Raw genomic sequence first — 72,089 nt, 5'->3', positions numbered from 1 at the left:
GAAAAATGATCCAACAGTGAGCAAAACAAGCCCCGAGTTTTGAGGGTTAACACAGAATGTCATGACATGGACACACTTTTTTTGGCACGTCGCTGTACAAAAAAACCAAACCAACTGGGTGTGACTTTGTCTTTTGTCACATTCTAACCAGATGAAGCGGGAGTAGCTGTAACAGTCCTGATGTTTTCCAGAGAGCGGCCTGTTGTTTGTAATTATCTCCGGACTGAACCATGTGTGAAGAAGGAAACCTGCCAGTCTGCCACATCGGCCGTGCTGCAGTGCACTTCCTCTGCCGACAGGAAACGACATGCATCGTTTTCAGCCGCGCATGACTGGACGCGCTGTGTGTGTTTGTGTGTTCAGGAGAATAAACAAGAGAGGAGTCGCTCACGGTTCTTCATGTGCGCTTCACTTACATGTGCTATTCACATCAATTAGTCCAACAAATCCGTGGCTGTCGTGAGTCTCCTGCCAACTTTCCACTGAGCCAAACAAAGTCATGTATTTCCTTCTAAAGCATCTATATCATGAGGCGCGCCTTTCTGCTCCAGGCTACGTGCACATGACGCAAATAGCGAGCGCCCTGCCAGGAACCTGCCAGATACATGTCATCGGGATAATTGGTTGAGCCGCTGCATGTGAAGCCATCTAGCTAGCAGCCATTTTAGGCAGACAGAAATAGGCAGCGAGGCAAAGGGACAGATGCAGGCTGGGTTTTTTTAACACCCACAGTGTTATTCTGAGTCACCTTGGCTTACTGTATTTCTGTGCTCATAAATATTCATGAGCCGGGGCTTGCCTGCTAGTCGCTGTGAGCTGTCATTAGTCAATTTGTCAAGTCATGCAAGAGTCACATCCACATCAAAATACAGGTTAAAACTGTCAATGCAGAGTCAATCATGAACCCGAGAGTCGAGTCAAGCAGCGTCTTTGTTTCCCCTCGCCGTTGGTTTCGCAATAAATCACAAAACGCCTCCAAAAAATGCCTTTAAACTAAATCTAGATAGAGATTTTACACAAAATGCTCTACGGTTCCCATTCCACTCAACCATTCACACACTTATTCCCACCTCTACAGCAGGAAACTATCATTAAAGGTGCTATTTATGGGGGTTGTGTGTTGTATGAGTACACGCTGGCTTGTGGAGACGAGAAGGTAAAATCAAACAACCAGCTCCAGCTCAGGAGAAAGAAGATAATAATAGCCTGCTGATTATCTGGGTTAATTACAGAGCTTGAGACAAACACAATAAGATTCTTACCCATGACTGAACAACTAATAAACCAACAAATCAGTGTGGCGTTGTGGTCCAACCAAGTCAGTCAGAACTTGTTCAAAGAGATTACGATTGGTAACATCCACTTTTTGTGTACATACATGAAAATGGTATACAGTCGTGACTCGATAATCCGACCCTGAACAATCCTAAACGTTGCTATCCGGCAGGTTTTTAGGAAAAACTAACAGAACCCATAGAAAACAGTCTTAACATACCGACAGCCTTGGATTCCGACTCCGACATGACCTTTTATGTCACAAATAAGGATAACAGCGTATTATCTGACTTAACAATCTGACAGATTGGCTACGTTCACACTGCAGGACTTAATGCTCATTTCGGATTGTTTTTGTGAAATCTGATTTTTTTGCGAGTTCGTTCACATTTCCAATTAAATGCGACTTGTATGTGATCTGCTGTGTGAACTTCATACGACCCAAAAGTGTCCCGCATGCGCAGAAGAGGACACGACGATGTCACACGCAGCGAGCGTGCTCAGTGTTTATGGAAGTAAACATGGATGGTGGAAACAGAACTGTAACCGCTAACTAAACCAGCATCAGCAGCCAAGTACTGCCTGTGTGTTCCGGCCACTTCCACCCTGTCAGAGAGCACCCCCAGGGTGGAAGTGCCCCCAACCACGCCAAATATTCAGATATTCATCATTAATTGGGTCTGAATATCCAGAGACCAGAAAGTGCTATTGGGACCAGCCCTACTAGTTATTATAACAACTATGAATAATGGGTATTAACAACAGATGAGCCTTCCAGCATCAAGCCCTCCTTGTATCTCGACCTCCGTCTTGACAATCCGACAGCTTTGCTATCCGACATAAAAGAAGGTTTTACTTTTAGTGTTGGATAATCGAGTCACGACTGTATTTATAAATAACCGAAACAGTGATTTCAACTGCATGTGATCTAGCAGAACTCAGCCTCTACAGTCTTTTCCTGTCTCTCATTAGAACTGTTAAGTAGTTTATATCATTGCTTCATTAGATGGCTTTCCATTGCAGAAATAGCTACAGTAATCATCTCCTTCAGCCTTTTTGTTTCCATTGCAGGATCTCCAGTGTATCCACAACTCCTATTTAGGAAACAGTACAACAGAAGGTTAGTTTTGTTTGTCCATATGGTGAATTTCACGTTGTTGCTGGCGATGTTTGACAAGAGAAGACTGTTCCTCGATGAAAACGCTGACAAAAAATAAAAAATAGTGCTTTTCGTACTCTCCAGAGATTAACTCATTAGCATTTGGACCTGCACTTTTCAGAGTCGCTTGAAAGTACCTTTGAGTAGGTACTATTTTCTCCACCGAAAATGCCCTTAAAATGTGCTTCTAGAGATGCAGGTTTTCAGAAAAAACACTAAAGTTTGGACTGAAAATGAGCCACAAGCAGCTGCAGTATTGTTTTCTGTTATGTCGGCAATATATAATAACCTTTGCATCCACATTATTCATATTTATCTCCATGTACGTGTCATTTTAAATGTCTAAAGCTGTGAGGGTTTATTTTTGCTGCAGTTTAAATAGTTTAGGACAATATACAGAACTTTAGTTATTGTTCAGCGACAAAAAAAATCACATTTTGTGGTTTTCTGATTGGCTGCTTTTGTTTGTAACTTCGGACTACTTTGACAAAACAAGAAATTCAAAGCCGTTCCTTTTTCTTCTGGGATGCTGTGATTGACATTTTCCAACATGTTGTAGATGAAATGGTTAACAGATGAATCCAATAAATATTAAAAGTTTAATCAACGGTGCACAAACATCACCGTGGCTTTGTATTCCTGACCACATCTGCGCGAGCGTGAGCAGAAAGACGGAGGGTTTTGTGTTGTGGCTCCGTCGCTGCTATCAGTCTGCTACGACGTGACTTCAGCAGCACTCAGCCGGCCTCTCAGAGCACACAGTGTTCAGCAGAGCACTCACTGAAGAGATCGCTAACTGGCTAGAAGGCACCGACAAGTACAGCTTGTACCAAACACACAACCGTCGCAGAGACGACGGCCGACACAACCCCAAAGCCGTCGGGTCGCCGACCACATCTGTCAGATATCGAGGGAAAGGATCGATCAGATCAAACCGGACACTTCTGAGAAAACAGCCCACCTGGATTAAAAGCAAAGAAAGTCGGGGAGAGAGTTAATGATGTCTGCGAGTCTTAGAGAAAGAAGCACACAACCATTTGCCAGACAAATCGGGGAGTGTAAGTGAATTACCACTACAGACTCCCAGGATGCAGCTGAGTGAAGACACAGACCAAACCCTGCTGCTGTTGCTGCTGCTTGTTTTACCACAACTGGGTGGACTAAAATGTAAATAAAAAATAGATTGCACACCTTTCAAAGCAACAACAGTTTACAGAAAGACTTCTATTTATTAGAGTTACTAAAAATATAGATGGATAAATAAAACTATGTCTAATTAGTTGTAGCTGTGTTCTTCTTGTGAGGTTTACTTCTTATATGTTGTTTGTTTGTGCAGCCCAGTGAGTCCACAGAGTATTTAGAAATGTCCCTTGTGCCTCGAGGCTTTTTGCGTCTGTTGAAGTCGGCACAATGCTCCGAGGAAATGAAGGGTTTTATTTGTGGTTGATTCTAATTTTTAGCTGTTTTCAAAGCCCTCCTTTCCTTTTTAATGGAACAGTACAAAAAAAAATTTTAATTTTTTTTTAAAATTTTGACCCAAAAGTTTTTTTAAGGGGGGGGAGGCAGGAGGTCTTTTTCTTTTTTTTTTTTTCCTTCTTTTTTCATCTTCATTTGGTTTTTATTGAGTAAAACGTAGTCTGTGATGCTTTATTTGTTCTTAATGGAGCCACTGCATGTGCTGTTGTCAAAATCTTGTTTTGTTATCACTCATCATTTCCATTTTCTCCGTGGACCTCAAACTGGAGCAGACAAGAAAACATCACATTCATCCTCTGTCAACAGCCAGGAGGATCAAATGTTATTCTGGAGGATCATCACCAGCAATGACAAGTGTGTCTGCAGCTACCATCAACAGAAGAAACAGCATTTTTTACAGTGGAAGACCTGTTTTGTCAACATCCACGTCATTGTGCTCCGGGATTTATTCCCTCTGGACTGGACTAGCAAGGCAGAGCTCTATTCTAACATGATGAATGCTGCAATACGCTATGTGCAGGTTTTTCAGCCGCAACAACACAATCATCGCTCGCAACCCGCTTCTCTGTGATTTGTTTCACTTTGCCAAACTGAAACTCCAGTTGAGGGTCGTCATTTTGGCACAGTTTTGGAAATTCATGCAGGTAGTGCTTCACAGTTTTACATAACTGGAATTCTAAGGAGTGTTCCAAGTGATGCAGGAGCACTAGGAGCTGAGTTTTGTTGCACAAGGAGGCTACTTCAACAGGGCTGAATCTAAACAAAGGCTGGTTTGAGTGAAATTCTAACAGCACCGTGCTAACATGCTAATATAATGTTTACCAAGTTCATGATCTTAGTTTGCCATAAAATGCAGGTTATGGAATTATAATTAGTTTTGAAAAAATTAACATTTTGACCATTTTTTGTTTTCGGCAATCCCCTTTGTCATTACAGTTAATCCTGCAGCTGAACCGGGTTTTCTGCTAATCCATCAAAAGTTTTTATAGAAAAAAACGCTACCTGTTGGTGGCCCTAAAAGAAAAGTCACCCTAGATCTTAAGATGGACGGACAACAGATAATGGACAATGGCTACCTAATAAAAATGTATGACAATGCATCCAATAGTTGTTGAGATATCTCATATTAAAAAGAATTTCCCTGTTGGTGACCCAAGAGGGAAATTTAGGAAAATCACCATAGTCACGAGGATTCCCCCTCGAGGGGAAAATGACTGCCTACTAATAGCTGTATGACAATCCATCCAATAGTTGCCAAGAAATTTCCTCACCAAAGTTGTGGACGGGCAAACTCTGCAGTACCTGGAGCCGTGCTGTCATGACTAAGAATTAAAAAAAACAGATTCGATGAAGGGATTCAAAAGAAATTCAGCTTTGATGGGTCAATTCAGCGCTGAAAACAGGATGTAAAACACTATTTAAGCGTGACCCTAACCTCAGGCCTCAGGTGTGGTAATGTACAGACACACACGGAGAGACACGAACCAGCCCTCATCAAGCGCAGGAGCAACTTCAACAACTCCACAACCGGCACACCTACGAGATCAGACGGCAGCATTTTGGCACATGTTCAAAGGCAACGTTTATTCATGATGCCTGTTGCGGGGCATAAGCTAAAGTGACCCACCCTCTGTAGTCCCTGCAAGTGTACTTTGAAGCCCCCCATTGTGTTCGCCCGTTGCCTGAGAGCCACATGAAAGGGGGCGACAACTTTGAAGTCGACGCGAGCCGCCGACTCTCGCCCCGACCACTTACGGCCGGCCGGGGCTCGTGAATCAAACATACGGATAAATAAATAAAAACAACTGGTCTGGCTTTGTTTCCCTGGAGATGACAGTGGGATTATTGTTCTCGGTGACTTCAGCCCGGAGCCTCAGACAGCCGTTGCCATAGTGTTTGCACGGGCAGTAAAAGGCCATGTGAGGCTTTGGTCAATAACAGCAATGACTGGATATCAAAGGCCAGGAGGCAGGAGAGGTTAACTAGGGGAGCACTGAGGAAGCATTCGGATGTTGGAAGCTTACATATATGTTCTGTAGTGTACATATGAAGGGACCAGGAATGTATCTAAACCCAAGTGTGAATGCATCAGTTTTTTTCCTGAGCTACTGTTTCCTTCAGTTATCCGGCAGCCTTTAACTTCTGGATATCCTACTTGAATGACTGAATGTTCCAGTTTGTGAAAGCTATATTTAAGCATCTGAATGGCCTCGCTGCTGATGGACTCCCTCAATTGAACAACAAGTATAATAGCGAAAGGAGCCACAACCAGAAAAGCAATAACTGCAGCATGCCAACGCACAATGCCCGCCTCTGATCGCTCATCTTTGTCAGGAAAATACACGGAGCGAGTGGTGCGCCATCAGAATTTACATTTCAACAGCAAAACAATGACTTAGACACTGAATAGCGGTAGTTTACATGCATGCATCACAATCCAGTCGAGTACGATCCACCGACTCAGATGTTCGTGCATATACTTCATATTTATATGTGTTGGGTCTTTTCTGTTGTTTTAATCCTGAAGCTGCTTCATCCATTTGTTTGTTCCATTAAGTTTAAAGCCTAACAAGGGACGCAAATTAGTTTCAGCTGGATATCTTGTTATTAAATCTGCAGCATTTCCTTCTTATGCAACAGTGCTCGTCCATGATAAATTAAAGTAATGAATAACGTCTGTCAGAAAGATGATCTGTCTGAATAGATTTTGGATGCTGCTGATATTCTATTAAGAGTGTCTCGTCAGCTTCACGGATAACTTCATCAATGTCAGTGTTTTTCATTAAATTACACTCACGTAATATATTGGATGCATGTTTCATGCTCTTGCTATAGGCTTTGTCATTTCTCACCTGATCTGGGTGGAGCCCTGTGATTGGCTGCAAGTGCAGAAAATCTCATTTATTCTCTTCCTCTTTCTTAAATTATAGTATGCTAAAAGCTTAGTGTGAATTTCTGCCCTGTGACACCATAAAATATTGCCTATCCCAGATTTAACTACAAAATCTTCTAAATGAAAAAGTTAAAACCCATTTTTTTCCCACTTGCAAACCACCAAACCAACCAAAGAGTCTCTGATGTTATCACCTGAGTATTCTCAAAACTGGAAACAGCACAGCCATGGCCAGAAGTAGCAGTAGACGTTTGTGCCGTATGACAGTTAAAAGGCCATAAAAAGAAATAAAAAGTGACTTCTTTAGTATGTACCACATGTTTCAAAGTGAACACAGATACTCCTAATAGTGGAGAGAAAAATGGGGCTCCACATGCAAAAGATATTTCACTATTTGCATGTTTACAACCTGCAAACTACAAGTTAGTTGTAAATGGTCTGCTTATATAGCGCTTTCAGTTTCTTAGCGCTTTACAATGTTTTCACACACACATTCACACACCAATGGCGACAGAGCTGCCATGCAAGGTGCTGCCTGCCACTGGGAGCAACTTCGGGTTCAGTGTCTTGCCCACTTTGACTGTGGAGGGGCGGGGGATCAAACCGCCAACCTTGCGATTAGAGGACAACCTGCTCTACCACCTGAGCCACAGCCGCCCAAAACAACCTATACATATAATCAATGCATTTTTCACACTACTCTGCAAACAAACTCTATGATATTTCACTTTCTGTTGATGAGAATCCCTACTGATGCCACCTGAGTGTTCTCAAAATTCATAAAAAGTTACAAAACCTCACAAAAAGTAATCCCACAATCACATGTAAACTCGTACTAATGTTGCTGCTGCATCAGAGTTGGTCATCTCATGGATTTCTGGTGAAGTTAATGTGAAAATAACTCACTTCCTGCAGCAGCCTGCAGGACTGAACTCTCTGTATGAGCACAGTAAAGTATCATACAGCCCGTTCTTGGCTTTCAGAATAATGGCGGCACTTCAAACCGTAAGAAACCATTTTCCTCACACTCTAAAGCTCACGTTACTTGAAGTGATTTTCTCCTCCAGTGGAAGGAAAAACCTGCTGATTATAGATTGTGCAATAAAAGGTCTCCTATTGAGTTTGACCTTCAAAATCAGTGCATTATCATAACTTTTTTTTTGTTTTTTGGCGGGTTGGCATATTTACGGTTTTGGATTCTGTGAACATGACGCTTCATAAATAAAATGTTTTTTCTCCTTATGTCATGGATGCTGTTGCGCTCAGCGTGCGATTGCTCGTGTCTGGCTCCTCATCAGGGTTCAGTAATCCCGAGCTCGCCGGCTCATTGTTCCATTGATTAAGCCTTTGCCAACCCGTGCAGATTTATTCTCTTATTAGGGGTTCCTAATGCCTGATCAGGACAGATTAAAGGTCTGCCACTGCCTGCAGCTACACTATCATTTAGAGGCTTTCATTAGCCCTGGATGGCTGTATCAACATAATTAGCCCGAGGACGGAGCGCTGGAATCGTACAACTGGCTGAGAACTAACACCGCTTCTTAGCCAAGTGGAAATACGGATGTATACATTACACATACGCATAATAGGATGATTAATAGAGCAAAACTGAAAGTGTTTTAATTTCAAACAAAGCAGGGTTATTTATTTCTGCTCTCTCGCAGCACGGCCACAATTACATCCTCTCAAATTAGATTTCTGACCAGGAGGATCGATAGGAAACCATGACCAGTCCCTTTTGATTGATTAGCTCGCATTTTTACATTTTTTTTAATCAATCATTCATGCAGTGATCGATAGAGCCTGACTGAGGCAGCATTATGTTTGTCTGTGGGGTTTTCTCCATTCTTAAATACTTCATAATCATCATTTCATGGACCGCGCTGGACTGTGATTATGATTCTTGCCTGCAGGCTGCTTCGTCCCTCTCTGAGGACAACGCAGGGCAAAGCAGAAATGTGTTTTTTTGTTTTTTGTTGTTCTTTTTTACACCCAGGTGTGCATTAAAATCCGTTTAATCCTCTTAAATTCATCAGGGGAGGGAGACCGTCTGAGGATGCGGTTAAACGTCTTTTATCGTGTCATCATTTCCTCCCAGGGCTGCTCCTAATGTGACCCTCTGAGCCGAACTCCGTCCAGAGGTGATGCGATCGATTTGGGATTGACGTAGGCTCGGAGCGAACACCTTTGGCCCTGTGATCTGGAGGAGGGCGTGTCGAGCATGAAACAAACAGCGCTTCACAAATGCACAAATGCACACATGCACACACACAAACCCCCGATTACATCAAGGCACATTATCTGCTGTGGTTGCCAGGCAACCAAACAGAGACACACACATACACAACATAATGGTTAATTTGTATCCAGCTGTGTCAGCAATGGGAAGCCAAAACTGAAGAGCTATCCTTCTAGCTTCGGCTCCTGGAGGCCAGAAAACCCCCACAAGAAACGCAGATTTTAGATAAATGACACATTATGAACAATATTCATATTCTTTTAAACGTATTCTCTGCATGCATCATTTCCTCCCCTGACAAAGGCATGCGTTTGTACAAATCAGTGCTTATTTAAGTTTTGTAAAACACTAAATAACACTTCTGAAGAAGACAAGATGCAAAGCAAAATAATAAACACCGCTGCTGTGTTCACACGGCAGCGAAATAAACATTTGGTGTTTTGCTCCGAGCGACTTTCCTCAGTCTGATCTCAGTCTTACATTTAAAGTGAGCTTTAAAGCTGGCTTTCATCTTCCAACATGAAGTTCTTGCACCGCACATGTATTTGCGTGGGAGCATTAAATCCAATCACAGATCCAAAACACAATTTTCCAACTTATATGCCGAGTGAAAGAAAAAGAAAAGGCTGATTATGGCTTGACATGTATGGGGCTTAAAAGCTCTGGACCTCGAGCAGCTTCTGGGCGATTTTGCTCCCGTCACATTTCTACTCACTATGGCTTCATTTCTTACTGCAGTATAACGTCCTGCACCTCTATGGAAACAGCACAGCCATGGCTAGGAGTAGAGAGAACTCAGTTTTGTGCAGTATGACACAGCTATAAAAAAAGGGGGGGGGCAAAAAAAAAGTTGCATTTCGTAGATCATTTATTTTATAAAAATTGGGGGGAAAAAGTCCAAGTGCACACGGACATGGTTACGAATGCTGGAAAAAAATGAGGCTCCACAACCTACAGATATTGAACTATTTGCATTTTTACAACCTGCAAACTGCAAGCTAGTTGTAGTTGAGCATCTCATATGATTTTCCCTCTACTCTGCAAATCGCCTCTAGAAAAACGTTTCACCATGCCGGGTATATCTTCCAATAACTTACTGACAACTTGCTCCTCTATAAACCATTTTTTTAAAACAATTTTGCATTCATTTTATTGCTTATTTTGCTCTCACTCCATCTAACTGCTCTCCATCTTTGTCTTCTCTCTGCTCTGAGTAAACACAGCCTGCAGTTCAGCCCAATAGTCTCAGGTTTTTTGTCATGCGTTATCTACAGCTGAGTGAATCATGGCTTCTCAGTTGCACTGAATTTAATTTATTTATTTATTTATTTTACAGGATCTGGTTTATTTTTTAGCAAATTTTCAAATGACACACGTAGAATAAGGTGACTTAGATGAAATATTACAGCTTTAAACTTAGATTTGTTTAATTGTCATCATTTAAGACGCTGTTGGAAAATTGGAAGGTCCTTCAGGACAAACATGCTTTTCAAACCTACTGTTGAGTGTTGGGTTGCAGAGGGTTAACATAATTTAAAATTCTTATGTGTATTTTAAATAGAGTCCAGAGAAAAGCCCTGTTATGTAGCCCCTTCCTTCCCCATCTTCATTTTAGGCTGATGTTTTTCATCTCCAACACTCACGGCCACTGCCTCTGCAATCTTTGTTCTGTCTGTCATTCAATATCCAGCTTGATTCATGCATTTATTGATGTTTTCAAAAAGCCATTAATCATAGCACAAGTCCAGTCTGAGCCTCACACAGCCCGAGGCAGGAGAATATATAGCACAGGCCTTTATCAGCACATCTCCAACATGCCAGTGACTTTGCTGTTATATTTGGAAAAAAAAAAAAAGCCGTTTTGCATTGTACTGTTACTTTAACTTACACAAATGTGAAACACGTCTCCACTGCTGGGAGTCAATGGTTACCGGATCAACATGGATCAGCAGCTTTCTCGGCTTTCGTAAAGTGCCCCGTTTCCTCAGAGTGCACTTACACTGCGAAGATCAAACCAATGCTGCCCAGAAACATTACAGAACTACTTATATGCAACCAGATTTTCTCCAGTCTAGACAACTCACCATTCACCTGCCTCAAAGACGCAACAAGAACTCTGCAGAAAAACTACTTACAAACACTTGACGCAGGTAGAATTACATCGGCTTTGAGATTCTTTTCGTCACTTTTAAATCTCAACGCATTCTGGCTCAACCTCACATCTCTGAACTTTTACCACAACAATCTGCACCTCCATCTCTAGGTTCTAAAAACCATCGGCTGAAAACAAACTGTGCTTTTACTGTTTTTGCCCCAACACTCAACCATCAGTTCCTCACTTCAAAAAGCTTTAAAAAAAAACAAAACACCTGTACGTACGAGCATTTGCATAACATTTAATTCTTTCTGTGATGCTTTGTTATTGCTCCTTTAAAGGCTGCACTGTCTTTACTTTTATTGTCTTCTTTTAATGTTTACGCTAATGTTTTGTACATTTTCATGTCTTGTAACTCTAAAATAAAGTTTTATTACTAACACAATGTTTGTTAACCAAGAAATTTGGACGTCATTATGTTACAAAAAACACAATTATTGAAGGAATCCCCAAATGTCTCATCAGGATGCAGCTTTAGATGAAAACAGTGAAGGTGTCGGCACGGCAGAAAAAATTATATGCAACCTACAAATATAATTATTGTGCAAAAACTAGCAGATTGGTATAAGCTGGGATGATTCTAACCACCTGTGATCCTCTAAAGGGTAAAAAGGGTGTAGCTAATGAGTACATGGATGTATTGTTCCATTAGAATAAAGCAAAAAGTCAAAACAGAATGATGTTGAACAGATGGCAACTTGAGCACATCAACATTTCTCAATTGTCTGAGCCATAATATGAGCCAATTTAGGTTAGGATAACAATGATGTAAGTTATCTTTGAGCAGCTCTGAAGGACACCTTGATTCGTGTCTCTTTGAGGACTATAAAAGTTTTCAAAAAGTTTACTCTGCCACCGAACTTTGAAGCAGGAGACATAAAATCTGCTGTTGAAAGGATACGGGAGGGAATAAAGTTTGCATGAAGGACAAATGAAGTATGTGAAAGCTCTCTTTTTGGAAGTAATAACTTGAATCCAACAGTCGTCGTATTAGCATCCATCTGAGTGCAGCTTTCTGCCATCAGCAGTCAGCAGCTGAAAAGCAGCACTGCGCCGCCTTCGTGTGCTGCCGACGTTGAAATCCCAGCAGCGCCCGCTCACATCTATTGACCTGACCGTTGCTCCGGCATTGACTTTTCATGACTCCTTTCTGATAATAGGAAACACAGGCCATTACATGCCTCCAAAGCCCCAGAGTCTGACAGCTCCCCTGCCGGGCGGCCGCTGAGAGCTGCTCGCCAAGAACAGAAAACACAACTTTCAGCTATAAAAGTATCCGTCACTGAACTCTGCGGTCTACTGAGCGAACAACTTGTACTACTGACATGTACTTATTTTAAAACAGACATAAAACACATATTGTACTTTCAATGTGGCATGTAGATGGTCTGGAATGAAGCTGGAATATGCATTATTGTTGAGACCAATGCTTTTTGAGTTTCTTCCTAAAATATGACAGCGTCTTGATCGAGGCTCTCTGTTAGAGGTGTAATGATTACTGGCCTGGTCGATTATCATGGATGATATTTGGCATTTTTCCGATTATTTTCACTGACCAGTTATTGATGAATTAAAATGCTCTACTTCAGGTACGATGCAGCCTCCTCTCTCTGTCTGTCGTCACTCTGTGGTTTCAGAAATATCTCAAGCATAAACTACAAAGACTACAAACCCACAAACCAGGAAGTTAGCTGCTCTCACAGTAGCTAATGCTACACTAACAGCTAAGTTAGAAGAATTACCCTGAAACAGTGTCTGGAAAACAATCATCAACAATGCTTTAATATTTGGATCTTAGTGGACAATAAAAGTGAGAGAACGGTGAAATATTGAAACAATGGAGAAGAACAGCAGGAGACAAACTGATCAACTCAGTGGATCCCTCATAAAAAGAAGAGCGAGTCCTAATTTAATCACTCACATTTTCTTTTTACATATTTAGTTAAAGTCACCTTTATTAATGAAGAAGCCTAGTTATGAATCACAGGTTCTCTGCTATCACATGCTGTCAGAACATTACATTTAATGTAAATTGGCTCCAATTATTGCCTTTCTTGATTATCAATAATTGGTATCAGTCAAAGTTAATCCACGTCTAACTGGGAAAGCCATTTCTCTATGGACTCATCTTCATACACGGGGACAAAGTCATCTTTAAACGAGAAATTAGCTCAATCAAACTGCCGCCACCAACTCCTGTATGTGGACACAGTGTCCCTAAAGCAACAGACAGAAACCAGAAGGCCCAGGCAACAAAAGTTCACCGTCAGACTGTTTTCACTTCTTTTACTGGCTCACTTGTTTATTACCAAACTTGCTATTGTCTTCTTTTTATGTTTAATCTAATGTTTTGTGGATTTTATTGTTTTGTAAAGCACCGAGCTTTGAAAGGAGCTGTAAAAATTAAGTTTTACTACCAACATGAGAACAACAGACAAAGTGAATCGTGATTCAACCAAGAAATTTTGTTCTCATGGTGGTTAAAAAAAACTATACTGAATTATTGGAGAAAACCCCAACTGTCCCATCTGGATGCACCTTCAGGGAAAAAAAGTGAGAATATTAATAATATGTGTTATGCCCAAACTAGCAGAATGGTGTAATAATGCAGCAACCCAGAGTCAGTCAGACAGATTAACTGTTGAGACAAATGTTTTTAAGGTTTCTTCACAAAACATTATTGGAGATTATCATCAAGCTCCTGTTACATTAGATGTATGATGACACAAAATCTGTATCGAGGCTCTCCGTACCGGGAAAGTTCATCCACATTTAAGGGGGAAAACCATTTCATTATCTTTGTGCACAGGGACAAACGATCTTTCAATGGGAAATTAGCTCAATCAAACTGTTGCCACCAATAATAGGACTAAAATCAAGGACAGACACTGAAAAAGCAACTAAAGCTCTCCGTCGTGCTGTTTTCCCGTCTTTCATGCAGTTCATCCACATTTAACTGGGAAAACAATTTTCTTATCATTGTGCACATGTACAAAACATCTTTAAAGTATCAATAAATACACATAACAACAATGAAAAAATCAATAAACATAAACAACATGTAGATCTATGCACACACACACACACATGCACCCTCACTCTAATGCACAACAAACACAGCACATGCACACACAACTGCACTCTTGCACGTCTTTTTTTCTAATTTTCTATTGTTTTTAAAGATTTGTCCTTTTTTTCTTAATGTATAATGCCTTATTGTTAGTGCACAGCTTTGCATTTCACTGCACACACTGCATGAGCATGTGACAAGTAGACACTCTTGAATCATTCAGCGATAAATTAGCTCAATCAAAGTGTCGCCACCAAGTACCGTATGTAGACCCGGGGTCCCTATAGTCACAGCAATAAAATCTAGGATGGAAACCCAAAGGCCGAAGCAACAAAAGCGTTTTCCCATCTTTTTCAGTCGCGGCTTCCTTGTTTAATAACACACACGCTAGCAGGCAGATGCTGTAACTGGAAGAAGGTGATTCCTCTACACTCCCGCTCAGATTAACACAAAGGAAGCCACTCTTTCGCTTACGACTCCCCCCATCCAGCTGACACCCAGCGGGCGACTCGAGGGACTCACCCTGTCAGGACGACCACGAAGTCCATTACATTCCAGCCGTTGCGGAGGTAGGAGCCTTTGTGAAACGCGAAGCCCAGGGCGATGATCTTAATGGCAGCCTCGAAACAGAATATTCCAATAAAGTAGGGCTCTGTGTCGTCCTACAGAAAAGACAGAGAGGGAGATGAGATCGGCGGGAGAAGATGTTTTTGTCGGAGGTAAAAGAGAGTTTAATGAAGCATTCAGTGAAAGAGAAGAGGAAGGGAGAAGAGTAAAAGAGAGAAAGAAACATGGCTCCTTTTTACTTTTTGCACCGGCAGAGTGAGCAGAAATGCAGGAAGTGGAGCCTTCTTCTCCGGATAAAAAGAAGGTAAATACAGTGAAAACAAATAGTCACAAACACAGCATGGTCCTGGGGAGTTTGGTAGATCAGGAGAGCCCCCGGCAGGCTCATTTAATGCATTCAAATAAAGAAAATAAACTATTTAAATACGATTGAAACCAGACAACAACGTGTGCAAAATAAACATTTTCCGCAAGGCTGTTTCCTGTCAGAATGTCAGTTTGGATGTGATCAGCGCCGTGTGATTTGTGAGGGCAGAGATCAGAGTGACGAAGGGCAACTCCTACTGAGGCGATGCGAGAGGCAACGTTAATGGAGCAGAATGTCTCTCAGTTTGACCACTGGGGGAACCGAGGCAAGTCAAGAGGTCAAGAAGAGGATCGAGGTCTAAGAAATGGTCAGTTGGACTTGGGAAGAGGAGCATTTGGGGGAACAATCAGGGACACATTGAGATATTAGGGTTGAATGGGCTGCATCTGGGGCGACCAGAAATCCACTTGTACATTTATTGTGTCACACAGGGGCAACATAGGGGACTTTTGGACTAATCACAAGGGCACGAGGACTAAAAAAGCATCAAATGAGAGGTCGGGAGTGACCAGAAGGCCAAACAAAAATGGGAGCTTGGCTGGTTCGTTTGTCCCTTTAGGGTGTCATGGACAAAAATAAAGCAAATAAAAGACGCTTGGGCCTCGAGTCAGGAATCAAGAACCAGTTCTAAAGCTCCAGTTCCAAAATAATCACTCACAACTTTTGTTCCATTTACAGAGTGGGTTTCCAGGTGTGCTGTATACATTTACTGTACATCTCCCACTGTCCGTCTATGCTCTTCACTCTGCAAGCCGAGTGCCTGAGTGTCTTCCCATCTCGTAACGCATTCGTCTTAATAAACAGGGATCCAGCATTAATCTCACTTTACCTGCTCGGCTGTTGCCAAGATGCTTAACTAGAAGAATGTTGTTTCAAAGTGCTACTGCTGCAGTAAGTGGCCAAAGTAAAGCACAAAATATTCAGAAACCCCTCCAAAGAAACACCTTGATTACTTTATCTAGCTTTGTGTTCCTGCTTGCAACATGTACCCAGGGTAGCTTTTAACAACTCTGCTGTGAGAAGGCAGGAGGATGTTGCAGGGACTCGAGGAACTTCTTATTTCTCTCCTGTGACTTTCGGTAACTATTCGGCTTATTGAGGCTCATTCCAGCTGATTAAAGTAACTTTACTGCTCTTACAGCAACACTTCTCTGTGACTGCAGCGAGACACAAGTCCAACAACAAACCCACAAGTTTACGTCACCATCTTCCTCAAAGTGGATTTGCAGTTAGACTGTGGGTGGGTAAGTAACAGAAACTGTACTTTATCCATCCATTCCTATACATGCTTCAGCCTCTCTGTCGGTTGGAGTCTATCAGACTGCACGTCCATTTCAGGGCCAAAACACCTACGGACAATTTAGAATCACTAATTAAAGCATCATGCATGTCTGTGGACTGTAGGAGGAAGCCAGCAGCACCTTGATAGCCAGAGATGGGCACTGATGGAGGAAGCAGTCTTTCACTTAAGTACAAGTACTAAGACCAGAGTGAAGACGTTATGCAATAAAAACATTAAAGTAAAATATTCTTAAATTTTTGTTCTTAGTATCTTTGTGTTGTTCTGTTTTTGTTATTTATTTGTGTTTTCTTGCTTTTCTTACTGTCACTTTGCTGCTGTGATGTTGCAAATTTTCCCTTGTGGGACTAATAAAGGATATTCTGTTCTAAAAGTATGTAGTATAATGAGGAAAATGTACTCCGGTATTGAAAATAAAGTATTCAATGCAAAAAAAAACAACAAAAAAGTCACCTGTGGCTGTTACACCGTTACACAGTTTCTTATATCTTTATACTGTTACCTATGCATTCATGCAAAAGCAGGATTTTGCTGTTGTAGTGACTTTAACCATCTAAAACTCAAAGAATCAGGAATCATTTACAACCAGAACTGATATACAGAATCAAAATTGTTAAAATGCAAACCATGAGCCAAACACAGGGACATTTGGAACAACTAGAAGCCTTTGGGGCATCGAAATAGGCACGAACATGAAGCGTGGAACTGGCAGGACAGTTGGGGGTAAGAAATAAAGGCAGCTGGGTCAACAACAAGGGCCAGTGTGCTTGTGGATCGACCAGACAGGCTCTTGGGTGATTTAAGTGCCACTTTGGTGCGATATAAAACAAAAATGAAGCACTGAATAATAGAATTTAAGGTCCCTTTTAGTGTGACGTTAGAGCAGAGAAACAGGACAAAGACACACCGGGACATATGCACATTACACACGACTACACCTGATTTATTTATCCGCTGCACGATCAACCAGTCGGCAGCGAGTCAAACATCTCCACTGTGTGCCGGAGTTAACCCTGGGCCTCGCTGCGAGTGCGGAAGCCGGATCAGGCGTGTATGACACGACACTTTTTTTTTCCTTTGCCTTTCCATTAATATCCGACAGAGCCCGGAGCGACGCAGGAGGCATCCAGCGAGGAGGATATCTCACGCCTACGCTAACCTCTCCCCCCCCACCTCGATTTGTCTCTCTCGCTCCCAGCATACTACAACCTGACAGACAGCGTCCCCCAACCCCCAGCATCAGCCAACATAAATAATCACATAAAAAGCAGCGTGACAGGCGCGAGCACTATAAGAAATGTGACCTTTTCTATAGCTGACTGCAGAGAACACCCCGCGATGATAGATATGTTGGACGAGGGCAGTTTGTTGTCATTGTTGGGAAGCTGCTAAACAGGCATTCAGCGCGATATAAAGTAGATTAACGTTGGTTTCCTACAAAAAAAGATCCATATGGAAAGCCATTGGATGCATTATGCAATGTCAGAGCTGGATAAATGTCTGCTCTAGTCGTGTGTTAACATCTATTATACATACATCTAAAACACTCCTGAATTATAAATGCGCCTTCGGAAAACAGCTGGGAGATTCTCAGAGGGCCGCGGCACTAAAGACGTGGAGGACTCTTCTACCGTCACCTCCACTTAAAGCCTCCTCGTGCTTCATAAATAACAGCCGATCGCTTGTTTTAATTAATGGGAATCTCGTGTTTGTGCGACCGCTCTAATCGTGTTCTGCCACCTTTGTTGTTTACCTCGACACGACGCGTCCTAGCTGCCCGAATTTGCAGCCGTCGAGACAATTCAGAATAAGAGCAGGTGGCTGGATATGAGAGGAATTAATTGACTTTTTCGCACCAAGCTGTTGCTCTTTGTAACACTCTCCGGCTTCGCTATTTTAAGACAAACTCCCCCCTGAGCTGCAACACCATGAACAACACGGAGAGAGCTGAACCATGAAGCTCCATGCAGATTTATTTTTTCCCTGCACATGCCACTTGACCTCCCCGTGCAGCAGTCGCCTTAGTTTCTGTTGAGGTTTAAAGTAAACGCACATGTAAGCAACTGAGGGAATAGAATAGAATAGAATAGAATAGAATAGAATAGAATAGGAGCAGATGGTCAAAGCTTTCTCACACAACCCCTTTTCCACCAACATGGAGCAGGTTCTGATTGGGTTTAAACACCTAATTTCAACCTGTTCAAAGAATTTATATTCTGGATCGACTGATATGAGGTTACTGACGCCGATTATTGATGATCAGGAAAGGCCGATAACCAATATTCGGAACCAATATACATTAAATTTCATATTTTATCAGCATGTGATTGCAGAAAACCCATCATTCGTGGCTAGGTTTCTTCATAAATAAGGGTTACTATAGCTAAATGTGTAAGAAAGGAGTAATAACAGGATGTTAGAACTCGCTCCTCTGTTTGCTGATCGATCGATTGATCAGTTTGTCTCCTGCAGTTCTGTCTGCTGTTCTTCTCTATCATTTTTCTTGCCTACTAAAGTGACTATCTTCAAGCATTATTAGTAACTGCTCCCCAGACTCTGTTTCTCGGTAAGCTGCCTCCTACTTTAGCCACCTAGCATGTTAGCGTAGCCTTAGCCACCATCAAAGTAGCTAACTTCCTGTTTTGTGGTGATGGTTTGAGTCAGTTTTTGCAGGTTGTGTCCGAATTAGAATCAGAAAGGTTTTACTGCCAAGTAGATTTTCACATACAAGGAATTTGACTGTGTTTCAGTGCGTAACAGTAGCATGTAGCTTTAAAAAAAAGTGTTTAGCAGTAAGTGTAATCAAGGGATTAGAAATCACAAAAAGCAGAAGGAATACTTCCAGTGTTCAGGAATGTGCAAGTTAATCGTCTGAGAATGTGCAAGGTTACATAGTGTATGACGTAAGTTGTGCAAAAGGATAATAATAATAATCCTTTTTAAAAACTGTGCGTTAATGTAAAGTGTAGAGTCAGTGTGTGTTGTGGTCTCTGCCAGAGAAGACATTGCTGACCCAAAGTAGTGCAATTAATTTATCGATAATTGGTTAATAAAACTGACGCTATGGATGATTAGAAAAATAATAATTCTATCCCAAATTTTAGCTTAAATTTATAACTTGGCTCGCAGTTGCAAACCAAAAAATTGCAAACCTTGACTACATCTGTGGGTGTGTCTTTTTCATCCGTGATTTTAATGTTTCCACTCCAGACTGGTGGAAACCAAGCTTCCCAGAATCCTAAACAGAACCAGTTGGAGAGACAAAGCCGATTTGGTGGAAAAGAGCTTTTAGAGGATCCGCCGATGTACAAAACAGGAGCAGGAGGAAGAGACAAACACACCTAATGAGCACAGACCGCTGCTGTAATTAAGCTCGAACAGATCAATTCCTTGCTGCTCCGTGACTCCTGACAGGAGGACAGGGAGGAAATTAGGGAAGGGAGAGGAAGTGACCTTAAATAAATGCACTTACCAGGCGCTCTGACATGGGCGTCTTGTCGCTGGCGGGGAGATGCTGCTCCAGGGCCAAGACGATGCAGTTGGCGATGATTGTGGCGAGGATCATGTACTCGAATGGAGTGTCGGGGGTTAAGGAGCAGTTCAAAGTGAAGTTGCATTCATTACATTTCACATCTCAATCATAGCTGCTTTTATACAAACACACACACACACACACATACACTCTCTCATAATAGTATGTTCTGTTCAATCCGAATGCGTTGCTTTCGTGTGAACACAGTGAGTAAACAATAAAGTTCTGTAACGCCATGAAATGAGGATGCAGACACATTCAATTGCACAGAAAAGCAGACGGTAATTCATGCCGTCACGTGATTAAACTTAAATTCGGATGCGTTCTGGCCACTAAAGCATAAACATCCCATCATGCCCTGGTTGAAGGCTTTTTAGAAAGAAAGCGTCCTATACATGTGCTCGAGATCCTTCCAGATGGTTGACCTTTTCCAACCATTTTCAATGGTTGGCTCATTCTGCAATCCATTTTCACTGGGTCAGTGCCCGCGGGTCAGAGCCTATTGAGGCCCTATGAAGCACAAGGGAATAACTTACGACCACGAAAGCAAAGACGTGGAATATTAATCTATACAGAGGCCCGACTGCTCTGATTACGCAACTCGGAAACAGTCTTCCTGATCATAAATTTGAAAAGGAAACAGGTGTTGTGGCTGCTTTTGCTGTGATTTTCGGTTTCCTGTGGTGCTTTTTGTGTAATGGCCTCATTATTTTGGTCCTGCAGAGAAGGATGTTGACTTCACATCCACTGGTAGAGGGCACAGATAAACTGATGACCACTGTTATTTGATTACAGCTAATGTTGTTCTCACTGTCGCCCACAGAGCAGATCTAGCTGTCTGCTCATGTTTCCCAGCATTGGCCACTTCACTGCAAAAAGATGTTTGCTTTGATTGGACTTTTAATTTACGGTTCGCTCTTTAAATCTTCTTCATCTCATGAAAATGTAAAGGAAAAAAAACAGAAGTTGACATTATATCACTGTGGCGCCTGTTTTGAGACTGTTCTTGACACTTATCTGTGAAAAACTCTGGCATTTTTGAAGGATTTTATGCATGAGACAGTATTTCTTTACCCTCACACTTATCTGAAAAGTTTAAAATGACACAAGATTCACTTTTTAAAAATTACAACTGAGCTTGAAAACCCCATGACTTGGGATTATGCCTCTTGTTTTCACATCTATTCTTCTGTTTCTTGTATTGACTGTGGGTTTCTCACTGACTGCAACGGGTTTCGCTAATTTTAAGAGATAAAAAAAGATTTGACTAAACAGCGGACATTTTTTGCAGTGTTGAACCAGTGGCGTGGGCGACTTCAGCACCATGGAGAGGTCTCCCAACTAAGACAACGAGGCGGTGCTGCAACCGTGGACAACCGGTGCGTTTTTTAAAGTAAACTGCGCTTTTTTTTCTCCCTCCCCTCCTTTCATAATGACCACATAAACATAGAGAGGGAGGGAGGAGGAGGACGCATGAGCGCTCACTCGCCATCGCCCTTTTACGCACGCAGCTTTCTATTGATTTGACTTGTAGATGCGTAAATCAATACCAATGTTTGGTCATTAGAACGCGTAAATTGCTGTCCAGAGAGACTTGACAGCTGATATTGTGACAAAAAGAACTTATCAGGGGGGAGGGTGTGGAATAAAAAGAGAAGCAGATGTGAAGTGTGTGTTTGTTTTTTTACAGCGCGCACCTATCGGGGGAAACATCTCCGTGTCATGTTGAGATAAGAGCGACAGGTGCAGGCAGCGTTGCGCGCACAGGAATAAAGGAAAGACCGTGTGGTTGCCGCTCCACAGGCACAAATACCTGCTCATGCAACAGCCACAACTATGTAATCCACATAAACTTGACAAACAGGCCTGCAGGCGGTGGTGTGACTCTGCTTTGGAAAGCTTTGGATGCACCTGCTGCTCGGGGAAGGATATGGCCACTCTGTTATTCGCTTTGCGTACTTCCTGATCAGGTTGTCCTCTCGGAAGATGAACAGGGAGCGGTTGACGGTGAAGCAGTTCTGTTTGACGGGGTTCGGGTTGTAAATGGCCATGGTCCGGGCTCTCTGGGCCATCGACTGCTTGTACATCCTCTGGCCGCCCGGAGCGCCGCCGACGCCGCCGCCGCCGCCGCCGCCACCCCGGGCGCCCCCTCTCCCAGCGCCCGGTCCGCCTCTCCCTCCTCCGCCGCCTGCGCCTCCTCCACCACCTCCTCCTCCTCCTCCTCCATAGCGGGTGGGTAGATCTTCTGCGAAGCGAGCCATTCTGGAAACGCACAGATCCAAAAGGGAAAATCCAAACTGGTGTCAGTGGTGCAAATGGAGGGGAGACGCATCACAACACACACGCTTCATCCAAGAACCACTGCTCAGATTGTGGAGAGAAAAAGCGCTGCGTTTGGACAATTACATAAAAATAAACTGGCTTCAGTGAAAACCATGTTCTCTGGATCCTTTCCATTTATTCATCTTCAGAGAAATTTGAAAGAAGAAAAAAAAAAACAGTAAAGTTTGGAGCAATAAATAAATGAAATCACTTCAGTGTTGCATCCATAAGCAGGATTTCTAAGTGGAGGAAGAATCACGCTGAAATAAAAATCACATCAGCCGGTTTCAGTCCAGAATCCTGACAGCATCGTGCCAAACACCAGTTGAACTGTCCAGGCAGGAATTCGCCGGAAAAACACTCAAATCCTCTCTTCTTCTTTTTTTTTTTTCTCCAGCCGAAAGCGACAATAAAAGAAGCCAATCCAAACAGGAGCAGGAGTGCTGTGCTTTCTGTGTGATCGCTCGCTGCATGGGGGCTGAAGGCTCTATAGCAACTCCTCAGTGGAATAAGGAAGAGCGCATGTGACCAGGAGCAGCCAATCGGCGGCCGGAGCGCACAGACGCGCTTCACCGTCTGTTGGCTGCTTCCAAAGAGACTGTGGCGCTAATGAAGTTCACAAAAAGCCCTGCGGGGCCAAAACATGAGCGCTAATCAATGCTCCTTTCGGCATCAATATGGGGAAAATGTTTCTTTATGCAGATGGGTTCTTGTAAAAGGTTCACCTTCAGCATGGTACACCGCAGAACATGCCTCACAAATCAGACTGTGGGTTTGTTTTGGTGAAAACAATCTTAAAAACAACATGGAAATATGACTCAGTTCTTCCTGGAATTGACTTTGTGTCAATAAAATGACATTTTAATCATTAAAAAGGTTGCATTTGGTGAAAAATTAGCAAATAAAATAATAAATGTTATTACAGTGTCCTCGTACTTGTAAATTAAAACTAGTTTCCAAAATGTAGAGTATATTTTTTGCAAAATACAGTTAAATTCTGTAACATCAGATGCTTTTATAGAGCCGAAAACAAAAATAGACGTTAGCAGCAGGCAACTGGCAGTGTGAACTGAAAAAAAAAACATTTTAAAAAGATGCAAAGGGTGAAAAAACAGACACAAAATGTCATAAACAATACACAAAAGAAAAAATTAGGCATAAATTGGAACAAAATAGACAATGCATGAGGCATAACAACATAAACAAGACACAAAAAGGAAACAACCACTCATAAAACGACACAAACCGACAAAAAGTGCACACAACGGCACAAAAAGGGCACAAAATGAGACACACAAGAGGGACAGCAGGATAAAACGGAGATGTAAAACAACACAAACAAGACACAAATTCACAAAAGATACACACAACGACCTAAAAAAGGCACAACATGACATAAACAAGACACAAACGAGACAAAAAAACGACACAAATGACACGCAAGATAAAAATGAGACATAAAGTGACAAATAAAACACAAAAAAGAGAAATTAAACAACACAAACAAGATACTACAAGACAAAACGAGACTGAAAAGGATAAAAACAGCCATAAAACAACACAAATGAGACACAACGTGACAAAAACGAGACACAAAAAGATAAAAATGAGACATAAAATGACAACTAAAACACAAAAAAGAGAAATTAAACAACACAAACAAGACACTACAAGACAAAACGAGACTGAAAAGGATAAAAACAGCCATAAAACAACACAAAAACGAGACACAACATGACCAAAACGAGACACAAAACGATGAAAATGAGACAAAACAACACAAACAAGATACTACAAGACAAAAACAAGACACAAATGGATAAAAACATGACATAAAACAATACAAATGAGACACAACGTGACAAAAAAGAGACACAAAAGGATTAAAATGAGACATAAAATGACAAACAACACAAAAGAAAAATGAGACATAAAAACAACACAAACAAGATACTACAAGACAAAACGAGATTGAAAAGGATAAAAACAGCCATAAAACAACAAAAAACGAGACACAAAACGATGAAAAGGAGACATAAAATGACACAAACAAGATACTACAAGACAAAAAAGAGACACAGACGGATTAAAATGAGACATTAAACGATGTAAGTGAGACACAAAATGTCATGAAAGGATAAAAAACGGAGACATAAAACGACACAAAACGGGCAGAAAATGACACAAAGGACAAAGGAAAGCCAACAAATGACACAAACGAGGCAAGAAAGGAAAGACGAGACACAGAACTAGAGTTACAGTCAAAGCTGATGACAGTGACAACACAATGTAAATACGGTATATTATAGGAGAGTCCAGTCACAGTAAACCTGACATTCTGTACAGTGCTGTCATCAGTTCTACTCCAATCAACTGTTGAAGTATTTTATAACTGAGACTCTTCCTACTGTCAGCGCTGGTCTTAGATGTCATGTGTACATTTTAAGGAGCCATTCTGTTGCTGGTAGTTATTTATTACAGGAAGGAAATCGGCGGCAAGTTTACGGTGGATTCACAGACCTCCATAAATCAGGTGGCGGCCCATTTAGATTAGCATTAATTGCCACTGGGAACGTTTTGCGTGCGCCGTTTACCGGAGACGGCGGTTATGCTTTTACAATTAGATTTCGGATGAAGGAGCGGATTAAAGCGCAGCGTCGAAAACTTTCCCCTTTGCTGCGCCGGCTTTCGTGCAGCAATTTCCACGTCCTGTCTTTGTTTTTAAGAGCAATAATGTAAAAATAGTCTCAGAGCTGTGTTCTTACTGCGGGACATGGCTTCATCGAGCTGTGAGTCACCTCCTGTTAATATTCACAGATTCCAAATATGTTGTTCTGGGCTTTTGTTCTCCACATAAACAAACAGCTGATAATAGGAGACTCCTCTGCATGTTTCTGTTTTTTTTGTCCTGACGTGAACTACACGACCAAAAGTATGTAGACACCAAAACATTACCCATCAGTGCACTTAACAGTCTAGTGTCCGTATAGTTTTGGCCAAATGGTGCAAACTCTGGCACTGTCCGATTGATTATTTTAAATAGTGATGCTATTTTTAAGGTGAATATGTTTAAATTTGGGGCAAAACTACACAACCAACTTAATGAAGCTGTAGAAGTTCAGATTCTGTCTATCTTTTTACATTTAAAGCATTTGATTCAGTCTAATTAATCAAGTGCAAGTCAGGAAGCGATGCATGAATCTGAAGATCTGACAGGTGTTGTGCAGTCGGGAAAGTAGAAGCACAAAAAAAAATAATTAACAACAAGATCCAGGAAATCTTGCTCGATATCAAACAGTGCAGACAACCGCTAGAAAAAAAATTCAGGTGAAATATTGTTAAACTATTCCTTGAGGCCGACACAGAACAACTCGTACTTCTTCGCCAGAGTCGAGTTGAATCAATTAATAATTTTATTCTATGTGAAATGTCGATGGAGTGCCTTATTTTTNATATATATATATATATATACATACATAAGAAATTATTCCGTCTTGGTTTGATTGGCTCATGATCAATTAAACATCAATGAATCGGCTTCAACTCTCTGATAAAACCGTCTGAATCATGAACACTGATTCTCTGAATACGACTGAGGAGACACCTGGTGGTTAAGTTGATGTACTGCAATTAAAATCATATAAAGTATGGCACTTTAATGAAGAAAATAATGTGTTTCATGACAAATACACTGTTTTTAATGAAAGAAATTATTGTTTGTGATGCTTTTATTTCTGGTTTTGCATACTATCATTATAACTTCTAAATGTAAGCATTTCTGTTGGCTTTGTTGAACTTTGATGACTAGTTCAGACTACAGGTGTTGATTTATTATAACAGGACACAGTTTATAGTGTTGTGGACCAATACTAGACTATAATATTTTTAGTCATCCGTGGAGTTTGGGGTCATTATAGCAGATGACTGTACTTGTACTAAGTGTCTTTTTTTCCAAATCACAGAATCATATATATGACTATTAACTGATTGTAGATTCACCACGTTTCCATTGCGATGCACATCCCGATACAGACCCTCTAAATTCAAACACATTGCTTTATTCATGTATTAGACCAAAACCTCCATTAATGAGAAGTTTGAGAATGTTTCATCATCATCATCAAATCAGCAGAGAAGCTGTTGTGGAAATAATAACGTGCCTTTCAAATAATATCTCTACTGTACGCAATCCAAAGACATGGAGTTGGTTATGGGATTGTTCTTCAACAATATAAGTTATTTAAAATGTGATTCATGTTAATGACTCTTCAGGTGAATTTACTCAAGCACTGCACACTTTATCTGATTATTTTCATATTAAGGAACTTTATGCTTCCAGTCGACGATATTTCAGTGGAAAATATTGCACTTTCTACTCCACTGTTAAAGCTGATATATCTATAGATAAAGATGAAACCAACTATTCTTTTATCTTACATAAAGCAGTTCTTAACTTCTTTAATGAGTTTGCTTCAATTAATGTTCAAATGATCTCGTACGTCACTAAAAATCAAAGATTAGAGAAAGATCTGTGGATCAGAACTTTGTTTTTTCTTCGCTCATTAATCATGTTAGGAACCCCTTACATTTATTCTGCTGTACTTGAATATAAAACTGCACATAAAGTCGTTGAAACTCGGCCTGCAGCAGCGACAACATGCTGCTGACACATTGATGCTTCACTATTAATAATCTACTAATGTCATATATAATAAATATCAGTCAAAGGGACCATCCAGTACTTTTATTTTATATTTTGACTACATTTTGCTGCTAATACTTATATATTGTTGCTTAAATAGACATTTTCATGCAGGAACTTGACGTGTAATGGAGTCTGCGTTGCTGTATTGGGACTTTTAGTTGAGTAAAGCATCATAATCCTTCTTCCAGCCCTGCAGGTCGTGGACCAAATGAAACCAGAGGCCTGACAGTTGATGCAGCAGTTAAATGGACTTGATAAGCTGTGAAATGGATTAACTTCATATTTTACCATCCAAATCAGTGTTTCATTGTATGTTTTTACTGTTTTGTTATTTTTTTTCTATCCTAAAGGTTATTTAAATGCATGCTTGTGGTTAATAATGAGTTATTAAGGACATACTTTGGTTGTGTCTCACCTGAAGGCCATGACGGTGCTGTTCAGGCTGTCGTGGGTCCTGACAGCCTGACGGACTCCATCTCTCGTGCCGACTCTGCTCACTCCATCCAGGTGCAAAACGGCGTCATACTTCAGGCCGGTGTCGCTACCAACGGCTCTCCACGACGGCGACTCCTCCGGTTCCCCGGCGGTAGATTCCGCTTCCTCTGCGGGCCTCGGCTCCTTCTCGACCCGCTTGACGGTGCTAGACCTCCGGTCAGGTGACGGAGCCCAGGTGTCCTCGTACTCCGCCCCCAAGGTGAGCCTCCTCCAGGAGTTGAATGTGGCCGAGCGCACCGCTGGCGGGTCAGAGATACTGACAGGTTGATGTTTGCCATTTTTGATTTTTTTTTTTCACTATTTTACACGTTTTAAAAGAGTGAAAAACACCAGAACCAAACCAAAACAACGTCCATTAGCATTAGCTAAAAATGCGACTCTGAACGGCTAACAGCTAGCTAGTTAGCTAGGCCGGTAAAGCAGTCGGTAGATTAAGAATTAACTTCGCTGGACCGGAAAGTAAAAACACGTAAATGCCAACAGACACTTCTTACCCACTTCTGTTGCAAAATTCTCCTTTCATTTGTCCATTTTGTATGTTTAGCAGCCTTATTTTTGTTAGCCAAAATAAGGCTAAATACAGCGTCTGTCTGGCTAGCACGGTTAGCGGTGACCTTTGAACTGAACACTCACGGCAACAGCTTCAGGATGTTAGCAACAAAGGAAATAAATTAAAATATATTAAATTATATTTATTCTATGACCATTTAGAGAATAGATGAGTTAATTATATTGCAGGCATTAAATTTAATTTTGCATAAACTTTTTTAATTTTTATTTTAATTTTTTGTATCCTGTTGCACCCAGTTTTGTTTGAATTATTGTGACAAGCTAACTTGTAGCATTGAGCAACTGTGACCATGTAGTAATTAGTGTTTAATAATCAAAACATACATAAATATGTCAACTTGTAAAATATATTTTTTTTCAGTAATTTTACTAGATTTTATATGTAATTTAACCAAACAGGAAATCTCTAAAATAACAGCTAAAAAAGTTATCATTTTTTAATCCTTAATATACATATTTGTTATTTTAAATGGAAGTAAGTAACTGTTAAATAATAATTTTATTTGCTGATATGAACACAGTATAAATAGTCTAATTTTACAGTCAAACAATATAAAAGAATTAAAATAAAAAGACCGATTTTTAATGTGGATATTATTTACAGTTGTGGCCTTTTTTGTGTTATGATGTCTTCTGCAATTTTACAAGCTGTTTTTTTTTTTTTTTTTTTGGTATTTAACAAAATATGGGATGTATGCAGTGAATTTTTCAAAAATGACAGTTGAAGAATGTGAATTTTTACAATGTACTTGCCATATTTTCCTCCCTGTGACTTCTTTCCCAAAGGTGACTTGAGATATTTACATACCTTCCAGGGAGCCTTCCAGGCATTTACAGGAGTGCTATCAGTATATCCCTACACGGGGAAACTGCTTCGACAGGGATTTGGTTGAATTTGAATCAGCTGCAGGTGGATTTTTATAGGCACAGTCTCTGAACATTTTAAATCGCACCTCGTACATGCAGGTTTTATGTCCTAGTGACCACTGAAGTTGCAGTTGTGACTCTGTCCCCATTCATTTAGATAGAGATCTGGTCTTGTTTGCCCAAAACAACTGCCTGGCGTTGATCAGGTTGGCTGCACAGTGGCAAAACTTGCATATATGGACTTTGGTGGATGATATCTGGAGCCACTGTGACCTGCTTTGTCCATAATCTTGATAGTGACGGCTAATGTCGCTGCTAGTCTCCAAATGGATAAACAGTGTTGCTTCCTTTTCCATATTGTTCGTCATCTGTGAGCACTGATACTCCTGAGGGAGGTCCTGACCCTCCAGTAAACCAAGAGGCCTTTGCTCGTGAGCCCTGAAGCTATTGAAGCTATAAAAACATACATTTAAAGTAAATATACAGACGTGTTCCACAGAAATCAAAGTGAACGTACCATAAACCACTGTAGATCGCCTCTCCGCCCATCTGGAGTTGTAAGGAACTGATCTCTTCATGGCTGCTCTCCAGCTCAACGGTGGAGAAAAGCAACGGTTTGACCCTCTTCATGTAGGTCTGCAGACCGACTGGAGACACCTCTGCATGGCACCAGACAGGGGCACCAAACACACGCAAAAAAAACAGAAAAAACTTTTTTCCCACCTTGGAATGCGGAAAGGCTGCTTCCTGTCCTGCCAGTTAAGAAGGCCGTTATCAGACCGGCCGTCTTCGATGCTCAGGGAGAAATTTCTCTGATTCAATTATCGACTTTGTTTTCGCTGTCCACCCTGGTAATCAGGAAGGGAGCAATCATCGGCCAGTTTATGAGACCTAAAAGGCCTGCAGATGCATGGCCACTCGCTTCCTGCTGCTGCGGCTTTTTTTCTGCTCCGGGGGACATTTTAGATCCAAATCCTGACTACAGCTGATCAGGCTAATTCTTCTGCTCGCTGGAGTTTAGCTGCAGAGTGAGAAGAACCTGAGTAGAGTCACAACATTCACTTTGTTCTCCTCAGCTTCAGAGGGAAATGAGATTGTTTTCAATTCTCTTATCTAACAGCTGTAGTTGTTACTGAGCAGATTAGGGTTTTTAAGCTTTTATTAAATGTTCATGAGGGGAAGTATTGCAGTTTTAGCATTTCTGGCACTTAAAAAACATCTTATGTTACTTTAATGAAACAGCATTTTCAGCCACACTCTTGGCTTTGCTCTTCTCTGGTGAAAATCGTTTTTTGTGTAGTTTTACGTATTGTTTTAATATCCTGGAAGACATGTCATGAGCAAAATAAGCAGTCGCTGAGCATTAACAAACTTTCAGGATTTTATGCATAAACAGATCCAATCCTGTTTACTTGCAGGGCGGAGCTTTCGTCTTCTGAATTTGTTTCCGGTTCCAATATACAAGGCTGAATCAGTTCAATATCACAACATGCTGGTGTGGAGTAGTTTTACGGTGTATAAACAGAGTTGTTTGTGAGCTGGTGTGCTTGAGCTGCAGCAAATAACAGAGACGTCTGAGACATTTCAAGGCAAGAAGGGATTATTTCCTAGACAAAGCATCTAAATATGTAACTTTGATGCACAGAGATGAGTTTTTAGGGATTTAATCAACGACTGGAGAACAAATTTAAATATATAGGACTTTCATCAAGCCAGAATTTTAATAGTCTTCTCTGGTTTATGAGCAAATTCTGGGAAAAAAAATCCAAGACATTTCCATCAGCTTCAGCTGTACTGTGTATTTAGTGCTAAATCTCACCATGCTAAACATGTGTTAACATTCCTTGCAGCATATTAACACTTTGGTTGTTAATGGCTTGCTAAAAATCGCAGCTGTGACAAAAAAAAAAGGAGCCGTACAGTTCCTGGTTCCTCTATAGATATTAAGTCTTGTTGAAAATATCTCATCTCCACGATTGTCTCCAGATTTTCTCATTTCGGTTTCAACATTACGTGTTAAAATCCCTCTTCGGCTGCTGATTTAACCCGTAAAAGCTCATCTTTGTGTGTTAAAGTTCCATATTTTCTCATAAAAATAGAGGTTTGTTGCCTTCAGATGGCTTAGATGAACCTCTATACTGTTGATTCCTCTAGAATGTGCAGATCTATGTTTCTCGCTGTAGCTCGTGCTCTCACATTAAACGTTCTGGCTGTGCTCGTTTGATTTGTTTGTCAAAATCCTACATTTTAGATTTTAAAAAGCAGAATAGAGGCAACAGTCTGAAGTTTTATGCTGTGTAGGAACCCTGGAGATCTGAGGCGGACTCAGCGGTATTCTGGGAAATATAAGTAAAGCAGCAGCAGCACACCAATGGGAGCAAGTCAGAGTTATTAAACCTTAACAAGCGCCACTAAAAACGATGCGGCTCAGTCGTTCTGCTCTCATTTCCATTGTCTTGAAAGTAAGTGGGAGCACAGCACCTTCACCAACGAGTATTTTAACCAAAGCATCGTCTTAATTCCTAAATTTCTCCGTTGTGAAGTGCTCTGAAGCTACTCGCCGTTTGAAAAGCTCTCCAAACATCACAGCACAAACGAGAGGCTTTTAAAAATCTGAATTAATTGAAGGAAGCGGAGTGTGGGAAGTGTCAGCCGCTCTGATGCCGCAGCTCTTTGAATATTTCAGCGCCGGGACCTGAGCTCGTCTGTCAGAACTGGGCCGCCGCTCGGTTCGTTCGGGGTCAGAACGACGGCAGGCTTCAATTTGAGGATCTTTCAGTAATGCGTCTGTGGTTGACAAGATAAGGAGCTAAGAAGCAATATCTCCCTGGATGTATGAAGGATTCCTGCGAAATGAAAAAGCCGAAGAGGCAACGTGGTATTTAAATCTTTCAGCAACGCTTTCACTTAACGTGGCGTCGGCCTTCATGCAGACGGCAACGAGTGTCAGGATAAATGCATTAGTATTAAATTTATTGAAAAAGATACAACCAATCAGATGGATGGTTCACGGTCCAGAAATATGTAACAGAACGTAATGGAAGTGCATTTTTATAACCTTTTTTTTTTTTTTTCATTTATACCTTTCAAGACTTTGCACAACAGTCACTGCTTTACTAACAACATTTAAAATGACGGGTTGGCTTCTGTCGGCAAAAATCATGAAACAAATTAAAATCTACCTACGATACCTACGATTAGAAAAACTGGAGACAAAATTAAACATAAAAAACTTAAAAACATTCTCTTATTTTACAAACTATGTTCACTTGGGTAATAAAAATGAAAACAAAAGTAAAAACCTTTGTCAGCACCATTAGCTTGGTTGTTTTTTTTTTTTTTTTTTTCTTACTCGTTTTCAGTTTAATCGATTCCTCCACGACTGTGGCAAAGTATCTGACACATTTCAATCCCCTTTAAACATGCGCAACGAAAAGGTCGGCCAATTTATTCAGACTAGAAACGCCTCATCTTTGAGGAATGGTTCAGCGTCGCTCTACGAGACAATCTATACGCACTTTTAAAAAAACAAACGTCCACTTTTTGCACCACTTCTTTGTCCTTTACATCGTCTCAGTTAGTTCATCAAACCATCGTCAGCGCTGGCGGCTGATGTGGGACACTTCCTGTCAAACACTACAAGAAAGATGAAATGACACCAAAAAAAGTGGCAACATAATTCAATATTTATCAGCTAATTTTGCTGGAATGGTTCATGGTCAATGACCTCACAGGTCAAAAAAGTTGAGGTTGTCTTTGCAAAAGACAACAAAACCCTTAATCCACGACCCCAGATTCCTTGATCATGACTCTTACAAAAAGCCACTTAACAATGTCAACCAATTATATTTTTAAAAAAAGAAGAAGAAGAAGACAAAATGCACAGTCCTCCTTCCCAGCGAAGTTGCGTATGAAATGTAAAGACTGTCCGTTAGTGTCTCTGTGGTGTTTGCTGTGCGTCGCTGCCCTCTGCTGTTCGTGTGACGTACGGTGGGAATAAAAGGAGCAGTGAGTTCTTCCAGAGTTCGATTGTGCATCTGGTTTCGGTGTAACAAAGTTTTTACAGGTTCTCACGACGGTCGGTGGTCCATAGATTTAATCAGAAGTGGAGATACAGTACAAGTTCATCGATAAAAGTTTAAAGGAGGAGGAGGAGGATGGGGGCAGGCGTCCCAGTGTGTCCCAACTCGGTGCGGGGGAGCGTTTTAGGAAGGGCTGGAGGGACTGTTGGAAGAGCTGGTGTCGGGCGATGCGCTGGGCTGCTGCTGGTCCTCCGGCGTGCTGTCGGCCTGCAGGGACGCCATGGCCACCGACGAGTACTTGCACTTAGAGGAGCCACATTCGCAGCTGAACGTCTTGCTTTTGACTTCCCAGAAGTGGTCGCCATAGTTAAATCTGAGAGAGAAGGGAGGAAAGGCAGATTTGTTTATGGAAATGTAATCAAAATCTATCTTTATCTGACTTGCAGAGATGGAAGAAAAACAGTTTTCTTGCAAAGGTGACAAAGAGGATTTTTGTCAATACGCATCACACTGGAGATCATTAGGCTGCTGCAAAGACTCCAAATTCGGCGATTTAGTTAAAAGTTCGTGGGTGCGGCTTATATTCAGGTGCACTCAACAGTCCGAAAATTACGGTACATCAATTGTCTTATTAGGCATAAAGGGCAGGGTGGCAAATTAACTTTTTAAATGTTGACATCTACGACGCACTGAAAGATCATTAATCAAATTAACCAGCCACTCCATAGGAAATCCATATTTTGTGTTAAACATCTATCAGCCACTAACATATTTTACCAGAATTTGTCAGGTTCTAATGTCCCACCCTGGTACAGGAGGGGCCTTTAACTCTGAATCTACAGTGAAATTACATCATTAAATATACAAATAGAGTACACAGAGCTTGTGTTTTCCGTCGCAGTTCATTGAAAACCAATATTTTTACCTGTTTCTCCGTTTTGGATTATTTAATGTTAATATTTCTGAATTGGACATAGAAAAAAAATTTGGTCTTTAATTGTGTCGTCTTGCAATTGAAGGAATTCCACATTGAAGTGTGGAAATTCAAGCACAGAATTATGCCATACGCCTACAAGATGTTGTTTCTGGTAAAGGGTGTGATGTTAGTTTCTGAAGTACTGATTTACCCACAGAAGAATATCACATCTAATAATACATTTGTTTAATTAGTGACTGATCCTTTGTCTCGCTGAGGGCGCTGTTCCAAACAGAATCAAATGTTCATCCAAATATGTCAACAAAGCAACAACTGGACCTATTTGTCGTGGTATACATACCAACCAAGAGCAGGTTGTGTGAAAAAGTAAATATAATTTAATATGTTGTCAAGTGTATTTCTTTAACTCTCAAACATTAATACTGATATGAGACCTAGAAATCTGTCTCTGGCTTCACACACGGGTCTCGTGACGCCCGACTGGCACAAAATAAATGTTACACTCACCCGAGCTCTTCTCCGGCCTTGATGTTTTCACTGGCAAAGAAGGCAATGTGTGGGAAACGAAGGTCCTGGTGCGTCGTGAACACTCGACAGGCGAACAGGTTGGGCTCGCACATGTGGTTGAGGAAGCGGCTGATGTTGCCATAGAAACGGGCATCGATGCAGTACAGATCTTGTGGCTGGGACGAGAAAATAAATATATTAAAAAATAAGCTTCAAGTGCACAGCTGAGAAGACCATGTCACAGGTAATTATTTTTCCCCATTCACACCCGCATCTGTTTTAGGACTAGTTTTCCAACTTTTCCAGAAGTTGCTGTTTTTATACTTCACCTTATCATCCAGACTGAACAGGTAGGCGTCGTTCTGCCTCATCTCTGCCTCTGCTTCAGAGATGATCTCACCTACGTACCTGTTCAGAGGCAGATGACCTGTCAGCAGCTGTAAACATCGCCGGAACATTTTAATACCGACGCCGTCGGGTGTCACGAACGCGGAATTATAAGGTTTCATTTGGGGGAGACTGCACGTCTGAGATACCGAGCTTCAAAGCTGTGATGCGTTCTCAAGCCTAAAGTTATTTATAATGAAATAAATGACACCAGGCATACATTATTCAACACTGAACAATCATGAAGAGAAAACACAGACTAAAACCTGCACCATCCATCTGAAATGCTTCACTTTCTTTGCAGACACATGCAAGTTAAGAATAAAAAACCTGTTTCATTTAGGAGACAGTGTCAAGATCAGAAACTTGACGCTCAAGACAGCTGCCAAAAGGAAACCGAGGTGCGTTCGCCAGCACAGAACCCTAAATTAACTGGCAGCACTTCTGAACACGACAGAGCATAAAGTATAATTAAAATGATGCATTCACTGAGCTGCTACAACAGAAGCTGGAAGAGGCTGGTGTCAAACTACACATACTCCACAGCATGTCTGCAAGTATTCTGTAAGGATGCAAGCTGTGGCTGCGTTGCATTCTGCTCTTTTGTGGCTAATTCCTGTGGAGAAACTGTAAAATTACTATATGATGATAACATACTAATCAGCCACAACATTAAAACCAGCTTTAAGTACAGTTTGGACCCATCAAAGGCAAGACTTCTGACAGTGTGCTGAGGTACCAGAAAATGTGAGTCTCCTCGGATTGAGATCTGGGGGATTTGGAAGCAAACAACTTGAACTCGTGGTCAGTCCTGAGCATCTGCAGAGCAGCAGGGTGAACTATCCACAAAGGGATGTTTACGATCTTCAGCAGTGTTCAGGTAGGTGGTATGAGCCTAAGTGACATCCACATAAATGCAGGTTTCCAGGAAAATGCCTCCACCTGCTGCCATCTCCTCCTCAGGTAAACCACACCAACGCTCCTGATCGTCCAGACGATGCCAAAGAAAGGTTGTCACACCAGAGCAGTTTTTCCACTGCTGCATGGTCCAGGTCTGACGGATGCGGTCGGTGCTTTCGATGGTGGACAGGCATCAGTATAAGGAGTCGTCTAGCTATCACAAGTTATTCATATCGCATTTAGTCCATTTCTCCAGTGTCTGCCTCCCAACACATCCCACCTCTTGACAAGATAAACCTGTCTATTCACTTCAACTCTCGGTGGTTTTAATATTGTGGCTGATTGTGGACTATAAAACTGCACTGATTCACCACTGAAAAGATGAAACTCTGAACAGTGTGACTGTTGGACTTACTCGCATATAAAGGTCCCCTGTGGTATGTCCTGCAGCGCCCGGACACCCCAGCCTTTCTTGCTGGTCCTGAAGAGCTGAAGTCTGGTCCTGGAGGATCCACAGCAAATGTAAGCGTCACTATTTTCCCTCACTAGAGTCGGTGTTTACCTTCACACAGGATGTAGTGCAGCACATCAAATCTAAACTGCTCTGCGGCCCCGTGAGGCCTCCAGGTTGTGTTTTTCTATGCTGCTGCTTCACCACTACTGCCACGAGAGGAAAACACTTTCTCAGGCTGTTTGTGTCATCCGTCTTGTCTGTTCACATTTCTCAATTCGGAGACACTCGACTCGACAGAAAGAACCTCTACAGATAAGTACAGATGCTTCAGTATGAATTGTTTTTACTTGTTCGTGTGATGAGTACCTGAGTCCGTTTTGCACCACTCGGTTCTTGCAGGTCCTCCAACAGGAGCATGCATGGTTGCACTCGAAGATGAGAGGAGGCTCCTCACGGCAGAATTCAGGTAGAAGACGTCCGCCCTAAACACAAGATACGCTTAGAGTGTGAGATCGCACTAAATGGAACTGCATCCACATTAATAGTTTACTTTGCCGACACGTGTCCTCACCTTGTCGTACCAGCAGCGCAGACTCAGCTGTCCACACATGCAGATACTTGCAGAACAGTCCTCTTTACAAACACAATACTGTCGGAGGAAGAGAAACAACAGCGGTCACTTGGCAATGCAGGAATCCTTCACTCTGTCTACAATGCCAGATGACGTGGCTTTTAACTCACTTGCAAGTGTGTGATGTTCCTGTCGATGTTCATCGGGGAGGTGACACAGTTTTCTGGGATGTATTTGTAGTCGTCGGGGTAAGGTTCGCTGTCGACGGCGTTCACACAGGGGAGGGGAACCTGCTCCTGCCCTAAAGCTATGTCACTGTGGATAGACACACACTGGTCAGAGGCTGTCGGGGGTTTGGAAGGTAAGAAAATCTGATGCAGAGGTTCCAGCAAAGACAAAAATGGCTAAACGTGTATTAGTTGGTCTCTACATGTCATGTATATACAGTTGAAACCAGAAGTTTACATCCACTGTACAAAAAGACACAAAATCTTTTTTTTTTTCTCACTGTCTGACATTAAATCAGACTAAACTTTTCCTGTTTCAGGTCAGATAGGATTACTAACATTACCTCTATTTCCTAAATGCCAGAATAATGACAGAGATGATTTTTTAGAGATTTTTTTTTATTACTTTCTTCAAAGTCAGAAGTTTACATACATCTCCTCAGTATTTGGTAGCGTTGCCTTTAAACTGTATGACTTGGGTCAAACGTTTTGGGTTTCCTTCCACAAGTTTCTCACAATAGTTTGATGAGTGAGTTCTGGCCCATTCCTCCTGACAGAACTGGTGGAACTGAGTCAGGTTAGTTGGTCTCCTTGCTCCACACGCCTTTTCAGCTCAGCTTCTTCCTCTCTGAGTATCCTTTCAGCCCATGTCGGTACAGGACTGGTTCCACTGTGGATAGTGACTCTCTGACCAGCTTCAGCAGCATCTTCACAAGGTCTTCTGCTTTTGTTTTGGGGGTGATATGCACATTTCACACCAAAACACTTAATCTCTGGGACACAGAACCCGTCTTCTTCCTGAGCGGTTTGATGGATGGACATTTTCCATGGTGTTTATACTTGAGCATAATTGTTTGAACAGATGAATGTGGAACCTTCAGGCATCTGGAAATTGTTGACTTGTGGAGGTCCGCAGTTCTCTTCCTGATATCTCGGCTGATTTCCATGTTGTCACAAAAAGAAGCAGTGTGCTTGAGGTGTGCCTTAAAATACATCCACAGTTGTGTCTCCAATTAACTCAGATGTTGTCAATTAACCTATCAAAAGCTTCTAAAGCCATGACATCATCATCTGGGCTTTCCCAAATAGTTTGAAGGCATCTTAATGTATGTAAACTTCTGACTTTAAAGAAAGTCATAAAAAATTCTTTCTCTCATTATTCTGGCATTTAGCAAATAGAAATAATTTCGGTAATCCTAACTGATCTGAAACAGGAAACGTTTAGTCTGATTTAATGTCAGACAGTGAGAAAAAAAAAGGTCACGTGTCTTTTTATATATAAACTTCTGGTTTCAACTGCATGTCTATGTCAGTCTTTTTATATCTCAGGTGCAACTTCGTCAGTTTCATGTGCGACATCATCAATGTAATGTACAATATTTCATTTTCATCTCATTGTTCAGGTGCAATAATTCCTTATGTGTAATATTACTTATTACCTCAGTGCAACTGCCAGCATTACTTTTTAAGTTTCCATTGTAGCCTTATTGGAGCTCACTTCTGTTGTTTCAGTATTGCATCGTACTTTTCTACTTTTTAGGCGCTGCATTTCTTATCTTATGTCATTTTGTTTTTTTCTGAGCAATATCTGACGTTAGAATTTCCTTCAGGATTAATAAAGTTTTAACTCATCAGCCTGAGCATCCTGAGCAGTCTTTAGCCGTCCACCTGTATCTGCTGCAGTGCTTTTTTAGCGCTGCTATTTCAGATGTGAATGCCCGCTTTGCTCGGTGTAATTTCAACCTGTGAAGGAGCTTTTCTCCTGCTTGGCTGTGCCTGCTGTTCTTGGCATCCCTCTCCTTCCTGTTGGCCTGCAGGGCGGCCCAGGCCTTGGAATTGTGGCTGCAGCAGTCCGGAGGAGTTTCTCCCTCTCGGTTCTTCAGAAACACATCTGCTCCTCGAGACAGGAAAAGCCTGCGGAGACAAAGACCGCATTTAACTGATCGTCAACAATAACCCACTTCTTTATGAATCCGTGTTTTTTAACTGAGGTTTAAAAAGAATCGACTTATTTAGTGTTGTGTTATTTTTTCCCCCATGCAGCTGGTAACTCACGTGACACAGTCGAGGCGATTCTCCCGAGCAGCGATGTGTAGCGGAGAATCTCCGTGGATGTTGACGGCCTGCAGACTACAGTGGGCGTTCAGCAGCAGCTCGGCGATCTCCACGCTGCCGGAGAACGCTGCCCAGTGCAGGCAGATGTTCTCCTCCTGAAAAGGTCGACAACATCAACCAACAATGACATACTGTTTTATTCTTCTGAAAAGCATGAAGAGTGAGCAGACTTCTGAACCGACCTTGTCCCTGATGCTGATGTCAGCTCCTTTGGACAGAAGCAGCTTCACCTGGTCGGCGTGTTTGTACTCCGTAGCCCAAATCATGGCCGTCCAACCTCCATCGTCCTGTGGAAAAAGAATGTTTTGAAGTTCAGGCCAAGTCAAACAGAACAGCATACTGGTGACTCCAGACAAAACCTTAAAAAACAAAGACCGCTTCTACTTTTGAGTCCTCAGTAACAACCATCTTTAAAGGTCTCATATTGTTCCCCTTTACAGCAAATTAATCAAAGTCTCGCATGTTCTCAAATTCCAACTTTCAAATTTTCAGCTCAAAATCCTACAAAAAATAGTTAATTTCACAATGAATGTATAACTCCTGGTTTTAGTCCTGCTCTAAACAGACTGTTTCAGTATCTCTGGCTTTAAATACAGTTGACCTGCTGCTGTCCACGCCCCCTTCAGGAAGAAGACTCTCTCTGTATCGATGATTGAACCTTAACCAGTCGACACATGTGAATAAGTGTGTGCCAGGACTTTCAACCATTTTCTGACTTTCTCCCGATAGTTTTACATGGAAATTTTGCAAATAATTTTATTATTTTATTTTTTTTCCAATGTGCAGAGCCACACATTGGATATGGCTCTGAAGTAACCGCTGCTTTTTCAATTGTCTAACAACCAGAACAAACAGAAAAACACGTAAATGAACAGCTTCATTGGGATTCAGTTGTATTAAAATGCATTTTATGTGAGCACAGAGAGCCGGAGAGAAACAAACAGACGTAAACACCGGCTGAGTTTGGGTTGTACTAAAGCACAACAGGCAACATGAAAACACAGTAACCCATGGAATCCAAATTGCTCTAAAAGTTTCCACTATTTCTGATTGTTTCTTAACTGTCCTGGGGGCATATGATCAAAGCTAACTGTAACGTCAGCTAGTTTAGCCATACAATCTGCCAACACTGAGGATTTCTCAATTTTTGTGGGGACACTGCAATCAAACATAAAAGTAACCCACTGGGTGTTCAGTTCTTCAGATGCTGGGAGTGCATGAAGACTCTTGTGCTCACTCTTGCGGCCAACAGCAGCATTGCTTGTAGCTGAGATATTTTAGAGGTTGTAGAAGCAACTCTGGAAAGTAAACAAACCTGGTGGACTGTGAGGAAGCTGCTCATTCTGAATGGTTCACCTCACAAACACTGAGCAGTGAAGGTGCAGCGTTATGCAAAGTTTTAGCTGCACGACTATTGGTCCTACTTACCAAGTAAACTAAAATTTAAAGCTTGGAGGCCGTGTAGTTGAGGAATAAACACCAGTAAGTGTCTTCATACTCTCACAGCTTTTATTTTACACCTCCAAGTTTTCAAGACATACAAAATTCCATAAAAAATAGATTTTCAGCAAGTGTCCTTCAAGCACTTTTGCTTTTGGTGCAAAGGATCATCCAAGGAGACACCGAGTAGCTGCATCACAGATGTACTGAAGGCTTCCTACTTCCAGCGAGGTCAAACAGCTCACATCAGACATACTGCAGTCCTTCCTCCTGCCTCTGCAAAGCTCCCACAGCTGGCTGAAGCTAAGTTACTGGTACATTTGAAAGAAACTCAAACAACTTATAGAGCTCTTTTGAAATTAAGTGCTTTGCAGTAAAAAAACAAACAAGAAATAAATGTAATAAAGGAAAAACATGAATCTAAAATGGGGTCATAGATTTATTTAAGAAAGGCATACAAGCCATGTACAACATATAGTGAATCAATTATCATTAACGATTGATAGGAACAGTCATTGCTGCAACAGAAGCTGCTCTAAAAACAAACTTAATTATATTTAAGTGTTTTGTTTGGTCAGTAGTAAACTAAATACATGAACTGACTGGACTGTAACCTGAATGTGAACCTGCATCCTGATGGACATTTCTGTTTCATAAATGTCATTTTTGAAAGGATTTTTATGTTTTTTTTGTCCAGAACATTTAAGTTTGCTTCTATATCTTGAAAACACATTATGATAGTTTGAACCAATGCAGGACCTTGAAGAAATAGTTTGCCAATGTGGTAAATATGCCGTTTCCTTGTTGATATTCAGACGAGCAGACGGATTCCACTCTTATATCTGGAGGGAGAGGAGGACTTTCTCTCTTTTTGTTTCCTGCTTTCTGTTAATCTGGTGGCATCTCAGTCACTTCTAATCCTCCTAGATCAGGCCTAGTACGGTTTTCTGTGTCGCTTTCAAGTCTAAGCAGCGTGGTATCACATTAACAGAAAGGAATGTACAAAAGTACAAGACACTGAGTTGTTTTTTTTTTGTACAAAAGTACAAGACACTGAGTTGTTTTTTTTTTCTACATTTTAGCACCAATACTTGTCCAAAAAACCATCACAGAGACAGTTTGTGTGAATATATCTGAATCTCCACCCATGGAAAGAATCTATGTATATTTGTTAGTTTATTTTTATTATCTGCTGATGCTCCCTCCATGTTTGATCTCCTTTAAACTCTCCCACTGCAGGATTAATAAAGGCTTTTCTCAACCTCATGGTGACGACGAAAAACTAAAATAGAACCACAACTTGTAGCTCTTTAGTTGACACACTAGACAACAAAGTGCTTTTTATTTTCTCTTTGCAAAAGAAGAAATGAGCTTTTTCTTCCCCCCAGAATATTAAACTATTTATTTAAATATTGCAGTCCCTCCTCCTTTTTAAGAAAGAACACTGTAAATGGCACTGACCTGACAGTTTATGTTGATCAGTCCCGTGCACAGAAGGTGCTCGACAATCTTGTAATGTCCGGACTTTGCAGCTAGGTGGAGACACGTGAACCCTTCAACATCCTGAAAGAAGCAGACAAACTTACTATTGACTGTTTCAAGTTTTATGATTTTCAAAAAAATATACAAAAGCACATGATGAGATCCTTTGTCACTTCTGAAGAGTCCAGTATGACATCTTTCAAATCAAGTCTTTTTTACTGTTCAGCTAAAAAAAGTGAACTGGCTGGCTGAGGGAGGAACTTGTTGAAGGCGTACCTTGTGCGAGGCGCTGGCTCCGGCTCTCAGCAGGTACAGAACCACCTCCATGTGGTTGTTCTCGCAGGCCTCCATCAGTGGAGTCCGCTGGTCTTCATCACACATGTCCAAGTTTGCACCGGCCTGAAACAGCAGACAGTGGAATACTGTAACCTGCTACTACTGAAGAAATACCAGGGGTTTTAGAGAGCAGATGTGAAATCTAATCTTACTTGTACGAGCATGTGGCAGATGTCTTTGTGTCCTCCTTCAGCGGCTGCATGCAGCGGGGTGCGTTTGTTCTGAGACTCCATCTTGAAGTTTGGGTCGATACCGTCCACTGGAAGGTGAAGGGAAGGAAATTATGTCATTACAGATAACATCTGAATATAAAAAGAAAGTAAAATGCTGTATCTATAGGGAAGTACTGGATGAAAAGAGGTACAGAAACCTGACATGTTCATAAACAGCCGGGATGGGGTTTACATACCCAACATGAGCAAGACTTTCTTCAGCTCGCCCTGTTTGGCAGAGAGGTAAAGCTGTTTGGGGTGGAAACGCAGCTTCTTGGGCCTGTTCAGAGTAAGCACAGGAACAAATATTTAGTTTTAGGCAAGGCAAGGCAAGGCAAGGCAGGTTTATTTGTACAGCACAATTCGTACCCGAGGTAATTCAAAGTGCTTCACACAAAAGAATAAGACAGATAAAATCAGTCCACATAACATACACACAGTTATTAATTAATTACATTAAAGGCAAAGAGGCAGATAAAATCCATCCATTAAAACATAAATATAATCATTTATTAGAAGAGTACAGATAAAATACGTTCAGCTGTCATATGCACAACGAAATAGAACCGTTTTCAGCCTGGAGACCTTTAAAGGTCTCAATTCACCGAATGCCTCACGTCTGACCATCTTCAATTTGACTGATTCCTTTTTTAAAGTGATGAATACTGATTGAGTTAATCATGAGGAAAATCTGGGGTCAGTTTCTGAGTTAGAAATTCTGACAGAAGGTGGGGTCAAGTTGATTTTTGCATCATTTTCTTTGCGCCATTCTATGAAACAATACTTGAAAAGGCATAATTTAAAAAATAAAGTAGCTGGAGTCCTGAAATTTTTCAGCCTCATTAATATGTACATCTGATCTTCAATGGTCCAACTTGCTTTGGTAGAATTATACAAGCCAGTTATATGATGGTGCAAACTTGGTATCTGTCTACTCGGATATTCCACCAACCATAAAACCTTTATTTTTCAGCACCACATCATAAAAAATAATGTAGCTACAGTCCTGACATTTTATAGGCTCACTGATATGTACAAAAAAAACTGTTGGTGCCAATGACATGAAAATAAATCAGCCTCTTAGGGTGAACAAGAAAGCTTTTATGGTGGGTGGAATATTGGAATAGAAACAAATGTATGTTTTTTGACCATCATATACTACTCTATTAAAGCAGGGTCGTACCACTGAAGACTAGATGTAGATATCAATGAACCTGCAAAATTTCAGGCCTCCAGCTTCATTATTTCTTATGTTAAGGAACTTCAAACATTGATCCACAGATTGGCGCCAAGAAAACTACTCAAAAATCAACATGACCCCACCTTCTCTGAAAATGTTTTAATCATAACGTGACAACACTTGTGACCAGAAATTTAACACGTTTTAATTAATAACATATGTATGCACAGAAGCAAACATGAGAGGCTCAGGTCTGAGGTGGAATGACCAGGTGGGGACTTTTGATTGTAAAGATAAATGACGGTGAAACGTACTTCTCCGTGTCGAGAGCCACCAGGATGCTCTCCAGAGTTTCCCTCGGTGCTCCTGACGTGAGCGTAGGCGGCGCCGGTGCTCCCATCACGGCCTGCAGAGAGGAAGTTCTGGACGATCCAGGAACGGCAGAGGCGTCGAGTCCTTGTGCAGAACGAACGGACAGCGAACTGTCGGCTTTGCCGCTGGCTTCGGCCCCCACAGCCATGTAAGAAGAGCTGGAAAACAAAGGAGATAAGTTCTTCTGGTTGCAGTCCAGTTTAGTCTTTAAACTAGCAAGCATCAAATCAGTCCTTTACCTGCCGGTGGTGGTGTCTGCTCGGCCCTCTGGGGCCCCGGGCGTGGCCGGCCCATGTGCGAGCGCCTGGGGAACGGTGGAGGTGGTGTCGGCCTTGGCGATGGTGACCTCCTTGGCCTTGCTGGCCTCCTCTCCACAGTGAGGACAGAAGCTCTGACCTTTGAGCATTGAGGCACAAGCACGATGGAAACGGTGGGAGATACTGATGTCTGGTTGGCACTCCATGAAGGTCCCCTGACCAGGAGAGACACTCGGTAAGCAAACATTCACAGAGCACAAAGGTCATCGACATCTGAACCGTTTACATTTTTATTTCTATTTTTATCACCTATTTTTATCATCCAATGGATTTTTTAAAACATTATTTTGCTGTTCATTTTATTCTCTTTAACCCTTTCACAATTTACGTACTTATTTTACTTACTTGTTTACTTTACTTACTATTAATACTATAATTGATATTTTTAGGCTTGTGTTTATGATTTTACTTTTATTTCACTTGTTCTGTTACTTTGATGTGGCCTTTTGTTAATCTATCTGGTGTCATCGTTCTAATGTATTTACAAAATCTTTTACTATTAACTTTACTGTTCGCTTTATTTTTTCCACTCTGGCTTCTCTGGTTTTGATCCTTCTGTGTGGACTGACCAGCCTTCTGCTGTTTAATGGTCTTCCTGGGTATTATCATTTTTTATTTTTACCCTGTCTGTAAAACGCTTTGCAAACTCTGATGTTAAAAAGGTCCTACATAAATAAAGTTACTGTTCTTATAACCTTAAAATTAGCTTTGACTAGACCTGATTTTTTTCAAGTTAAAGGAGGGAAGTATAGAAACATTTGCCCCTTTAGTTAAGTGATATTCCCTTAATCCTTAGTTTTGGTTGCCTCACACATATTCACACTTAGAAACAGATACCAATTTGTGCTCAAACGTTTCATGTCTTGCTCAAGGGCACATGAGCAGCAGGCATTTTGCTGACGCTCGAAACATACACCATCATCATTTGAATTAGTGCAAACTCCTCATTCCCTACAGTCGTGTACTGACTGCGAACAGCGCATGTAAATAGTGTTTTACATGACAGTAGCTGCCGGTTAATCCACAGACACTCCAGAGAGACGAGGCTAAGCTGCAGCTGGAGTCCTGAAACCAATCAATGGCGTACTCACAGCTCTGCAGAAGAAGCCGCAGCCCGGACAGCACTGGTGCTTCACCATGCCGTTGCGGTGATCCTCGCACAGGACCAGCAGCTGAACGGAGTTGGAAGGACGCATCATTTCATGCTTCAGCACGGCGCCCTGGCAGCGGGTCAGCTGTCCGTCCACGCTCTCCGTGGCCATGCACTTCCTGTCCGCCAGGATGAGAATCTCTCGGCTCTTCGGCGTCTCCATGCGGCAGCTGCAGAGGGGAAGCTCCTGAGCCTCCTCGACCGCCGACACCGTAGTGTCTGAAGAGAAAAAGCCTTACATTAATCTCAAGACGCAGGTTTTTAAATGGCTTTTGCTTGTTCTTGATGGTCTTGTATTTTATGTTTATTTTATCTCGAATTTTGATCTTATAACTTGTCCTGTTTTGTGTCCTTTTACCAACGCACATCAAGTTGGTGAAGTCAGGTTGTTTTCAGCGTTCTACACAAATAAACTTACCTTGATCTGATTTAACCTTCTCAGGTCTGTTGAGTTGCAATGACTGAAAAGCTTCTGAATCAGGAACTGTTTATTCAAAGAGTGAATTTAATTAAGAGTTTAATCAAACAATTACATCAGCCCTACTGACTGACATGACAAATAACCTGTCTGCTGCTCTGAGAGGGAAGAGCTGCGATATCAGAAGGAAAAAACAAACACCAAGGTTGTTAGAAAAAGTACTCATCTGTAGCAGACAGCTGCAGATGGCCTGTGGACCCTAAAGTGTGTTTTCTGACATTGTAATTAAGACAAAATGTAGATGGAAGAGAGGCGGAAGTATGACATTCAGCAACCCTTCACTAAGTAGCTTTGGTCCTTTTAGCATCTTGCTCGTAGCTCCTTAAAGCTATACTCTGTAAAGTTTCTGACGCTGGCGCCCCCAGTGGTAATAACAGTGGTAATAACAAAAAAGAGCCAGAGAATACAGCTGAACCCCGCACATGACTCCAGTTGAATGGCAAAATAAATTGGCTTCAATCAACAAAAACATGAGGCTAATTCCCTACAGGATATTTTTTCACAAATCTCATAATTAGCGATGGAAATACTTAATTGGTAGCTGATTGACTGCCATTAATAAGTATAAATAATAAATCAATAAGGCAGCAGACAAGGGGAATGCATGTCAGGAAATGTTCTGTAGATTTGCTGTGGTGTGCTGCAGGTTGAACCAAATGGGACGGAGTTACATGTGTGTTTGCTGAACGCCCATACGGACTATCATGTGTGTCCACGAACACTTGGCCACTTCTGTTCTATTATAGAAGGCGTGCTTCCTTCTGAGTTAACCCCTCATGAACAAATGCATATTCTGTCCTTTTCCCATTTACAGCATATCCAGGATTCATTATGTCCCATATTAGTTTATTCTTATCACATTTCAGTGGCTTTTGAAGCCATTTTTTTTGTTGTTATTTTCCCCACAAATCTCATAATTGGCAATGGAAATACTTAATTGGTAGCTGATCGATTGCCATTTATAGGTATAAATAATAAAGCATATTAACCAATAAGGCAGCAGACAAGGGGAATGCATGTCAGGAAATGTACCATAGACTTGCTTAGGTGTGCTGCAGGTTGACTCTAATGGGATGGAGTTACATGTGTGTTTGCTGACCGCCTATAAGGTTTGCACAAAACAAGCGCACCCCACTGCTGTCTAACTGCTAACTGAGTCCGTCGAGTTGACGAACTCTGCAGCATAAAGTCGCAAAAATGCTAACACAAGCTTAGAGCTGAGTTCGCATGTTAGCTGCTAATGCTGCTATTATCCAGGAGCAGGAGGACTCTGATTACATGCTTCCAACAGCATTCAGACTAAATTAATGAAGTGTATCAGTGACACTCTGCTCAAAACTAGAAATCCACTTTAAAAGGTGGCAGCAAATACTGGCAGGTTTCCTGGACTGATGACGTTGCTGCAGCAGCGTTTGCTCCAGTTGAGCAGCTGGATGAACTACAGCGAAGAACCACCATGTTGATCAGCTGTGAGGATTGTTTCGATGTCAAAATACCGTGAGGAGATTATAAACATTATAGTTTGTTTGCTGTATTTAATATTTTAAAGTTTGTCAGGCCCTTCCCTGAATAGCAGTTTAAAATTATTATTTTTTTACTGCTTAATTTCAAATTCGAGCAACCTGGTTTTTAGGGTGTCTTCAAATTTCTGATCTGACCGAGCCAGTTGTGGCGAGCATGAAGCCTCGGTGGTTGGAAATGGTTTCATCAGCATATGGGAGAACATCTATTGTGTTTTAAGTTTAATTATTAAACAATTATGAACTGTTTTAAGGAAATGTTTTGACAGCCCCACATAGAGTAATTAGTAATGGCTTAACAATGCCACTCTTTGAACTGTGTGGTTGAACCACATGGGACAATTGTTGTGAACAAGTGTAATGATTTCCGCTGAGCTCACCTTTGTTTTGTGAAGGCTTGTTGAGGCTGACGGACTCGGGAGGGTGGATCTGTGTGTACTGCTTGTCCTCACGTGGCTGGGCCGGCGCTAAAGCCTGAGGCTGAACCGTCGCCTCCGGTTCTGAGCAGAGCAACAAGGAACGGTGAGAAAATGCTTTTCCAGAGAAGGAACGTGGAAAACACACAAAAAGCAACGATGGCAATGCTGAGCGAGACACTGTGACGAGCAACAAGAAAAACGTCTCCACCCAAGCAGTTAGGGAACAGAAATGTGTCATTTTGAACAGGTGCAACCAGCGCACACATGTCTGCACGGAGTCAGTTTGAGAAGACAGAATTTTAAGGTGCACTCATGTCGTCAGAGCTCGTATTCAACCTGCAGCGACAATAATCTGAACATTGACCACTTACGCTAACTTTGTTGGTCTATAAAAGCTGATGTAAGACTTTAGGCTGCAGCAAGACTTTAAATATAGTTTTTACTAAAAAATAGAGGTCTTTAACTTTCAAAAAAAAAAAAAAAATCTGTTCCCTCTGGTGTCTCTTAAATTAATGCTGCCGACAACAGAGGGTGTTTCCTCCTGATACGATTCAACATGAGGCCTCGGTACAGGAGCGACGGCGGTCACCTTTAGCCTTCATCCTCCTCTTTCGTTTCCTGGAGGGCTTGAGCCAGGCGCTGTCGGCTTTCGTTTTCTTTTTCAGCGCCTTCTTCTTCAGACTCGACTCTGTGCTCTGAGGGAGGCAGGTGGAGTTCAGTCAGAGATGATTTCAGCGATGGAATATTTAAGAGTTGATACGAGATGAGATCTAAAACTCTGATGTGAAATAGGAGGATGAATTGTGGTGAGAAGATCTCACCAAGTCGGACTCTGTTCCCTCCTCTTCTCCCTCCTCTTCTCCAGATTCCTCAGACTCCTGCTCATCCTTCACCTGCACCCAAACAAAGCCAATCATTCAACACTAACATTACAATTAATCAGACTGGATGAAAATTAATTTTGTCTCAGAAATAAGCAACTTTTGCAGCTGACAGTAAGTTAAGCAGGAAATTGGAGAGCCATTAGCATTTGACTGATCACTTGTGCTGGAAATTAGGTTTATTTACTCCATGTTGACAACACTGAAGCACAGAAAACAACCAAACTGCAAGAAAGTTCAACAAAACCTCCAACAGCGAACTGAAACCCACCAAACGTTGACACTGTCTTGATATTTCTGCATCTTCTTCTTTTATGCAGCACCTTTTATTTATATACAGAAGCGATACATATGTTTACTTCTAACTGCATCTTGTCTTTTTTTGCACTCCTTCAAGCCATTTCCTCTTCAGAAATGTTCATTAAGGTATCCATAAGTGCTCTTAATTCAACAAATACACTTTCCTTACAACAGTTAGATACGTCAGTGTTTTCATAGCTTCCACTTGGACATACTATTTCTCTTTTATATTTTTATGTTTGCACATTTCTTGCTGTACCAGACTGCTGCTCAATGTATTGCACACCATGCAATGACAACAAAGGAAGTCTATTATAGTTTAATTAATACTTTTTTAAGATCTGCATTGTCACCAGAGCCGATACTTAGGGAAGGAGTTGATAGTAAAATTCCCAAAACGTGTCTTTACTTGTTTTCTATATCATAAGTATTGAAAGCTGTCATAATTAGACTAATAGAGACTGTAACTTCTACGAATGGCTTTAAAGGACGTGCAGGTGGAGCAATAGATTAAAAAACAGCTCAAAAGTCGTGTCTGAAAATATTTACCGTCCACATTGACGGACAAGCTTTAGCCAACAAAATGGAAACGGTGTTGAATTTGGAAGAAACATTTCAAAGCCAGACATCCAGATCTGAGTGCCGAATTAAAGCTGACAGAGTTTCAGTTTTTACTTTATACTAACAACACATCATCAGTGTTCACATCCTGAAGTTTGCTAGCTGCACATGTCGTCGTAATGTTTAACGCAAAGCAACTATACCTGAGGCTTTTCAGAGGTTCAGAAAATATGACAAAAACTCAAAGTCCTCCCAATAAAAGGAGCTTTACGACACTGTTTTAAATACTTGAAGGCTACATTCCAGTGTTATTTGTGACGTGATATATGAGACACACTGCAGTAGAAATGCTGTGCAACAATAAAAAAAAAAAGGTTGTATGTTGATATTGTTTTAAATACCAGTAATGTCTTTTTTATTAAGTTGAAAAACATCATTTGCACTCGTTTAATTTTTGCTCTGGTTTCAAAGACGGTGTCAAGGAATCACAGGAATGGTGCAGACGAGCAGGTTTCTCCTACGGTGACGTGATGACAACATAAAGAGAAAGAGCAGCGTCCAACCTGAGCTGTGGGTTCAGACGCCTCTTGGACAGCACAGACAGGTTTTTCTGCTGGTTGCCGTCGTTCCTCCTCCTCAGACTCCAGATCTTCCGACTCTTCCTCCTCAGATGCGTTTCCCACCTTCTCCCCATTTATGTTTGCCACCTCTTTAGGCTATAAGACAAAGAAAGGAATAAAGAGCTCAACAGATGTTTGCACAGTTATGACATTAGTGGCGATGTTTGCACACAACAGCTGGTCCTTATAAAGTTGCTTGTGTTTGCTTTTTCCTCTTTTAACTCTTTTTTTTTGGGGGGGGGGATTGTGTTTATGTCTCTGTATGTGAACTGGCATTGATGTCACATCAGCACTTATATGAAACAATATCCATCTGTGACACATTTTCCAACAGTGCTGGACTGGAAAAGTGTTCATTTACTGCCATGAAACACTTTCAAGTTGCCAAGTAAGGTGTCGTCTTCATTTGATGGTTTTTCCAAAATAAGATGTTATTGTTGAATAATGTTTTTTTGGTGTTTTCTTGTTTTAATAAATATACGGAGCACAGACCTGTGGGCTCTTCGCAGTATGCTGTAGCTCCTTAAACATTTCCAGAACCGTTCTCTGCTTAAGCACTTTGGTTTTCTTCTTAGGAACCAGGCTGTACGTTCCCATCCTCCTCTTCTTCTTACGGGACGACAACCCTCCTGAGTACGGGCCTGCAGCAACACAGAACCACAAAAGCTGTCAACAGACGTTATTCTACGGTCCAACGCGCTGATCAGATTCCTCTGGAACCTTAGATCAAAGTCCCGTGACGGCGGGATCCGTCTAACCTAGATGGTGCTTGACTGGAGCCGGAGAAGCTGAGGGAGCTGTAGGTTCTGCAGGAGCTGGAGGCGGTGGAGGCGGAGGTGCTGGTGAAGCCGATGACGCGGTTTGTGCTGAAGCTGGCGTGTCCGGTGAACTCTGAGGTAGATGGTTTTGTGTGGATGACTGCTGTGGAGAGTGTTGCGCATCTGGTGCAGTATCCATTTTCTCCATTTTGGCACTCTTTGCTTCCCTTAATTCCCTGTTAAGAAGCTGTAGGTGACAAGAACCAAAAGCATTTAGGAGCACTGCGTTAATAAGCCCTGGGTGAGTGCATTTTGTAGGGGGAGGGCTCATTACTTTCTGGGGTTTTTTTTCCTAAATTACACCCAAAAAACCCAGATGATTTGCTTTTGACTGATCAACAGCTTCATTCCACAAGCGGTCAGAATGCTGAGCTGCTGATCCAGACATGCAAACACTTCTTTATTTAATTGCTTTGGATCCTGAAGAAACACTCTCTCATCTTGTTTGTGCGACTGTTGTAGGTACAGCAAAACGACAATAAACTTAATTTGATTTGATTTTGACATATCAAATAGAGTTCAGGTTTTCTCGCCCAGTTTTCATGTCCACATGACGACATCGATCACACAGTGGCACAGAACAGAAGTTCCTCTTGTGACAACTACAGCTCAAAGAGTCCTGTTCAACAAACTCCCCACTGTTTCTCTCCTTTCAGCAACAAGTTCAGGTTCTATTTGATGTAACAGAACACAATTCACTGCATTAAGCAACACATTTCTAATTGTGCACACATGCTTTGTGTTATCACGATACATTATTTGTCCAAACGTATGCAGACACATCGTAGTTTCAAACTAGTCAAGACAAGAGAAGCTTGTTGAAAGGTGTGAGGACACGAAGATCGATTCACAACCAGTCACAACCCTGAAAGCTCTGTAGAAAAACTGTATTTTGCAAATTCATTGATTAAATCACCTCTCCAAATTCAAAACACCGACTGCTTTGCACAGCTGCTCTGAGAATTACTATTCAAACAAAACGCACAGCAACACAAACCATATCAGACAAACCAAACTGGAATACATGCTATTGTATTTATTGAACTTTTGGTGCATTAATTTACTAAAACAAATCAGTCATTGGTCAAACAACCACCGCAGACATAGAGAGTAAAATCATTCATGAAACACAGTGTAATCCACAGCTGAAGATCAACCCTGCACCATCTCCTAAGTGACAAGTTATCTCTGTGGGTGAAGCTTTGTGAGAGGAACTTACTTATTGAGCCATTTAGGTGGAGTCATAGTGATAAGACTTGTGTACAAGTTCCCCTTATCTGTTAGGGAAGTCTTGATGGGAAAGCGTAAAATGATATTTTAGACAACTGAGTGCTTACAACTTTGTGTCAGCAGTTTGGGGAACGCCCTCTCCTGTTTCATCCCCACAGTGGATCCATAGACAAAGCTAGACCCGTAACGAAATGGTTTTTGCAGTTTGCTGTGGAAGAACTTGACTGTGCTGACCAGAAACCTGATCTCAGCTCCATCCAACACCTTCGGGATGAACTGAAGCACAGACTGAGAGCAAGGCCTGCCTGGCTGCTCAACATCTGTCTCGACTTCTCTAAAGCTCTTCTTAGATTCCAAAATCTGGTGGAAAGTCTCCAGCGAACAGCAGATTAATGTCCATCACGTATGACTTTATTGCCCAGGTGTTCGCGTGCTTTCGGTAATTTAGTCCCTGTTTGTACTCATAAAAGATAATGATCTCAGCATCAGGACAGGAGCTGCTGCTGATGTGATACACTCTCTCTGAGCAAGTCGTAAAGGTAATTATAGACATTATAGATCTTTAAAATCTGTTTTTTTACAGATCAAAAACCAACACAAACCAGAAATGACAACCACCAGCTCCAGGCCAGGCTTACCTTTTGCGCCGGGCTGACAGCAGGTCTGGAAATGGTCTTGCGCGCTCTGTGTATGGTGACGGGTGCCGGAGACGAAACAGTGCCGTTTTTAGAGTCCGGCGTCCCCTGTCCCGACGTAGTCCCTGTACTGGAGGCAGTCCTTAGTGCACCTGAACCCTGTGCACACCCCGATGACGGTGCGGGTTTGGCCGTGTGTGTCCCCGACGGTGAGCCCGAAGGCAACCAGTTAGTCCTGTGAGGGGCTGCAGCGCCGCCGTCCTGCTGCTGCTGCTGCTGCTGCTGCTTAGTGAGAACGAATCCATTGCTCCCAGTAACAGAACCGTGCGGCGGCTCCGTGTCGGACGTGCCGTTTTCATTTACCAGCAGTACAGTCTTGTTGTTGCCCGACGTCAGGCTCTTGTGCCTCGTTTCGTCGCATTCGGTGCCGTTGAGCATTGCCTCTGCTGCAGGGGAAGAGGCCAGTCTGGCTGCTACCTCTTTGTCTTCATCTAGAGGCAAAGAAACAACGTATATCACAATGCAAACCGAGCATTAAACAAAGTGCTTTTGAGTTTATTTAGACTAATACCTGACTTCTCCTCTCCATTGCTTGCTGGATCGAGTCCCTCTTTCTTTGTGGACGCACCTTTATCCACGCTGCTCTTGGCTAAACCAGCGGGCTGAAAAGAAAGAAAACACAAGTGAGGGGAAAGTGACTTTAGAGCTGCAACGACCATTATTTGTTTGCATTATTAATTACTAGGTGGTTCAGATAACATTGTCAATTAATTGCTTAGTTTGTAAAGTGTCCCTAAATTCAATGTGCAACTTCATCGTGCTGGTTTCGTCTGACTCTTCCAGCGCCCGAAGACATTTAATTTACAACATTGGTGCAGAAACAATTACCAATTTGGATTAATTCTTCTAACAAAAATGCCAAACTTTTGTGGTTTCAGCTTCTCAAATGTGAGGAGCTGCTGGCATTTTCTGACCTGCAGAAACATCCAGGCATATCTGTGAATAAAACCGTCTATTTTTATGCACCGAATGCTCAGTCAAACCTATTTCTTTGTGCTTTTCAGTAATGTGTCATTGTCAGAAAAGACTATAGAGTAAGCCCGGAAAATAGGGGCCACCACCGTGCACCCTCATTGTCCGTCTTCTCTCTTTCTTTGCTCCGGCCGACCAGTATTAGCAGCAGACGCCTGCCACGGCTTCAAAAGAAATCCCAACCGCCCATTGACCATCTTTATCTCTCACAGAGGCAACAGCAGGAAACGTGAAACTGTCTGTTCCTCCTGAGCAGACCGTCAACCTCGCTCTGGGAAAAAAAATAAAAAATGGGCCCAAAGGAAACAAGAGGCCAGAGAGAAAAACCAATCCACACTTTTTCTGCTTTTCTTTCAGGGTCCGACTTTGCTCCTCAGAGCCGGCACCCTTTGTCCCTTCGCGGCTTTTCAGCTCAGATATCAAAAAAGGGAAGGAGACCTGGGTCAGTTTGACCTTGAAGGACAGCATAACCAACCTCACATGAGACAGAATAAAGGCAGATAAACGAGTTCTGATTGGGAGTAGGGGTCATATCTAGTTAGAGGCGAACAAATGTAGTAAATTTGATTGTCCCCAAGAAGCAGAGGAAGCATTTTCTCCCAATTAAGAACCACTGAAAGCTTCACTTTAACAAACTGACTGTCAATCCTGCTCCACGAGGGCTCTGACAGTCAGTGAGAGTCCTGGCCTGCACGCAACCGACTCCCCAACTAAATGAACCATCAGACCTCCAGAAATCATCCTCCGAACACGCCACCCCCGAGCCCGAACGTGCACCTTGTCAAACGGCAGCAAGGTCGAGGCCAAGAGCTGGTCTGTGAGCACAAAAGAAACCTGACGGGTGTTTCCCCCAAGAACATCTAGTCTGGAAGAAACCTCTGATCTGCATGAAGGAGTCTGGTGAACACATGTGAGCAAGAACAGAAGAAGAATCATCCTTTGTTTTATTTTTTTCATGGATTTGAGAAAGCCAGTTACAACAAAATAATAAAGGAACACCAGGCTCATCCCTCCCCCTAGTGGTGGAAAGTGGAACCGGCTCGCAGGAGACAGAAAGGAGAGGGGGGGAAGGGAAGCAGAGAAGGCTGTCTGCAGATCTCCGCCATTTCGCAACCAGATTGTTTACTGACAGAACGCGGCCATTGCAGCAGCTTTCCACTAGATGGGGACTTAAAGGGTCTGGGAGCTCGTGGATGAGGGATATGGAGGCTGCTGAACGAAGCTCCAAAAGGTGAAGCCAAGGCTATGAGAGCTCGTCAGGAGCTTTAGGCTGCTCATTAAAAATGGAAAAGATGTGAGAAGAGACCAAAGCTTCAGGCATGACTGCAAAAAAAATGAAGGCCCCAGTGGTTCAGAGCTCCAGATTGGACCTTCCTGTGAAGCTGCAAATGAGCTGATTATAAATAGTAGACACAAGCTCATTGGAGAAGCCGTAAAATATTACACTCGTTCAATCATTCACCGTCCACGCATAATTATGTATACCTGGTATGTAGCGCGGCCTGGGCGTTCACACTGATGTGACCTATCTTTAGAGCTGTTGCGAGAGACCTGAAAACAAGTCGGCGCTACCTAAACACAAAGCACAAACACGTTACACAATCTGCTGTTACAATGCCAAGGGACAGGCGGTAGGAGCCAACACCCCGATGACATAAAATGATAATAATCTAAGCAAATACCAAACACGCAATCAGAGAAACCATTATTTCTGAACGTCCATCTGAGCCGCCTGACAGAGGCCTGACGAGGTGAAACTATCCAGTATCTCACGACAGCAAGTTTGGATAAAAGTCACAAAAACGACTTATACTGTGCTGCAGGAATGTTTCTGCCTTTGTTCTGTCTTGTAGATAAACCTCAAATTCGTCCGAGTTAGGGGTGTAATGTTCCAAAGCATAAATAACAAATAAGGTCATATATCATGGTGGTCTTCACATTGAAGCTGCCTACTGTGCAATCGCAGCAAATCAAGTCTGTCTTCTGCCATCCCTTCGCTCCAAGCATTCCCAGTCACTTCCCAACTCTAAACTAGCCTAATAAAAGGCAAAAACTATCAAATAAACTAATAAAAAATACAAATGCTGAGCACAAAATCGCAAATAATCTCCAAGAATTTGCAAAAAAAAGTTCCCCTGTCCTGTGACTAATTGTGCAAAAGAACCAGGAAACGAGCCAGAAGGCTGCTCAGAAGATCAAATCCAGCAGCCGGCAAACACCAAAGCGCACATCACAGTTTATTGCACTTCTTTTGAATTGACAGACAGCAACTGCAGCACATATTCCCGATCACATAGCCTTTGCTGCACATACAGCAAGTCGCCAGGGACCTCATTATAGACTGACCACTGAGAGAGCAAAGAAGAGGAGGGATAGCAGAAAAAGGTGCAGCCAAAAGCGAGGCTGGACCTGAGTTTTTAAGAAAAATTAAAAATGAATCAGGGTAGTTTCCAGATCTTCAGACTTCCCGAATCGAGAATGACATCACATTTGTCGTGCTGTGATTGCTCTAAATACAGCTGTTGTGCTAATCCATGAGGAGCTCTCTCCAACAACAGGATCCAACACGCCACACTCAAATCTCTCTTTGATAAAGCAGCACTGCCACCACACCACAACAACAACAGAAATCATTGCTCCTCGAGATCAAGTCTTCGATTTCAGGAATCAAGAGCAATCAGCTGCTGATAAAACAGCAGCAGCAGCAGCAGCAGCAGCAGCAACTGAAAGAGAAGACAGCAAGAGCTCAAGTAAGTTTTATAGAAAATGATTTAAAAAAGGAAACTGGGAAGCAACACTATGCATCTCCTCAGACCATTAAAAAGCCAACCAAGGGTGAAGAGCATAAAGCTAACGTGTCTTTTTTTCCCTTGTGTGCCTCCAGGAAGCATCATACCTGCTTTCTTCTCATGGCCTCCATTGAGAAGAAGAAGGCGTCAGAGAGGGAGTGAGTGAGAGAGGCAGAGTGTGAGAGGGGGGAGGCAGTGGGAGAGAGAGAGAGAGGGAAGGGGGAGGACGAAGAGCGAGAACGTGTCGAACAGATTGTTCCTCTTTTTCCTTTTCTTTCCCCGCATGCACATTCACCTCGCCGGTCATGTGACCTGGTGGCTCCCTCTGTCGGTCCTCCTCTTCAGAGGGTCTCCACAGAGCATGCTCAGTGAGCTCCAAGTCTAACACCACTCCATTTCTGCACACTGGAAGACCTCAATGCCGTTGAAGACAACCAGTGGAACCAACTCGCCGTGCGCAAGCTGACAGCCAGTGAGGAAACAGAAAACGGCTGCCAAACCCAAATATTTTCAATGTTTACACTCCGTGCTGCTGCTGTCTCCATCTGCCTTTACAGCTATCCTGTTTTGTTTCTCCTTTTTCATGTAAAAGTGAAATCCATTTTGCTCAATGAGGTGTTTCAGGGAGGGAAAGAAAAGCTCTCCTAGCTAATGTGCAGACACTGTGGGAGGAAGGTGGAAGTAAAAAAAAGAATAAAAGGCTCAGAACCAAACGGTTTTCCATCGCAGACATCAGGCCACTTCCCGAACCTCTCAACAGGAGACTCTTTTGTCTGCACCGAGCCTCGGGCAAATGAACGGAGTAAAAGACAACGCTGCCAGGTCGTGAAACAGATATTAAGCCAGAGAAATTAAGTAACAGGCCGAGCTGCCATTAAAGAAAAAGCCTGAGAAGAGTTCCAGGAGATAAACTACCAGCTGAGCACAATGTGTCGGAACAAAGGATCTCTGAGCTTTTTACATTTTTTTTATTTATTTATTTTTTTGTTCATTCGAGTAATGAGTTGATTATTGTTGGTCCATATTGTGTGCAGAACCTAAACTCATGTCTCAAATGACTTCCTCTGTCATGTCAACACTCCAAAACAAGACATAAACAAGAGAATAATCAGCAGTTAATCACATTTCAAAGCAAGAATTTGCAGATTTTTTGATTAATTAGATCAGTAGAGGTCCATCATTTTGCAAAGTGAAGCGGGTTTTGTCCTCAGAGGTTATGTCAGGTAGGCAGTAATGCCGATCTAGAGATGACGGTGGTGTCTAGTGTTTCACAAATAAACAATGACAACCTAACCCTGACATGCGAGCTTGGCTTTGTACATCAGGAGCTATGCAGTACGCACGAGATGCAGCAACTGACTGACAACGATGAAACCTCATACAACTAAACCTGAAGTCTACAACACTACATTGTGAGACTCAACCAGTGTGTGTGCCCTCCAGGGCTGACCGATTAATTGATTTCAAATCAAAATTTCAATTTGAAACAAAGCAAACAAATGCTGCAATGTTTCTTATCATTACTGTTTCCTTATTTAACATAACCTAGCCTTAGTGGCAACTGTTTCATGTCCAGTGCCTGAAAAAATGTAATAAATACATGTTCAAAGTCGTCCTCCTTGCACTAGAATACAGAGCATTTAATATTTGACGTTGTAATGCTTCATCACATCTGTTAGTCAGTAAATATTGAACTGAAGCTTAACTTGAAAAATGTGTTTCCCATATCAGATCAGAATATCTGCCAGAAAAACAGCAATTAGATCACTTCCCCAGATCATCCAGCCTTGTGCCCACCTAAGCCTCTTTAACCACTCTAACTTATTTGGACTGCACTGAGATTTTACAGATCTAAGCTTACACAAGAAAAAAGCTGACCCAGACATCTTACTTCAAGGGCCACGGGGCCAACGTTGAAGCAAAGTAGATGACAAACAATTACAAGGCAATGCCTCTAGCCCCAGCAAAACAAAAAACAAAAAAAAAACAGCACTCTTTGAAGAGTTTTTTAGCCGTGTATGCTGCAAGGCACTGAGGATACCAATGTTGGTCTTATAAACCATATTAAAGAAGAGCAGGATGTGTGGAAGTGACTCAAACCTGCATTGTTTGTAACGGCCAGCAGGAGGCGACTCCTCCTGTCTGACTGTATAGAAGTCTACGAGAAAATGACCCAAATTCTCACTCGATTGATTAGCTCAGTAAGCATTTCCCTAATGAGTTTATGGTCTCAATGATTAGTGACAAGACTTTTTGAAAAGAGTATGATGTTCATTTCGGAAACTATGGTTCAATCTCGAGCAAAATAGGCGATAAAGCAGAGTATGTTTGAGGGGAGGGCTATTGTATTACGATGTGCAGTGTCCAATCGTTGGTCGGTTTAAAAAAGATCAGGAAGTCGATGGCCAAATGCCAAACCAAGGCTTCACAACTGCAGCCCAAAAGCCAATTGCTGACGTCACGGTTACTACATCCATCTTTTATGTGCGCACGATGGTTGATTCGCTACTCAGTTAAATGATGTTATCTTCACAAGTCATTAGGAACAGATCTTTAAAAAGATTTTTTTATCTCCTCTGTTACATTACACATTGAAAACTGCCAGATGGCAGCCCCAAAGTCAAGGTGAGCAAGTACCCGACATTTAGTAGTAAAGTAAATGACTGCGTGATTAACGTCCGTTTTTAAAGTGAACGGAACGACAAGGACTGGCTCCTCCAAGTAAATGATTATTATCATTTCATCCGGACTAAAATATCTCTACAGCTACTGCATGGATTGTGATGACATTTAATGAAGTTATTTATGGCACCCCAAGGACGTTAGCATTCTTTAGCTCAGAAAGAAATAGCTGGACAGCTGTTGGGTGGATTGCCATTAGCTTTAGTGCCACAATCAGGTCAAAATTAGCTCATTAGTTTGGTTTATAACCAAAAAGTAATGACATTCCCATCGACCAAATCTATGTCAAGCAGCTTGAGTTTGGACCCAGCAGTCAAATGCTAACAACCAACATGCTATCACGCTACACTAAAATGTTGAGCATGGTACCCATTACCTTTTAACTATCAGAATGCTTACATGCTAATGCTACTTTTAGCTCTGAGCATTGCTGTACAAGGTAAGTAAAAAGCCGCACAGACTCAAGATTCAATCCTGTTTTTATTTATTCATATCTTTTCGCTTCTGCAACTTTGTCCAAAAACTTAAGCGCAGAATTAAATCTTATTATGTTGGCTACATCCCATAACGTCAACCCTGGTTAATATGCAGCAGCTTTTGCATACAAGGTGTTCTTTCAAAAGTACACCTGTAAGTTATTCTTGCACACTGTTCTGGCACCAAAGCCACAAGTGAGAGCAACTGGCTCATGCTAGAATTTTTAATCCGGCGCCAACCAACCCGACAGCCTGCTAATCAGATATGATTGCCACTTTGCTTATCTTCATTTATTCAGCTTGACACTGCGTTCACGTTTGCCCATTTATTGTCGGTAAACACATTTTCTCTTCTGCTCTAGCAATTCAGTAGTTTTTAGTCCTGCTGACATAATCTGCATTCAGCACAGGAACCGCAGTATCAGTTGCTAGGAGTCGTGAACTCCACCTTTCTCATACTGATGAGAAGGTCAGGAGCCCGACGATCACAGAATCTGTACAGAAAGATTTAACCGATGACGACGCTGCTTAATCATTTCATTAGCTTCACTGGAACGCTGAGATGCAGTCAGGTACAGACTGAGAATGACTGTGGTTCTTGCAATGAATGTGCAGTTCAGTCACCACCTCATGCAGCTGCACCTCATGATGATAATTTCAGGTTTCAATTTGTCAGGCTCATTGGTTAAAACATTGGTCTGAATGCTAGTAATCCTCAGAACATGATTCCTAATAGTGTTGGTGAAGATTCTTTCTGTTGCACCACTGCTGGGTCAAAACCTCCTCTTGAACACCACTTATCAAAAACGATGTTCAAAACCCTAAACCCAGACCTCCATGAAGGTTTATGTTCCTAAAACTTGTGCTGTAGTTCATCTTGTGAATGGGCAGATAGCCATCAAATTTACTGAGAACTCTCACTATACCCAAAAGATGAGTCATTCTGAATTCACTGACAGCTTGTCATTTCCTGTTTCACCACCACAAGAACCAATTTAAACTTTAACGCAACTACTGCTACAGAATTATCAGTACTATCAGTGTTTATTGCTTACTTCATATAGTGGGGGAGTAATCGACATTACAGACTATGAAGCATGCTACTAGGAGCTTTGTGCCAGAGCTTTCAAAAAGTGCAGTTGCTTCAGAGTTTTGTTTTACGTAAACGGAGACCACAAAGCAAGGACTGTTTTTAGAATCTGTTAATTACAAGTCAGCGCCTACAGTCGTTTCTGAAGTAAATCGAAAGGACCTCATGTTTTTGGGCCCTGAGCTGAGTCCTTCAATACTTGGTATCTGCTGCAAGAGATCCAATACTTTTATTTGCCCAAATGTTGACTAAAGGTGTAGCCTCCGTCATCTGGTTCATTTTCTCACGAGAGTCTAGAGTCAACTGCAGAAGGTCCTGTTTGTTAAGTGAAGCCAATAAGCGGAAATTTCGGATGTGCTGTGAATGATAATCAGCTCATTTGGTGGTATTACATGAGCGAAGACAAACAGGTAACGAGCACCACAATACAATACATCGGCCAAGAGTAAAAGACGCTCCTATCTGCTGATAAAGGGCACGAAAACTTTAATATTCATCTTCACATTTTTACTTGTGGACATTTGCGTAGCTGATACATTTTTTATGCAAAATGTGTGCAATGCAGACAGAGTGCAGATCTGCTTGGACACAATGCCGATGTTCATTCAACAAATGCAAAAAACATGACATTAGCATTATGTTGTTTTTTTTTACTAAAGATTTATTGCTCAGTTGCAAGTGGATAGAACGACAAAAAACACATTACAAATGGTCTGACAGTGCAAAAAAACACCAGTTTGCAATGGCACACTCATCCAGCAACAGCCAAGTTACCCACAGAAGTGGTATTAATTACTGACAGCTAATATACCCTGGGCCATATAATTCAGTTTTAACTACGTACAACAACAGTCAACGCCACCTAAAAAACAAAGAAGCTTCTAGCTGAACACTACATTTTGCGGTAAGACGGAATGAGAAGCATCCGTGACAGGGATGCAATGGTTTTGTTTTTTTAATTTCCAATAACTGGCAGCCTCATAAATGATTGAGCAATACCACGGACATCAATCTGATCCAATACAGCCACATAACAGAAGTTGCTACAATGGTGGAGATGAACAGCCACCAGGCCATGTAGTCAGCTCATCCACTTAGGGAGGGTTTTGGCTGGTGAACATAAAGCATCACATAGGACTCTCTCATGGTGGACATTTCTAGTTAAGCTCCCACAATGCTCTCTGCTTGCCAACATGGAACTACCAGTAGTCCCACTGACCAAACTGACCTAAGTCTTGACTATACTCTCTTATGGACACATACTTGTTACTCTACTACTTTCCTAGTCCACCAGAGTCCACTTGGAAGACTCTCTTGCACACATAATCGGTCGTATTTATATATTCCACACATGCACTTGTCTGCTGAGCATGCACACTACTGCCCTTGTAGCACAGATGTTGCAGTCAAATTTTGGGCTGCATGCAAACTTCTACAGACGGGGTGTGCACAGTCCTGGCCCATATTCTCGTATGCAGAACGTATACCAGCCTTAATGACCTCATTTTGACCATTTTGTCATGTTTTTGAGGCTGCGGTGAGCTGCACACCAAATCATTTCCTCGTGGTTTTAGTCAACTACAACAAAACAGTAACTGTTAAAAACATCACCCTGTGGAAATCAAATTTTAACGCAACATGTCCACTCTGTGTTTTTTTATATATAATGGAAGACACATCATTAGCGACATAAACAGTCGACATCATGGCTGCCTTTCTGCCGTAGAACTGCCAAACTACAGTCTCAAAAAACACAGATTCAGACTTCGGAGGTTTCATACATACCAACTGTAATGAACCAATATTGTGGAGCTTTCTGTATCGTTATTCTTGAGAGTCATAGGTGAGCTGGTGTGCTCGAGCTGCAGCAAGTAGCGGAGGGATGGGTGTAGAAAAAAGCAGAGACTTCATAGAGTTGCACATTCCAGAGAAAGCAATGATGTGGTGTTGCATCTGAGCCATTCAAAGCCCAGAGGGGATGATTTTCATGGATAAAATTTATCAATATTTAACTTGGACACACAGAGGTGAGTATAAGGGGTTTAATAAATGACTTAAAGCTAACTGTTGTTAATGACAGCAATGACAGAAGTGTGTGACTGCAGATCTTCTGAGAGGCAACGGGCAGCAGATCGGGTTATTTTCTTTGTCTGATCAGACGTGGCTGGGTGTTTCTGTAAGGTTATGCAGCCTGCGTGAGTTGCGCTCAAACGCTGACCTTCATTAAAGACAAACTCGTGATCGTTCTAGCGGACCAGGCGGTACACTGTGCTGCACTGTGTCTTGCAGCTCAGTTCTGCCTTTTTCTCTTCAATAAACCAACGTGAAAGACCAAACCAACAGTAGCGTACAAGGAGTGACTTTTAGAATCCGTTCCGTGATTCAGAATTGTGGGAATAAGAATTGCAGTGCTTGTGTAAATAGCCTTTTCCCATCAATTACACCTGGTGCAGGGCTCTGCTCTAATGGCTGGCACGTGGTCTTTAGTCTCCATGTTTATTTGTTGCACTTACCAGAAAATATTTGCAATAATTTTGCCTGCGTCAACAATTTAAGAGAGACGTCTCAGAGAATATGACATCAACAGGGTGGTATCCGTCACGAGGCTAATAATGGCTACTTCGCTTCAACGACATGCTTCAGCTACTGGAGGCCAAAGCACTGCTTCACATTTCACCGAGGCCTGTTTCTCCGGTTGGAACGCAACTGAACGCTGAAGGAAGCGTGCACATGTTCATGGAGCGACCAGGAAATGAGAAACACCTGTACGCTGTGGTGCCAAACTATGCAGGAGGCTGCAGTTCGTCCTACTGCAAACGCAAAAACTACACACTTTAAATGAAACATATTTAATCAATGTGATGTCATTGGTATTGCAAACTATGTCATCGGCTTGGTGCTTCGTTTTTACGCTCTCAGTATGTTTATATGCGTCGACTCTGCCTACAGTTAGTGAAGTGCTATCTGTCCTGACAATGCAAATGAAGTCTGTTAAAAACCTGCAGAGCTTCCACAAAGAACATTTTTCACCTGATGGTACTGGTTTGTTTTTCTTTCGTTTTTGGTTACTTCAGCATGTGGCCGGCTAGTGAGGCAGCAGTAGCACATTCCTCCAACAATCCAAGACGGCCACATTGGGAGTAACACGAGTCCCACTTTCTATTTACTTTAACAGTGAATTTAACATCAAAGCTTCAGTAGCCGACCCCCGTTTCAACTTTTACAAAGGCCAATTTAAATAAACTACAGAACTTGACACAATCTTGGGAGTCACATGGAGGAAAAAGACGCAAGGAAAAGCGACAAAGCGAAGCAAATTGCTCAGAGATGAGGAAAATATTAAATACTAGTTCAAAAGCCAAGATCATTGCATGTAGTATATGTGTATGAATACAGAAAAATACACAAATATGTTTTCACTTTCACAACCAGCAATCCTGTCGACTAATCTGTTCACTGTTTTTTGAATAAGAAATTTTTAAGGAGTGCAGTTGTTTTCATTATTGATTAGTCAGTTATTTATCTCTGTACAAGCTGAACGATTAATCAATATATTAAGACTGCAATATATACAAAATACAGGAACTGTTTTGCAACAAATGTCCCGACAAACCGTTTTAAAAGAAGAATTGTGATTCTACAAAGATGCCACTAGCACTGGTGGAGGATTTTTCTTTTTAAAATAAACAAATCACATTATCAATTTTACATTTAAGTGAAAAAGAAAACAAAAAGAAAAATGCTCCACTTCCACTAAAATCGAGACTCGTTGCATATCATTCAGCCCTTCTATAAAGAACAGGAAAAGTGAAAAATGATCCTGTAATATCAGTTTATTATGTCGAATATTTTGTTTAAATATTCGCACATATTTGAGATGGTAGAGTCAGCAAATGTTTGGCATCTCTGCTCAGCAATTCATTAAGTATAAAAATAGTTGCTGATTAACTTTCTGTCGATCAGCAAATCACTTAATCACCCACTGTTGTCAGCTCTATAGTGATTATTTATTCTATGAAATTGCAAAAAGTTGCATATTGTATGTATATTTACTAGGAGTTGAACATTTATCATTTTGGCTGATTACTTTATCAGATATTTTTGCAGTTTTCTGATGATCAGAATCCTTGTTTTTGTCTAATAAAATAAATTAACTTATAAATGCAGGTGTTGCTATCAGTAGTCACCACTGAGTACAATCTGATTATTACAATACATAAATGAAAGGCTAGCAACACAAGGGCTTCAATTAACTAATATTTTCATTGTCAGTTAATATAGTGACTATTTTTTCAATTAATCGGTTCGTTGTTTGGTCTATAAAATGTCAGTAAACGTTAAAAAATGCCAATCAGTATTCTTCATAGCACAAAATGCAGTTGTCCAATGACTTGTCATCAAAACCAAGCAAGTTCAATTTACTGTAAGAGAGAAATAAAGAAATATTACAATATCAGAAGATGGAATAGTTTCCTTAATTATCCAATTCTCCAATTAGTTGCTCATTGTGGAATAGATGGAAACTAATTGCACTAAATGTTAAAAAGTTCACTTTTTAATTCAAGATTTGCAACACGTGAACAGTCATTTCGATGAAGTTTTGAGTTTGTGCTATTGTGAATTTTGACACCAAGATTTTTTAGTCTGCAGCAAATCAGTTCCAGATATCGATTATTGATCTCCTTGATTACTTCCAGAACAAACACTATCAATAAACCTCTAATATGTAAACAGAAACAGACACATCTGTGCTATGATTTCATTGTGCAAAGGCGCTGGTGGAAATTTTAAAAAACAGAAACGTCTACACACATGGGCTTTCAATTTTTGATGCATTTGCAACTTTAAGGCCAAATGCATCAATAAAAAATAAAAACAAAACCCCACAATCCAAACTTGTGGGTGTCAGTGGTCCACACCTTCCTGTGCTGCACCTCAACACACATGATCCCGAATCGTCACGAAGGAGTTCGAGCGACCTCTGCCGAACACGACCGAACACCAGCTCTAAAATACACTCAAATAAACGCAACAAAGACTGAAGCTACCGCTCGTTTGCACATTTTTATTTCTATTACGTTAATCCAACCAAACGATGCGTCCAATTAGAGCATCTTTATCAATGAACCCCTCCATCACTGAAAACAATGCAACTTGAAGCAAACCGGCCACGAGCAGCTTTACGCCGAATGAGAGTCGTGACAATAACTGCAGATAGCGAACGAAATGTGAGCATGTAGAAGGAAAATAATGCAAAAAAATGAAAGTTTAAGGAGGAAATTGATCATGCAGAGCTGCTTTCGGAGCTGGCGCCATATGTATGCAATGGGAGGTTGTGGCTGCCAGTGTTGGCTTCATTTCACTGCACCGTGAAGCTAACAGTCTGCACACCACAGTGAAGACAACAGTATCAGCTTCACATTCAGCCGCTTTCCTTTCAATTACATCCAACCTGGCCTCTGTGGTTGAATGAAAACAACCTCACAAACCTGGTTTTTGCGTCAATTCGAGGAAAGAGTGCAGCCTGCTAACTAGCATCGCTGCTAACTAGCTAAACAACTGTGTACAAATTAGCCGCCAGAAAGCCGGTGTCACGCACTTCGGGTGAATTTAAGACTAATATCGGTTTGAAAAATTCACATTAACGTGTGTCTGCGGTTTATTTTGAACCGCTAAAGCTGGACACAGGGAGGATAGTGACGTGAGCCCGGACCATGAATGACTAGACCCCGGCGCTGAGCTCGCAACGCGCCCGCACGGAACAATACAGGTTCCGGGGCGCAGCATCTTCCTGCACATTCAGTTGCCCTCCGGTCCAGCACAAAAGCAAAAGACTCCGGGCTGGCAGCGGCGGATTCACCACAAACCCGCACCCCCGCGCCGACAATTCGGCCCGTTTACAAGCGGAGCTGAGGCCGCCGGGACGGAACACAACTACTGAGACACGGAAAGCTGTGTGGAAGTAAAACGCGGCTGGATAAAGCTCACACACTCACCTCGGTCCCAACCGAAGCCATGGTGCCTGGACGTAAACTCCGCCCACCGCCGATTACGTCACATTTATTGATTTGTGAATACTGTAACATCACACCTGAGACTTTATCAATAATACTGCCAATACTAATAGTAATAATACACATTAAATATTTAGATAACGGGGGCGGGAGGGGGGGGATTACTGTACAACGACAGAAATAATGACATCAGAAAGTACAGCAGTCAGCACAATAAGCTGCTTATGTACAGCATTTAAACCCACAATTTATCCATCGACTATCTTTGACAGGTTTGAGCATACACATCCTTTAAAATGTGTATTTTCTTTACATGCAGCACCTTGTGCTATGACAATTTGCAGATTCTTGGCTCTGGTTGCAGGGCACATCTCAGCATTAGTTTGCTTATACGCTGGTTGGTGTTTGGATAGAGCTAAGGTCAGGGCTAAATAATCAAACACCTGCAAGGAGCCATGTGCAGGTCTATCCGGTTTTTCCACACCAAACTCAAAAGGATTTTTTTGATAGGCTTGCATGCCTTTGTGTGCAGCCATTTATAGATTTAAGACAAAGTTAAAATCACATTTTTCACTCTACTTGCTTTTCTCAATAATATTCCACTCTGTAGAAATAATGTCCTTCTCCGGTCATTAAATAAACCCTTTAAAGTGTATTTCTGTGTATCAAAGTTACATGTTTAGAATTTATTTCACTGAAAGTAATCCCATCCTGTCTTAAAACATCCTTAGCCTTGATCGTGGTCCAAACACAGACAACTGTGGACACCTTCAATGTGTAGCAGACAGCACAATAAGCGTTATATGACTTTACAGTTTACTGGAATCCACTTGGAGGATTCTATTTCATACATTCACATATGGGGCATCAAGGTGGAACAGTGGTTGGCAGCGTTGCCTCGCAGCAAGAAGGTTGCTGGTTCGCGTCCCGGTGAGGATACCCGGGATCTTTCTGTGTGGAGTTTGCATGTTCTCCCCGTGCAGTGTGGGTTCTCTCCAGGTTCTCCAGCTTCCTCCCACAGTCCAAAAACATGTTGAGGTTAATTGGTCATTCTAAATTGTCCGTAGGTGTGAATGTGAGTGTGCTTGGTTGTCTGTCTCTAAGTGTAGCCCTGTGATAGACTGGTTACCTGTCCAGGTGAACCTGCCTTCACCCTGAGTCAGCTGGGATAGACTCCAGCCCCCCATGACCCTAGTGAGGATCAAGAGGTGTATAGGTAATGGATGGATGGACATCCACAGTAGGTTTTATCCACGTATTTTGCACATGTACACTAAAACCTGAGCATGAAATCAAAATAAAAGCTTCAGTCAACTTCTGCGATAAGTAATTTAAACAAACTCCTGAATCTGACACAGTCTTGGGTTTCAGATGGAAGAAAAGATTTATCTGCTCAAGAACGCTACAACAAAATAAAGCAAATAACTCAAAGGTGAAGGCAAATATTAAACATTAGTTGACAAGTCAAGATCAATGCATGTTGCATGTTTGCATGAATGAAAACAGATCAACGTTTATTTTTAACCTCAGAGGCTCCATTGAAGAGAAACAGCATCACTGTCTGTTAATCTGCTGACTATTGACGTTGTAGGGCTGCAGTTATTATCATTATTGATCCATCTGCCATCTATCGTCTCAGCTGATTGATGCATTTGTTGTTTCTTTATAAAGTAGAGCTCAACAAATAATCAAAATGTTATCAAAGCTTCAACACATCCAAATCGCTGCAGTTCTTTTTTAAAATAAAGATGAAATGTGTCACAGCAAATGTTACATCAAACAGTTTATTTAAATCAAAGCACAAATCATCAGATGGGCCTTAGATGTAACTGTGCATCATTGCTTCCTCTGAAATGTGCAGATCGATGACGCCCCGCAGCTCGTGCACACCAGCTCACCTACAACTGCATTCAAGCAGTGTGAAACTGCTCTGCTACTACTACTACACAATGGCAAGGTCTATTATTAGTGCAATTCAGCTGAGAAACTGGTTCTGAACAAGAATAATGACACGTAATTCCCACCCAGCAAGCTGACAGGACTAGTTCTTTTTGTTTTGTTACGTATGAAACTCTGGAAGTCTGAATCTGTGTTTTTCAGGATGTCATCGGTACATTGCAGTTTCTCATATGGACGTGTTAAAAAGGTAAAAAAGGTAGATAAAAAACTTGAATGTCAGTCTCTAAAGCATTAAAGTTTCTCATATTATGAAGTCTAGTGCTGCCTGAAAAACTCTAAAATATGTCTGCTGTCGGAGATGTAAAAGTATTTACGTCCAGGGGGAAATCACTGAGAAACTCCTGTCAGCTGTTAGAGGTCTGCAAACATTAAAGTAAGCAGAAGAAAAACTGTCACCAAGCTTGTAGACTGAAGGGAAAATGAAACTTAACCGTGACTGGAGGAGGTGTGTAAATCAGAAAACTAGACCAAAACACAACAAGACAGTTTCATCATTCATGACAATGTTGACCGTATACATTTGCATCATACCTGCTAATCGTAGTCCAGGACATCAAGGGCAACGACATGAAGGATGTTCAGGATCAGTGGGTGAAGAAGGCACCAGAATTCTCCAACCAGAGAAAGAGGTCTTAGCTGAGGAGCAAGCTGTAGAACCAGCTGCAAGCCAGGCAGAACTGAAACTCTCGGTTGGTTTTTCAGTTGTAAAAGCACCGTCTTGTTATCCATCATGAACGATGGCAGCGCTATAAAGGAGCGAGGAGCATCTTGTCAGCTGATGGAGATGCAGTTATACAACACCGCATCAGAGGATAAACACTCAGCATTATGAACTGTGTGCTGAAGTTAGATGACCTTCACTGTCTGGATGTGATGTATGAGCTGTTTCTGTACCCCCTTACATCACCTCATTACTGTCTTTTAGTGCAGGCCTCAACCACACACCTTAACCTCTTAAGACCTGGTCCACATGCATGGACATCACATTACCACCGTAGTTATGTTTATTATTATTATTATTATTATTATTATTATTATTATTATTATTATTGATATTTTCTCTTTATTTATTTGTAATAATATTTTTTATTAAAATAAATAAAAAATGCATATCAAACAAGAGCTCAGGTCATAAGAGGTGAAATTATTGGATCATGCTGCAGGTGAATTTGGAAACTACAGTTTTATTCACTGTGCACCTGCAACACTGAAAAAAAACAGAAGCAAAATAATCTTAAGTGGAACTCATTTTTAACCTTTTTGGCAATTCAGACTTTTAATTTCATCATATTTGTTTTCTAGTTGCTCTTTTTGTAGTTGATGTATTTGTTTTAAAGCTTACATGTACTAACCCTCCTATTTAATGTTTAATGTCTCTAAATAAGTGATTGACATAATTTTTTTCAGTTTTATTTGAAGGGCTATTTACACATGAACTTGGATAACAGTTTTAATCATGATAGTTTTCTGGAGGTTTAAATTGCTGGGGTCAAATTAAACCCAAGGATAAATGATGTCAGTGAATTTGAAAGTAATAGGAGGGCTAATTAATATTTTTATTTTTCTAATTTTGCCATTTTTTTCATCTTTTATTCTCTTACTCTGCTATATTGTAAATGAGGCTTAATGTTTTTTGAGTTTAAATAAAGGTTGAATGAATGAAAGTGAATCAGTGCCACTAATACATATGAAACACAAATACAGCTACAAGAGGACTGAACATATTTACTGCCTACTACAGATGGAAAACCCAAATTCTAACTGTCATGCAAATACTGTAACTCCTCACAACCCTCAAGAACCTAAACTGGGCCATGATTCCTCACGTTTCCGACTTTTTGAGTTGGTGTCTGCTGAACGGAAACAGAGCCAGGCTCAACTCAAACCTTTATGACCTCTGACTGAATTCTGTCTATTTTAAGTCCAGGATGGCCTACAGACAGAAGTGCAGCTGTGCTTTGGGTTCGCCGGTGCCTCCCTACGAGTCTAACAGAGCGCTGGTGCTGGTTTTCAGTGCAGTTTACTACATTTGGATGCATGGAAATAAAACTTGAACGCAGTATGAGTGACAGCTGATGCACAAACATGAATTCCACCTTACAGACGTCTGGGTTTGATAACTTCCTCGGCTCTGCTCGGAGGTCAGCTCGCTTGTCAGCTGCTTCTTCGCTGCGGCAGTAAGTCAGCAGTAAGTCAGCGATGGAAAGCCAATTAACAGCTCAGGGAACATTAATATTACATAATCTGTCAGACCCGAGGCATCGCTACATCTCTCGCCACCGTGTTTTCTCTGAATAGGAAGCATCAGGAAGTAGATTCTGGGGACCAAAGTGCAAATCAAACCGCTCGAAGCCATCTTCTGTTCCAACCTCCTTGGAACTGCTGAAGCCTGAAGCTGAACAGAAGCACGATACAACAATATACACTCCAGCACATAATAATCCTGATCATTACTGTCTATACAGTGTCTCCTGGTGATGCTTCTTTTATGGTTTATGCATGTTTATATCATGTTTTTATGCTGTTTCCTTTATGCATCTATGTAAAACAATGGACTGAAGCACCATGATCAAGACTAATTGTCTGGAGGGAACATTAAATTGTACTTTTCTTTTCCCTCCTTTACATCTTTTATATTCTATAATTACCTGCTACTCCTTATGAGCCACTGTTTGGTCTTTGAAACTGGAAATTCAAATTTAAAATCTTTACGAAACACAAACAAATGTATTTACTGTAAAACTTTGTTTTTTATCCACATCTTTGGGAGGGTTGGTACAGATTTGCTCCATTAAAACACATATTTTCAGTTTTCAGCAATTTCTTTTACGGTTTTATCTGATGTTTTGTGTATTTTGATAGTTTGTGAAGCACCTTGTAACCCTGCTTTGAAAGGTGCTTTGGGAATAAAGTTTAATATTATTATATTGTTCTTACATGTTAATGGAAGATCACAGAAACAACAAGAATGAAGTAGTCCTGTC

The 72,089-nt window shown here is 41.5% G+C and overlaps 1 protein-coding gene across 3 annotated transcripts; it reads right to left on the bottom strand.

The window, feature by feature from the left end:
• Positions 1-31,938: 31,938 nt before the first annotated feature.
• Positions 31,939-67,162, bottom strand: ehmt1b (euchromatic histone-lysine N-methyltransferase 1b). 3 transcript variants are annotated; one of them, XM_008289051.1, is made up of 26 exons: positions 67,129-67,162; positions 53,635-53,725; positions 53,067-53,554; positions 51,139-51,385; positions 50,873-51,021; positions 50,324-50,476; positions 48,840-48,911; positions 48,608-48,713; positions 47,980-48,099; positions 45,543-45,820; positions 44,374-44,606; positions 44,077-44,292; positions 42,780-42,862; positions 42,523-42,629; positions 42,311-42,433; positions 42,014-42,115; positions 39,295-39,399; positions 39,053-39,207; positions 38,741-38,911; positions 36,941-37,085; positions 36,771-36,848; positions 36,566-36,681; positions 36,161-36,247; positions 34,788-34,866; positions 34,459-34,634; positions 31,939-33,387 (listed from the first exon to the last, which is right to left on the bottom strand). In XM_008289051.1, exons 1-26 carry the CDS (start codon positions 67,147-67,149, stop codon positions 33,198-33,200), a joined length of 3,891 nt encoding a protein of 1,296 aa, XP_008287273.1. In that variant the 5' UTR covers positions 67,150-67,162; the 3' UTR covers positions 31,939-33,197. The 3 variants fall into 3 exon arrangements, with proteins under 3 accessions (XP_008287273.1, XP_008287272.1, XP_008287274.1); XM_008289050.1 differs by lacking the exon at positions 67,129-67,162 and adding an exon at positions 56,992-57,050; XM_008289052.1 differs by lacking the exons at positions 31,939-33,387; positions 34,459-34,634; positions 34,788-34,866; ... (3 more) ...; positions 36,941-37,085; positions 67,129-67,162 and adding an exon at positions 56,992-57,050 and having other exon boundaries at positions 38,590-38,911.
• Positions 67,163-72,089: the final 4,927 nt, after the last annotated feature.

The sequence above is a fragment of the Stegastes partitus genome, unplaced genomic scaffold (assembly GCF_000690725.1).
Source record: "Stegastes partitus isolate 25-593 unplaced genomic scaffold, Stegastes_partitus-1.0.2 Scaffold590, whole genome shotgun sequence".
NCBI lineage: Eukaryota > Metazoa > Chordata > Actinopteri > Pomacentridae > Stegastes > Stegastes partitus.
The sequence above is the reverse complement of the archived record's forward strand: the minus strand, read 5'-3'. Positions and strand labels throughout refer to the sequence as shown.

Coding starts and splice junctions, on each gene's coding strand:
- ehmt1b (XM_008289050.1), bottom strand. CDS start 57,015: ATGGAGGCCATGAGAAGAAAGCAG. Junction 44,293..44,373: donor GCAGACACCACCACCGGCAG/GTAAAGGACTGA, acceptor TTTGTTTTCCAG/CTCTTCTTACATGGCTGTGG. Junction 38,912..39,052: donor AATCGCCTCGACTGTGTCAC/GTGAGTTACCAG, acceptor TTGTCTCCGCAG/GCTTTTCCTGTCTCGAGGAG.